Source organism: Rutidosis leptorrhynchoides, chromosome 8, assembly GCF_046630445.1.
Source record: "Rutidosis leptorrhynchoides isolate AG116_Rl617_1_P2 chromosome 8, CSIRO_AGI_Rlap_v1, whole genome shotgun sequence".
In the NCBI taxonomy this organism is placed as follows: domain Eukaryota; kingdom Viridiplantae; phylum Streptophyta; class Magnoliopsida; order Asterales; family Asteraceae; genus Rutidosis; species Rutidosis leptorrhynchoides.
In genome coordinates, this window is record NC_092340.1 from 28,374,129 (window position 1) to 28,446,217 (window position 72,089).

Genomic DNA, 72,089 nt, shown 5'->3' on the forward strand with positions numbered 1-72,089 from the left:
CACAAAATGATAAGCAAAACTTTTGACATGCAGACACGGTCGAAGTCCAGACTCACTAATGCATCTTAACAACTAACAGTAAGACACACTAATGCAAGACCTGGTTCGCTAAGACCACCGCTCTGATACCAACTGAAAGGACCCGTTCATATACATTATAAACGATTCACAATAGTTGATTACATTGCGAGGTATTTGACCTCTATATGATACATTTTACAAACATTGCATTCATTTTTAAAAGACAATCTTTCTTTACATCGAAAATTGACAGGTATGCATACCATTTCATAATATCCACTATCCAACTATGAGTTGATTTAATAATAATCTTTGATGAACTCAATGACTCGAATGCAACGTTCTTCGAAATATGCTATGAAAGACTCCAAGTAATATCTTTAAAATGAGCAAATGCACAGCGGAAGATTTCTTTAACACCTGAGAATAAACATGCTTTAAAGTATCAACCAAAAGGTTGGTGAGTTCATTAGTTTATCATAATCATTTATTTCCATCATTTTAATAGACCACAAGAATTTCATTTCCAGTTCTCATAAATATAAGTCCCATGCATAGAGACAAAAATGATCATTCATATGGTGAACACCTGGTAACCGACATTAACAATATGCATATAAGAATATCCCCATCATTCCGGGATCCTCCTTCGGACATGATATTAATTTCGAAGTACTAAAGCATCCGGTACTTTGGATGGGGCTTGTTGGGCCCGATAGATCTATCTTTAGGATTCGCGTCAATTAGGGTGTCTGTTCCCTAATTCTTAGATTACCAGACTTAATAAAAAGGGGCATATTCGGTTTAATAATTCAACCATAGAATGTAGTTTCGATTACTTGTGTCTATTTCGTAAAATAATTATAAAAGCAGCGCATGTATTCTCAGCCCAAAAATATAAAGGGTAAAAAGGCAAATGAAACTCACCATACTGTATTTTGTAGTAAAAATACATATAACGACATTGAACAATGCAAGGTTGGCCTTGGATTCACGAACCTATATTACGTATATATATATTTATATAATGGTCAATATCTATCAACAATTTAGGTCAAGTAGTAGTGTATCACAATCCTAATGCTCGAGATTGATATGCAAAAGTTTAACAAAAGTCAATTTGACTCAACACGACTTCCAAAATCTATATATGTTTAATACATAATTTAAATGTTGTTGTTTTATATATATCAAATTTTATTAAAGTAAACAATATAAACCATTTATTAATAAAAAGTTATATTAAAGTTTATATATAATAAAAATATACTTTTATATATCTCAAGTAATAAGATTTATAAAGTTCACTTAAGATCATAAAAATATAGTGGCATGTATTATTAATGTAATTATATTACGTGTGATAAAAATATCTTTGTATCACGTATTCATTTAAAATAACATTGACAATAAAGTTGTTTTAATTATTTTTAATAATAAAATAATAAAATAATAATAATAGTAACAATATTTATATTTACTAATGATAATAATAATTTTTGACAATAAATAATAATCTTTTGTAATAATATCATTGTTGTAATAATAATACTATTTCAGATAAAAATATTCTATTTATGTTAACGATAATAACAATAAATAAAAATGTTTATATGAGATTGGTAAATTTATTCGAAATGATAATCTTGAATAATAATAATAATAATAATACTAATATTTTATAATCAACAATAATATTTATCAAAATGATAATTTTAATAAAAAAAATGATAGTTTCAATGCAAATGATACTTTTAATAATAATAACAATAATAATAAGTTGATAGCTTCGATAAAAATATTAATTATAATATTAATAATAATAATGATAATAACGGCGATAATAACGACGACATAATAATAATAAACAATTTTAACAATGTCACTTAAAATATAGATAATTCAGTTGACTATATCTTTAAATCCATTCATCGAAACTATTCGATATCAAAAGGAAAAGTTCTTAATTTTTCACTAGCTTTCCAATGACATGCATATCTTATACCTTATTTCATCCCTAGTATAACAACCTTTAAGATTCAACATAACTTATCTAAGGGCAATATCAAATGTACAAGCATGCATAATCCTATTTTCTCGAGCACTAGTCAGGGATACACTATTCATGTATAAAAATTAATTTGCGAGTACTCACGTATCAATATTGAGGTTCAATATTGTAGGAAGGTTACGTAGACGCAACGGAGATGACAAACACTAAATTGACCTCACGGGCATACCCATGAACCATACCCATCACCTCCATAGCCATAACTCATAATTTCCTTAGCCCTATCCTACACGATATCTAGTTTTAAAAACCCATTTAAGATCACTCGGGCAGCACTCCGTCGTAGTATTTTATGTATAATACTAATAATAATAATAATACTCCTAATTATAAGATTAATAATATTAATCTTAATATTTATAATAATAATAATTATAATATATATATTGAGAGGATATGTGCGAGAGATAGATGAGAATGAAAACTGAAAATGAAAAACACAATTGCGTTCGTTTTAAAGATAGCTGGAATCCACTATTCTTCCTACCGACACTTCGTTTCATCTAAAACGTATTACACGTTTAACTCTTATGATATATAATTTTATATATTATTTAATATATAATATATTTAATCTTTAGAATTAATTAAATATTATATTATATTTACGCTCATGGTAAAAATATAATTTTTACAAAAATGACATGGTCGTGGTCTCACGACTCATGTACCACTTTCAGTTTTTCGTGCGCACTTTCGTACGTTTAGAAAACTAGCCTTTTATGTTACGTGACGTGTACCTTTTACAAAAATTAGACTTACATAACAATAAATTACTTTTATAAAAATATAACTTGTGAAGTTGAGCGTTGTGGTCATTTCCTTCTATAAATTAAAGTCTCGTTGTTTGTCAAAATATTTTATTTTAAATTAAACATTTTGTGACACGTACCTTTATTAATAACTAGACTTAAATTAATTAAAAACTAACCCACTCAAAGTGTAACTTAATCTTTTGAGTGTTTTGGTCATTTACTTTTATAATTCATAATCTTGTTATTTATCAAAGCCTATTTATTAATATTAGTGTAAATCAAAACGTTTCAATGATTAATTAAGATATCAAAATATATACCTAATATGTAGGTTTGTTATATTTATTAATAATACAATAATTAGATTTTCCAAAACTAATAATAGTTTAAAAGTTTATTTTAAATTCGTTTAGAAAAGCTTATAACACGTAACGTTTACACTTTAAAACTTAGGTCGATATAATTTATTTATGCGCCAACGTTTTCCTTAAACTTTCTAAATAAAATATTTTAATATCGATCGAATCAAATAACCAGGTTCTATTATATCGAAAAACGTTTTCGCACGTTTGAAAATAATTCAAACTAATATTATAGAATTCATTTCTCCACTAGCTTTTGTCTAACCCTTAATAATAACACTTTTGTTCTTACCCGTGATTACTTTACCAAATATTCCGAATACCGTTAAAAGTAAGAGTTTTCAATTCAAAGTAGACCTCATAACAGAGACTCGTAATCTTAATTCAATGTATCTGATAATTCAATCATTTGGTATTATCTTTTAATCTTGTCGATAAACTTACATCGAACAAATACATTCATGTAACATATTATTCATTCAATACCGTGATAACATTTCCAACCTCATTAGATAGATCTCAAAGCTTATATTCATATCAACTAATCCGTTCAATGTTTTAGAATATGTGTCAATCTAATAAGCACACATGTATATATATATATATATATATATATATATATATATATTTACACGTAATTGTTCGTGAATCGTTTGGCATGGTCAAAGGGTATTTAATTAAATGAATATAATTTCAAAACTTTCGAGACTCAATCATTACAGATTTGCTTATCGTGTTGGATACATATAAAGATTAAAGTTTAAATTTGGTTGGAAATTTCCGGGTCATCACAGAAAATATGTTAATATATTATATATATGGTTAGGTTCGTGATATCTATCGGAGACCAAGTCGTATTAAATATCTTCAAGGCAAAAGTGAGTATATAGTCCCACTTTTAAAACTCTAAATATTTCGGGATGAGAATACATGCATTTTATGATTTACGTTATGGACACAAGTGATTAAAATTATATATTCTACGTTGAGTTGTACCACTGGCATATTTCCCTATAACTTGGTAACTACTATTTACATGCTTTATTGTAAACGCTAATCCTGTTGATAGATCTATCGGACCTGACAACCCCAACCGGACTGGACAACCAGTATTCAACGGTTGCACAGTACTTCGTTTCGGTGACTACACTTGGTACGGTGTAGTGAGATTTCATAATAAAGGGAATATGCGACGTTGATTAAATGTTAAGTATGGTTATCAAGTGCTCAACCACATAGAATATTCTTATTAAAACGTTTATGTATATGAAATCTTGTGGTCTATATTTATAACGCTGCTAGCATTAAACTATATCTCACCAACTTTATGTTGACGTTTTAAGCATGTTTATTCTCAGGTGATAATTAAAAGCTTCTGCTGCATTATGCCGAATTTAAACAGGATTTGGAGTATGCATATTTGTGTCAAAAATAAAACTGCATATCGGAAGATTTGTAATGTGAAATATGTTGGAAATCGTATTGTTATTATCAAATGTAAAGTTTGTAAAATTAAGATTATCGCTAGACGATAATCATTATTATGCTATTTGAACCTTTGATTATAATAAAGGTTATGGTTTGTATTATAAAAACGTATGCAGATTTTGAAAAATGTCACATATAGAGGTCAATACCTCGCAATGACACCAATGAGTACGTGACGTTTATATTCGATATGAACGGGACGCTTCAGGTGGTATCATAGCGTTGGTCTTAGAGAACCAGAAAATTTGCATTAGTGTGTCTTATCGAGTTTGTTAGGATGCATTAGTGAGTCTGGACTTTGACCGTGTTTGATTTCAAAAACTATTGCTTATCCTTGTTGGTTAAAAAAATTAATATGTAAATATTATGTGGTACTAACGTGCTAGTTGTTATGTGATAGATGTCTGGCTTAGAACCTGTTATCACATTCAGCGACTCCGAACCAGAATCCTCAGATAGTGTTCCAGTCATTAACCTATCCGATGATGAAAACGACACCTTTGGGGAAGACTCACAATTTCCGGATGAATCAATTGAAGAGGAACCAGAAAGTGATCCTGAGGAGGAAGAAATACAGGAAATTACGAAAGATAAATTCGAACGAGGAAAGAAATGAAAGGCTACTGAATTGGAAAATCCAAATCCCGAGTTTAGTGAGGATGTTGTGGCACAAACTCCACCAGACACTTCCACCCCTATTCCCGCTATTCCTATTAGTTCTATCCCGACATCCAGTTCTTTGGTCCCTCAGCCAAAATGCAGGAAGACAGCCAGGATAACCTTTAAGCGATTTCTTTGAACATAAACGTTTTGGGTTAAATGATGCGCTGTTGTTTTAAACCATGGGATCATATAACGTTTTGTATAATATTACTAGTGTGGTTTGCTTAATGTTTGATGTAAGATAAGCATATGTAAAATGGTGAAGTGTGAAATGCAATAATTTTCCATGGTTGAGTATTATTTGGGTGGTAGTAATTTATTTTCGTACTAAGCTATTAAGTATGAACTTTAACGGGTAGGTACTACCCTAGATATAATTATAAAACGCTAATAAGAAGAAAAGACTTTTATAATAATAACTGGTTCATATTATTAATAAGCTACGATGTACTATAAATACACACTACATCTATAATATTCCATGTGAATAATTATTTTTTTTTCATTCTTATTGAAGGTTATGGCGCGATTGAACCGAATAACGGAAGAAGAAATCGAGGAACTCATCAATCAGCGAGTGAACGACAGAATGTTATGGGTCGAGGCTGCAAGAGGTGCTGCAGTTAACCCAAATCCTCGTGTGGGATGCACCTACAAAACTTTTCAAGGTTGCAAGCCCTCATCATTCAGTGGAACAGAAGGACCGGTCGGTTTAACCAGGTGGATCGAAAAGATTGAGTCTGTGTTTAAAATCAGTGGTTATATTGAGAAGGACATGACCAAGTATGCATCGTGCACCTTACAGGATAGTGCACTCACGTGGTGGAAAAACTATGTGAAGGCCGTAGGAGAAGATGTAGCTTATGATACTCCATGGAAAGAATTCAAAACAATGCTAATCAACGAGTATTGTCCAAGGAACGAGGTTAGGAAGTTGGAAGCTGAACTACGAAACCTAAAAGTTGTTGGTACTGAACTCACCAACTACAGTCAGCGATTCATGGAATTAGCTTTGCTATGTCCCGAATTAGTACCAACCGAAGAACGGAAGATAGAACTGTACAAAGATGGTTTGCCTAAAAATGTCAAGGCAAATGTTACAGCATTGAAACCCAAGACTATTCACGAAGCCATCACCATAGCAAACGAGTTGATGGACCAGATTATTCTGGATAAGAAAACCGATGTCAAGACATCGGAAAACAAAAGAAAGTGGGAAGGTAATCAACAATCCAACAAGAAACAAGAAACCACGCAAGGTGCGGGTAGTGGTTCAAGCTCAGGTTACAAAGGACGAAATCCTTTATGTAACAAATGCCACAAACATCACTCTGGTTATTGTAATGTGGTGTGCGATAATTGTAATCGAAGGGGTCATCTTGCTGAAGATTGTAGGATTCCTGTTACAAATACCAATGGTACCAAGACTCCTGCCACCAATGCAAATAGAACTGCCTTGGCCACTGTTACTTGTTATGGGTGTGGGAAACAGGGTCATTATAAGAGCCAGTGCCCTAATCTAGAGAAGAATAACGGATCTGCACGTGAAAGAGCATTTATTATTAATGCTAGAGAGGCGTGTGAAGACCCGGAGCTTGTTACGGGTACGTTTACCATTAATAACTTATCAGCAACTATTATATTTGATACTGGTGCCGATAGAAGTTATATGTGTAGAGACTTTTACGCTAAATTGAATTATTCATCATTACCTCTAGATGCTAAGTACATGATTGAGTTAGCTAATGGTAAACTAATTAAAGCCGATAAAATTTGCCGTGATTGTAAAATAATTTTAGCCGGAGAAACGTTTAAAATTGATTTGATACCCGTAGAATTAGGAAGTTTTGATGTAATAGTCGGCATGGACTGGATGACCAAAATAGGAGCTAAAGTTGTGTGTGCCAAGAAGGCAATTCGCATTCCTCGTAAGGATAAAACGCCAGTAATGATTTATGGAGAGAAGGGTAAATCAAAGCTAAAACTTATTAGCTGTTTGAAAGACCAAAAGTGCTTGAAGAAAGGGTGCTATGCTATCTTAGCACATGTTAATAAAGTTGAAACGAAGGAAAAAGAGAAGAGCATCAACGACGTGCCTGTGGCAAGAGATTTTCCTGAAGTCTTTCCGGAAGAGTTGCCGGGATTACCTCCATTTAGATCTGTAGAATTTCAAATAGATCTAGTACCAGGAGTTATACCAGTGGCTCGTGCTCCATACAGACTTGCACCATCTGAGATGAAAGAGTTACAAAGCCAGTTACAAGAATTACTGGACCGTGGTTTCATTCGACCGAGCACTTCACCGTGAGGAGCTCCAATTTTATTCGTCAAGAAGAAGGATGGATCCTTCCGAATGTGTATAGATTACCATGAATTAAATAAGTTAACTATCAAGAATCGGTATCCACTACCGAGAATTGACGACTTATTTGATCAACTGCAAGGATCATGTGTTTATTCAAAAATCGACCTAAGATCGGGCTATCATCAACTACGCGTCAAAGAAGAATATATTCCGAAAACTGCTTTCCGGACACGCTACGGTCATTACGAATTTTTGGTCATGCCGTTTGGATTAACGAATGCGCCAGCTGTATTCATGGACCTCATGAATCGAGTTTGTAATCCGTATTTAGACAAGTTTGTTATCATTTTTATTGATGATATTCTCATCTATTCCAAAAATGAGCAAGAGCATGAGAAGCATTTAAGGTTGGTATTAGAATTGTTAAGAAAAGAACAGTTATACGCCAAATTTTCTAAGTGTGCATTTTGGTTGAAAGAAGTGCAATTTCTTGGTCACGTTGTTAGTAGCAAAGGAATTCAGGTTGATCCAGTTAAAATTGAGGCCATTGAAAAATGGGAGACTCCTAAGACACCAACACAAATACGTCAATTTTTGTGCCTAGCCGGTTATTATAGAAGGTTTATTCAAGATATTTCCCGAATAGCTAAACCATTGACAGCGTTAACACAAAAAGGGAAGAAGTACGAATGGACTTCTGAGCAGGAGAGTGCATTTCAATTACTGAAGAAGAAGTTGACTACGGTGCCTATTTTATCGTTACCTGAAGGGAACGATGATTTTGAGATATATTGTGACGCTTCGCGACAAGGTTTTGGTTGTGTCCTTATGCAACGAAAGAAAGTTATTGCGTACGCATCCCGACAATTGAAGATTCACGAGTGAAATTATACGACGCATGATCTAGAACTGGGAGCAGTAGTGTTTACATTGAAGATATGGAGACACTATTTATATGGGGTTAAATGCACTGTGTTTACCAATCATAAAAGCCTTCAACATATTTTCGATCAGAAACAGCTGAACATGAGGCAACGTAGGTGGGTCGAGCTGATAAATGACTATGATTGTGAGATTCGCTATCATCCCGGGAAAGCGAATGTAGTGGCCGACGCTCTAAGCAGAAAGGAACGAGAGCCAATTCGAGTACGAGCAATGAACATAAAAATTCGCATGAATTTCAACTCACAAATCAAAGAGGCTCAACGAGAAGCTCTTACTAAGGAAAACATAGGAAATGAAATAATGAAGAAGTATGAGAAACAACTCCTTATACGGGAAGACGGAATTCGATATTTTGCAAAACATATTTGGGTACCAAAGTTGGGTGGATTAAGGAAGTTGATATTGAACGAGTCACATAAGACAAGATACTCGATACATCCTGGAGTTGGAAAGATGTATCAAGATCTTAAGACGCATTATTGGTGGCCTAATTTAAAGACAGACGTTGCAACATATGTCGGGGAATGTTTAACTTGTTCCAAAGTCAAAGCAGAACACCAGAAGCCGTCAGGATTACTTCAACAACCAGAAATCCCAGAATGGAAATGGGATGGTATTACCATGGATTTTATCACAAAGTTACTCAAGACTGCATGGGGTTATGACACCATTTGGGTAATAGTTGATCGTCTCACCAAATCTGCACATTTCATGCCTATAAAGGATACGGATAAAATGGAGAAACTATTACGATTATACATAAAGGAAATTGTTTCAAGGCATGGAATACCTATTTCCATTATATCCGATCGTGATAGTAGATTTACATCAAAGTTCTGGCAATCACTACAGGAGGCCCTAGGAACTCGTTTGGATATGAGCACCGCATATCATCCGCAAACTGACGGGCAGAGTGAAAGAACAATTCAGACTCTTGAAGACATGCTCAGGGCATGTGTGATCGATTTTGGAAACGGATGGGATAAATATCTACCATTAGCAGAATTCTCGTATAATAATAGTTACCATGCGAGCATTAAAGCTGCACCATTCGAAGCACTGTAAGGAAGGAAGTGTAGATCCCCTATCTATTGGAATGAAGTAGGAGATCGACGATTAACTGGTCCCGTGATCATACACGAAACTACTGAGAAGATAGTACAAATCAAGGAGAGATTGAAAACAGCCCGTAGTCGCCAAAAGAGCTACGCCGATGTCCGAAGGAAACAATTAGAGTTTCAGATTGGTGACATGGTTATGCTAAAGGTGTCACCTTGGAAAGGTGTAATACGTTTCGGCAAAAGGGGTAAACTGAACCCAAGGTATGTAGGCCCGTTCAAAATCATCAACGCATTGGACCGGTAGCTTATCGACTTGAGTTACCACAACAACTCGCCAGAGTACATAATACGTTTCACGTTTCAAACCTCAAGAAGCGTCTTCCAAAGGAAGACCTCACCATTCCACTTGAAGAAATCCAAGTCGACGAGAAACTACAATTCATAGAAGAACCAGTCGAAATCATGGACTGTGAAGTTAAACAACTCAAGCAGAGCAACATACCAATCGTTAAGGTTCGTTGGAATGTACGAAGGGGTCCCGAGTTTACTTGGGAATAAGAGGATCAGATGAAACAAAAGTACCCACATTTGTTTCCCGAGAACGCAAAATAGGTACAACTTTAAAATTTCGGGATGAAATTTATTTAACGGGTAGGTACTGTAACGACCCGGATTTTTCCGATCGTTTTATACATATAAGATTAATATTTACATAAATTAAACATTACCAACATAATAAGTAATCTAAATTTTTGAGACTTATGTTTTTGAAAAGAGTTTTACACAACGTTTGACCGTCCAATTTGATCGATGATATCACGAACTATATAACATACGATAATTATACGTTTGTGTATATATATATATATATTTATATATATTTAACATGATCTAAGGATGGTTTAACATCTCATTGTGTACTAATAACAATAAGTTATAAGTATACTTTGAGACTACTCACTTAAGCTTTCAAAACGATAACTATACGTAACGTTCTTTGACATATATACTTGTAACCTATAATGCTTATACAAGTATTGTATAAATATGTATTTAATCACTTTTAAAGGACTTAAATACATAAAACAATATAAGTATATTCACAAAAGATAGCTATATTTGAATTCTCGTTCCGATTTCTCAAGATTTCTATATGTATATCTAGGGTATATGTACCCGTATCATACCCAGCTTCTATACGTATTTACTATTGGTATATACACATCAAATCAACATCCAAATCAGCCATATTACTGCCCTAGATATGAGGTAACTAAGATTTGTAAGCTAGTATGGATATTATTACAAAATAACAAACTAAGAACTTGTCCTTGTCCCCCCCCCCCCCCCCCCTTCACGTTTTTAAGGACCATCACCCATATCATTTCTAGTTCATCATCTCACTTCCAATTATCCTCTAACTCACCTACTTGAAAGCCATAAGAAACCCATATCAATTCAGCAAGTAACCATGAAGATCTAGCTTCAAAAACAAGCCTTAATCATCATAAGAAATTCCTTTCAAGAACACTTCAATAATCCTTCCAAGTATACTAGTTTACTTCCAACCTTTTGATCTAACTCCACCACTCTTTGATTCCAAGATTATTTCTTATCTCTTGCAGTAACTTTGTCCAAGTAACTTGAGGTAGTAACCTTGTTCATAATCTTATTCAATTCATATTCATATAGCTATCTTATTTTGTGTTATACAATTTTAATAACGAGAACATAGTTTGAATGATTTCAAACTTGTTCGCAAACTAAATAGATCCTTCTAACTTAACTTTTAAAACACTTCAAGACCTGTAATATATAATAATGATATGCTAACTTAACAAGGTACAACTTGATTTTACAAAGAACACCTTAAAACTGAATCTACATCGTTGGAGTGCAACCGGGGGCTGTTTTGGGTTGGATAATTAAAAACCATCTTAAACTTTGAATTAGAAGTTTATATTCTGAAAAAATGATATTTCTTATGAATATGTTAATATATAAAAATCTCATGGTGTAACTCAAAGTGTAAGTATTTTTGTAAAAATGATCATCTAGATGTTATTTTTACAACGGAAATGATCACTTTCATAAGATTCACCAAAGTTTGACCTATAACCTGTGATTTCGAATGCAAACTAAGGTATTTACAGTTCATATTCATAAATAATGACTCGATCCAAGGAAGTGGCAAGTTGAACCAATAAAAACGGAGTTATATTGAACAAACTACGGCTAAAATAAAATTGGGTATCAGAAGCTAGTTTAGCTACGAAATTAATTAGAGTAAAACTAAACTAATAATATCTTTGCTAATTAATATGATATTTTATATATATTTACTTATGATTTGATTTTATATATTTCAGGACCACCCGTAAACAACACGAGAAGATTAATTATAAGACCTCATGATTGTACGCAACACGTCATTTGACAACACGGTACTTTATGTACGCAACACGTCATTTGACAACATGGTACCATGGGTCGAGATTAATTATGATCAATACGAATACGATGGGGTCTTTATTTATTTTATTGATCAACTAATTGTGGACCACTAACATCGGACTGCTAACTACGGACTAATAGATATTAAAAGTATTATAAGTATGTATGTAACGATTATTTGAAAAGAAAATATGTTAATATATTATATATATGGTTAGGTTCGTGATATCTATCGGAGACCAAGTCGTATTAAATATCTTCAAGGCAAAAGTGAGTATATAGTCCCACTTTTAAAACTCTAAATATTTCGGGATGAGAATACATGCATTTTATGATTTACGTTATGGACACAAGTGATTAAAATTATATATTCTACGTTGAGTTGTACCACTGGCATACTTCTCTGTAACTTGGTAACTACTATTTACATGCGGTATTGTAAACGTGAATCCTGTTGATAGATCTATCGGGCCTGACAACCCCAACCGGACTGGACGACCAGTATTCAACGGTTGCACAGTACTTCGTTTCGGTGACTACACTTGGTACGGTGTAGTGAGATTTCATAATAAAGGGAATATGCGACGTTGATTAAATGTTAAGTATGGTTATCAATTGCTCAACTACATAGAATATTCTTATTAAAACGTTTATGTATATGAAATTTTGTGGTCTATATTTATAACGCTGCTAGCATTAAACCTATATCTCACCAACTTTATGTTGACGTTTTAAGCATGTTTATTCACAGGTGATAATTAAAAGCTTCCGCTGCATTATGCCGAATTTAAGCAGGATTTGGAGTATGCATATTTGTGTCAAAAATAAAACTTCATATCGGAAGATTTGTAATGTGAAATATGTTGGAAATCGTATTGTTATTATCAAATGTAAAGTTTGTAAAACTAAGATTATCGCTAAACGATAATCATTATTACGCTGTTTGGACCTTTGATTATAATAAAGGTTATGGTTTGTATTATAAAAACGTATGCAGATTTTGAAAAATTTCACATATAGAGGTCAGTACCTCGCAATGACACCAATGAGTACGTGACGTTTATATTCGATATGAACGAGACGCTTCAATGCTGCTTACCAAACAGACAATGATTGCAAGGATCTAGTGCAGCGTTCTTGTCTACATTGATAAGCTCCTTCTTTATTAGGGTGGACAACCCTTTCTCACTCATGTGACCGAGTCTCTGGTGCCATAAATTTTGTGAAGCCTCCTTTTCTGCAACATTAAGGCTGTCTGTGCAGATCTTCACATGAGTTTTGTATAGTGTGCCACAAATGTGTCCCCGAGCGACTATGATGGCACCTCTTGACAATTGCCATGTGCCTCTACTGAAATGACTATCATAGCCCTGTCTGTCGAGAGCTACCCCAGAAAGTAAATTCAGCCGAAGATCTGGCACATGGCGGACATCCTTCAAAGTGATTGTGCTCCCGGAACTTGTCTTTATCTTGACATCACCAATTCCGACAATCTCAGCGGAACTGAAATTTCCCATCTTTACAGCTCCAAAGTCGCCAGCTTTGTATGTTGTGAAGTATTCCTTATATGAAGTCACATGGTAGGAAGCTGCAGTATCTACCACCCATTCTGTTTCTTCTCATGAGACGTGAAGGCATGTCTCATCATGGATTGAACAATAAGCTACATCACCAGAGATAGTCACTAATGTTTCTCCACCCTTATTCTTCGACTGTGAACTGCTTTGACCTTGTTCATCTTTCAATCTATAGCAGTTATTCTTCATATGTCCCTCTAATCCACAATGATGGCATTTATATGTTTTTTTTCTGCCATCAGCTGACCTACCCCTGCTCTTGCTTCTGCCTCTACATTTATTTTTGCTACTCATTCACTGTCTCCCCCGATTCTCTATGACAAAGGCATGGGTCTGATATGTGCCCATGTCCTTTCTCCTTGCCTCTTCACTGAATAGGGCATCCTTGACCATTGACATGGTAAGTTTGCCATTTGGGGCTGAGTTGCTGAGTGTTACTACCAGCGTTTCCCAACTATCGGGAAGGGAACTAAGTAGCAATAACGCATGAACTTCATCGCCAAGAGGCATCTCTACAGACGATAACTGGTTGACCAAGCTATGAAACTCAATGGTATGCTCGGCAACTAAAGTTCCACTTTTGAGCTTCATGTTGACTAAACGCCTCATCAACAAGGCTTTATTCCGAGCAGTCTTGGTCTGGTACATGTCCTCCAACTTTTTTCAGAGGACATATGCGTATGTCTCTTGTGCAACATGGTGGAAGACACTACGATCAATCCATTGACGGATCTGACCAATAGTTTTTCGGTTTGATTTCTTTCACTCTTTCTCTTTGGCAGAATCAGGGTTTATACCCTTCAATTCAATAGGATCGAACAAATACTTACAGCTGAGGAGATCTTCCATCTGAGGTTTTCACAGCGTGTAGTTTGTGGCTGTGAGCATAATCATAGCTCCCGAAGATGATGTTGACTCTTCTATGGACATTATCACCTAACAAATAATTTTTCAACACAAACGGGGTTGAATTGTAGAAAACAAAGATCACCGTTACGTCCGGAACGGTTGAAAATGGTGGAATAGAAACTTCGCGACTTAAATTTCACTTACGGGGCAAAATTATAATTTGTTATAAACTTCAGGGACCAAAAGTGAAATTCTGAAAATTTCAGGGACCAAATTGTAAAATTTCAGAATTGCTACAGTACTGCTACAGGAACTTGCTACAGTACCGCCAGCTGCTACAGTGAATTGCTACAGGATTTTCTTCTCCGGCGAAAATTCCGGCACCGGTCGTCTTCTCCGTCGAGATTCCGGCGAGTTGGCCAAACTTTGACCGCGTTTTCTGGGCTCGTTATAACTCCGTTTAAGTCACCGTTTTTGCATTGGACTCGGTTCGACGAGACGAATCCAATGGTACACTCAAAATTGAATTTTGAGAAAACTTCAGAAAATCCAAAACTCGACCAACGTCTCTAACCTAGCTCTTGATACCACTTGTTGGGAAGAGAGGATCGCCTGAACGTTGAGAGATATAAATTTGAGAGAAAATAACTCTATTACTCACAAGAATAGATTATACGAGTATTTACAAAACTAAAAAAAAACCTCTCAAACTCACACACACTATCTATGTTGTGATTACACTTCTCTGAGTGATTTTGGGAAGATTTACAATTGAATTTTCAACCTCTATTTATACTAAAACTTTGGTGGCGGTGAAATGGTGTGAACGAGGAAGGTGTCGTGTGAACGGAGAAGGTAGGCAGCCGTCATCGTATTTAACTTTTCTACTTCCGTATGAGTTGTTCAAAGCTGACAACATTGAACATCTAGATAGCAGCTGGAACAGAGGCATCTAGATGACGGTTGAAAACTCATCAATCACGTAATTTTCATTAGATTGATTAATCATATACATGAAATAAAAGTTCATAAAACATTATTATTTGTATTAAGTTGGTTGTACTAACTTATAAGTACTTGTTATAGATCACCATATCAGGTTTCAACTACCAAACTATTGGCTTGAGTGATATGCGGTGAGATCTAACTTGGAGTATTGTCAATTCAGATTCGATTTTCACTCAAAGTGAGAGTGTCCAAACTTTGATGGTACTGCCAACATCAATGCGATTTGGAAAGGTGAGGGGGGTTTGCGACAGTCAACATCTTGATGAATTGAATTTCCTCCTACCGTTTGTATGGGTGACATATTATCGTGTAGGTGTTTAAGTCCCCTGCATATATCTTTTTTAAAAAAAAAAAAAAAACATGTAAGGAGGTTTCAATTTCTCACGTTAAATGATTTATTGGGCCTTATTCACCTGGGCTTACAATCTGATTAAACTAATGGTATTTACGTCATTTCATCCGGGGGCCAATACAAGTTGTAGCAATGAAGTTGGAGATAGATATTTCTGATTGATGATTGAATTATCCATCCATCCATACATTTTCAACTCACTGCACACAAGATAAGCTTCTTCTCAACCTCCCAATTTCAGTTTCAGTTTCAAACTCCAATTCAATCACCATGTTTTCTTCTACACTGAATCCCTCAAAACCCACAACTTTCCTCCATTCCCAATTCCTTTCCACCCCATTCCCACTCCATTCCCATTCCAACCTCAAACCCATCTACCACCGGAAACCCATTCCCATCTCAGCCGCCATCATCCCCTCCTCAAAACCACCGTCACAACAAAAACTCTACCAACCATTCCGACCACCACCGTCTCAATCACCAATCCCACCTCAATACCGTGACCTCGACACCAACGCCCGTCTCGATGTCTTAACAAATCGTCTCGGTTTATGGTTCGAATACGCCCCTTTAATCCCACCTTTGATTCAAGACGGTTTCGCCCCACCTACACTCGAAGAAATAACCGGTATCTCCGGTGTCGAACAGAACCGATTAGTCGTCGGAGCTCAGGTTCGCGAATCGTTAGTTCAATCAGGTCTTGATGAACAAACACTCGAGTTTTTCGATAAAGGTGGTGCTGAATTGTTGTATGAGATTAGATTGTTGAGTGTTGCCCAGAGGGCTGCTGCAGCTCGATACATAAGCGAAAATAGATTTGAACCCGGTGATGTGAACGAACTCGCTAGATCGATTAAGGATTTCCCGCGTAGGCGCGGGGACCGCGGTTGGGAGTGGTTTGATTACGATATACCGGCTGATTGTTTGGCGTTTATGTATTATAGACAAGCGATGGAGTATCGAGAAGCCGAATTGAGAACAACGGCATTGGAAAAGGCTATGAATGTGGCGGTTTCGGATCAGGCGAAAGCGTGGATTTTGAAGGAGTTGGATGGTAATGACGGTGACGGTGAAGGACAAGGGAGGGGAGGTGGGGTCGTTGACGGGGTTAAAGTTCCGGTCGTTAGGTTAAATTTAGGTGAGGTAGCGGAGGCAACGGTGGTGGCGGTTTTGCCCGTTTGTGGGGCCCGGGACCGGGGTTTGGAATTGGAGGAAGCACCTTGGGAATGTGGGAGTGAAGGGGCGTTTGGGATAGTGGAGGCGGAAAAAGGATGGGCCAAATGGGTTGTTTTACCCGCGTGGGAGCCCGTTATGAATCTGAAAAGTGGGGGAGTGGTTGTGGCGTTTTCAGACGCACGGGCTCTACCGTGGAGGGTTAATAGGTGGTATAAGGAAGAAGCGATATTGGTAGTCGTGGATAGAAGCCGAAAAGAGGTGGAGGTTGATGATGGGTTTTATTTGATATTGAGTGAAGATGAATTGAAAGTTGAAAGAGGTTCAATGTTGAAGGAAAAAGGGTGTGAAAAGAGTTTAGGTAGTGTTGTTATTGTTGTTAGGCCACCAAGAGAAGATGATGAGAATGAAATTGATATTGAGGATTGGGAATGAATGAATCAATGATTTTGAAGGAATTGAGTTAAATGTGATTTGTTCTTCTCATTGGAATGTTTTAAGTCCCTTGAGTTTTTGTTTATGAACAACTCATGAGGTTATTTATGATGCAAACAAATATCTACACTTGTGTATTTATAATTTGTACTTTTTATAAATGTTGTTTAATTTGATGTATGAGTACTGTTTAGAGTGAAATTGATTTTGATTAGTGATTACTAATTTCAAAACATTTTCTTTATTGTTATACCTTGATGCAACATTGCACATTTGCAAATTGCACATTTGGCTGTGTAGATTGTGGATATTTTGGATACTCTTATCAGTTCAACTGGCTTGTCGAAATTATTATTGGGCCTTCTTTAGTTTAGGATCATTTCAAGTATATTCGTATTATTTAGATTTATATTTTGACTTTTAGAAAAATTATTATTTGCTAAACAACATATTACTATGCTCAACGATTTCTTAAAAAAAACAAGTGTAATGTATAATTTTAACCATCACGAAATGATTTAGCGTTTTAGGGTACGATATTATTATACGGAATTTTAGGTTTAAACCTTATGTTTGAAGTTGTAAGATGATGGGTTAGAAATCATCAATAAATAATCCAGTTAAACATCATACGTCTAATAAAAAAAAAAAAAAAATCTAATAAAAAAATAATCATTTTTTCTACATAACTTGAATAGGGAAAATTTAATTTTAATTTTTATTGTAATGTATAATTTTGATAAAGTTAGTCTAACGATAATATTAATATGCTTGATTGGTATTAAAATTTTAAAACTCCTGCTTTGAACATCTAGATATACTTTATACGTATAAATATGACTTTAACATATTAACTTAGAACTTTTGACAACTTTGATCATGTAAATCATTCTAGAGAGACTAATTGAGAACTAGTCGGACGACTTCTAAATTTCTAACTAGTTCCATCGTTATATCTCACATATTACCAGTGACGGAGCTTGAAAGCTGACAATGAGGGAGCCAAAAAACTAAACCAAAACATGTAGTCTTATATATATAAATAAAATTCATAAATTTCATGAATAATACGTACAATTGAAGGGGAAACACAACCTTTATTAAAAAGAATTATACTCCGTACATTATAATGTAGTAGTTGAGAAAATATAAAATGTAGTAACAACAAAATAGAAAATGAATAGAATACGTGTCATTGATGCGGCAAGATGAAACTTACGAGGATAACAATAATACAAGGAGCAGAAATCTCGAAACTGTTATACGGTTTGTAATCTAATAACCTATTTAGTTTTACAATTTAATAACCAAAGAGTGATAAAATGTATGCTAGAAGTTCAAATTTTAATTTGGTAGGGCCAAGATTTGAATTTTAACATATTTAGTCTCTAAAACCATAAAAAATGCTAGTAAGAACAAAACTTGTTGGGGGGACCGTGGCACCCTCCTGCCCTTTAAATCCTCCGTCGCTGCATATTACTCTATATATCTAAAAGATATAGGGGAAGTGAATAGTGGAGTCCACAAGCTTCACAAAATCACCACAAACTTTTATTTTTTACAATTCAACCACACTCTTTATAATACTTCACTTTATAGTTTTCATAAACTTATCACAAACTTTTCACATTTTATAATTTAACCATAAACCATCTCATTCATATAAATTCACCACACAATTTTCACTAGCTAATAACTGGAAGTGAATAGTGGAGTCCACAAGCTTCACAAAATCACCACAAACTTTTATTTTTTACAATTCAACCACACTCTTTATAATACTTCACTTTATAGTTTTCATAAACTTATCACAAACTTTTCACATTTTATAATTTAACCATAAACCTTCTCATTCATAAAAATTCACCACACAATTTTCACTAGCTAATAACTATTTTTTTTTATTATTATTATTATTATTATTATTATTATTATTATTATTATTATTATTATTATTATTATTATTATTATATTATATTATATTCTAAAAGACATAGGGGAAATGGATAGTACCCGGGGGGTATTTTCGACTTTTTGACTTTTTTTTTTTTTTGACAAATTCAACCACAAACCACCCCACACTTTATTCAAAAAATCAAATCCACCCCTGGTCAATTAACCATTCTCATAAAAAATCTTAAACAAACTCCACCCAAATATTCAACGGGCCATATCTTCGCACTTGCAACGAGTTAAATTTTTCCGCCACCATCGTTTAACTCGAAATAATTTTAGGAACACAATGTCACTAGCTATACGCAAAACGGTCGATTTTTAAAAAACGCTAAATACTTGAGGTACTTTTCATACACGTTAATTCCCCGTTAAAATTTTAAAAGTATACAACTCCATAGCGAAACGCGGAGATGCACATATATTGTTAATTTTAAATAACATTTAAATCTTTCACGGGTTATACATTTTAGTTCGACTCGAGTTGTGCTTCAACAACATTATCGTTAGCCACAAAAAAAATTTTCAAACTAAACGCAATGAAATACATTAAAAAACCGAACCCCGGCGCGAAGCGAGGATTCGAACACTAGTTACCTTTAAAATGAAAAAAATAAATAAATAATAATACTAATAAAAAATAAATAAAATATCGGGCCTATTTAAATTTTAGTGGCCCAATGGGTTTAAGTAGCTTGCCCAACGGGTTTAAGTAAGTAGCCCAATACTTCCTTTTATTTACCACGGAAATAAATAGAATATTCTAGGAACTTCCTGCCCAAATTGCCCAGTGCTCACAAATGGATATCCTCCATTCTCTAGAACGTTCAAGAGACGACTGAAAATCCGTTTATATAAACGGACAAACGCTCAATCACTCCACAGAATTCAATAATTAATCCGCAAATTGTTACATCTGATCTTCAATTTCCAAATTTCAATTTTCAATTTCAATTTCGCTTACAAACAAAGATGTCGATCATTCCAGGTTTTTTCGGTGGCCGCCGATCTAACGTCTTCGATCCGTTCTCCTTGGACATATGGGACCCATTCGAAGGTTTCCCGTTCAACAACAACGACATTCGTTCTCTATCCAATCGATCCCGATCATCCGAAGCGTCATCGTTCGTGAACGCCAACATCGATTGGAAGGAGACCGCTGACGCACACGTGTTCAAGGCTGACGTGCCAGGGTTGAAAAAGGAAGAAGTGAAAGTTGAGGTGGAAGACGATCGCGTGTTGCAGATCAGTGGAGAGAGGAACAAAGAGAGTGAAGAGAAAGGTGACACGTGGCATAGGGTTGAAAGGAGTAGTGGCAAGTTTATGAGGAGGTTTAGGTTGCCGGAAAATGCGAAGGTGGATCAGGTGAAAGCCGCGATGGATAATGGTGTTTTGACTGTGACTGTGCCTAAAGTTGAAGCGAAGAAACCTGATGTGAAATCTATTCAGATCTCTGGTTGAAATTGGTTCGTAGGTATTATTTTGATGTTTGAGTCGATTAGAAATAAGTCGTTTTATATCGTATTATTATTATGTTGAATGGGTCGGGTCAGTTTTGTTATGGTTTTGATTGTAAATAAGTCGTTTTATATCGTATTATTATTATGTTGAATGGGTCGGGTCAGTTTTGTTATGGTTTTGATTGTAATGTTCTGTGTGTAATGTTTGTGGTTGAGTTTATCAACGTTTTAGTGGTATATTATCGTTTTTGTCTAAATCTTTCGGTTAATTTTGTGGTTAAAAGTTGATCGTCAGATGTGTTCATAATTAGTTTTAGGCTAATCTGATCATTAGAATTTGGACCATTAAGTCCCAACCCAGTTATGACTGATGCTATGTGCCATGAGGAAATAGCAATGCTTGCTCAGTTGAACACCCTTACACGTAGTATGAATTATGATTGTGAAATATTGAATATAAGGTTAAAGAAAATAGGCTTAGAAAGTGTACTGCAACTTTTTTCTATATTATGATCTCAATCGCCTTAACATTCTTTGAAGGACCAAAGTTACCCTCTCTACCCTCCTACAAGCGAAGTCAGGATTTATGGATAGATGCATTTCATAAAAATCAAATAGATGCATTTCATACAAATTAAATATTTCACATGTACAGCATATATACAGCTTAATTATGACATATGTTAATCTAATTATATTAAGGGATGGTTGTGTTCATTATTTGAGTCATTGACCGTTAATGTGCAATTTTTAACCCACTATAATTTACTTATTTGAAGACTGTCCCTGCCTCTGGACCCACCTGCTACACTATAACAATTCATCTGTGACTAGAAACCGAAGAAGGGGAGAACACAACAGTCACCAGAAGTTGGCGACACACTGCGAGTTTATATTTTCACTTATTTCTTCCCCACTGTTGCAAGTTTACCTTTTTCCCGTTCTTAATGTAACAAGTTAATTCTAAAGCAGGCTCTAATACAAAAGTGGTTGGAAAAAAAAACAATGTGTATGAAAGGTGGTCTAAACCATTTAGCTTTTTTAAAAGACATCCGTTTTGTGAGTAGTTACGTTGTGTTCTTAAAATTATTTTAAGTTCAACTGTATTGTTGAAAAAATTTAACTCGCGGTGATATTTTGATGAAATTTATTTAAGATTTTTTATGAAAATTCTAATTAAAGGCTGATTTGTATTTTGATCAAAGTTGAGGGGTCATTTATGAAAATTTTGATTAAGGGCCGATTTGTACTTTTCATCAAAGTTGGGAGTTATTTTGAAAAAGTGAATTTTACTAATAAAATATTGTTAGAAATAGTAAATTGATACTCTCTGTTGAATATATATTAGTTAATTATGGAATGAGCCGATTTTAGTTTGTCTGAGTTGTATAATTAATCTATTACATATGTACATTACTATTAGTACTGGTGTAGCAGGAAAGGATTGAAAACGATCCGGGTGTAATCCTACTACACTACCCCATTGAAAGCGGTCTGGGTGTAATCCTACTGCACTATGGGTTGGACTTTACTCGCGAGTGCAAGTAGTCCAAACATCCGAACAAGAAAAACCTTAGAACTGCATAGTAAAATAATCTACTGCACTACTCCATTGAAAACGGGTTTAATCCTACTGCACTACAGGTCGGACTTTACTCGCGAGAGTCCAAACATCCGAACAGAAAACCTTAAACTGCATGCTAAAATAATTCAAGTTGTAATAAGTACCCTTTTATTTGCTCTTAATTTTAATAATCTAAGTTGTGATAAGTACCTTTTATTTGATCTTAATTTTAAACAGTTGCATTGGAATACTCGATTCTGAGGTTGAGTCGATTAAGATAAATTTAGCTTTTTAGTGTTCTACGAGTTAACGATAATTCATTAATATAATTCATTAATATTACATATACTTCGTAACACATTCACATTTTTCAATAGGAACATTAACACTTAATCAACACATCTCTTTTTATTTAAATACACATTTACATTTTTCAATAGCAACATTAACACTTAATCAACACATCTTTTTATTTATTATTTAAACCAAAATACAGAGCACACAAACAACCTTACAATACTCGAATGACCCAAAACATAAAAATACAACACTTGCACACCATTACATCATCATTATCACCACACTATGCACCCACATTTGTTCATAAAACCTAACCGGATATATCAATAGCCTTCACCACCGGTTTCTTCTCCTCTTGTTTAGGAACGGTCACGGTCAACACACCATTCTCCATAGTTGCTTTCACTTCCTCCATTTTCACATTTTCCGGCAGCCTAAACCTCCTGAAAAACTTGCCCGAACTCCTCTCAACTCTATGCCACGTATCATTCTTTTCTTCATTTTCTCTGCTTCTTTCACCGCTTATTTGCAACACCCGTCCTTCTTCAACTTCAACTTTCACTTCTTCCTTTTTAAGCCCGGGTAAGTCCGCTTTGAACACGTGCGCTTCCGGTGTTTCCTTCCAGTCGACACGTGCGCTCGCGATTGCTGCGGTTTCGCGAGATGATTCGGGCAGGTTGGTCAGGGCGCTTGAGATGCCCTGAAATGGGTCCCAGATGTCCAAGGAGAATGGGTCGAATACGTTGCTCCTCCTGTTGGTTAGGAAGCTTGGAATGATCGACATTTTGAGTGATTAACGAATTTGTTGACTGTTTTGTACTTCTGATGTTTTTTTTTTTTTACTTTTTTCCTTGCAGAGAGAATAGAGTGAACGGTGTTATTTATAGGAGAAAATGGATGACGTGGCAGGTTCTAGGATTCTCTTGAAGTTGTGCAAATACAGAAATATCTCAATGTTTCTATGGCTTTCTGGAAATTCCAGCATAATCCAGTTATTTGATTGATTGATGTCATTCTTGATGGGCCCGGTTATCATTTTTAGGCTTGTTGCCTAGCTTGTTTTGGGCTGTAGAATCACATTTTTAAGCCTGTAAGTTTCCAGCCCAGTTTCTTAATCGAGTACACGTCGGATGTACTCTCGACTCTGTATGTATTTCTCATTAATAAATAAACTAGTCCGGGTCCGGCCCGCGCGATGCGGCAGGGGCTTTCGGCCGGCGTATTCATATTTAACGCAGTTTTATTTACAGAAGGGAAAACGGCTCATGCGTTATGCGTCGTTGGTGGTATCGTCGTCTTTAGTGTTTTTTAAGATATGCCCGGGTCGAACGTATAGTTTCGTTTTGTTGATAAAATTATTTCGAGCGTAATGGTGCTGGCGAAAAAATTTAACTCGCGGCGAGCAGGAAGATACAGGCTGTAGCTGTGTTTAGCGTTTTTTTAAAAGTGTCCATTTTGAACGTAGCTAGTATCGTTTTGTTCATAAAATTATTTTGATGCCGTCGGTGCTTTTAACTCGCGGCGAGCGGGAAGATACGGGCTGTCGTTGTGTTTAGCGTTTTTTAAAAAGTGTCCGTTTTGAACGTAGTTAGTTTCGTTTTGTTCGTAAAAATATTTCGAGTTTAACGGAGTACTTGGTGAAATTTAACTCGGAGCGAGGCGAAAGATACGGGCTGTCGAATGGTGAGGGTGGAGTTTTTTTATTTTAATTTAGAGAATTTACATTTTAACCGCTGAAGTTTGGTGTAATTTTTGGAAGTTGGGTATAGGTGAGGACTAGGAAGAATGAAAATCAAGTATGAAGTGCCACCGCATTTAGTATATGTAGTATTAAATATAAATAAATTGTCTATAAGAAACAATTAAATATTTGTAGCGATTATTTTCCCTATTATATTTCTCTGAATTGGCATCAAAAGTTTATACTTTTGAGATAGTTGTAGTATTATTTAGGATTTTGCTAATTACAGTTTTTATGGTTGGCGTTAGTGTGCAGAAAATGATTGTACACGAAGTTAAACATTAACTTTATATTGACGGTTACTAAAATGTACAATAATTTGAAGCGTTTTAACAACAACATTTAGTGGTTTTTTTGGTGAAATCTTATTAATTATTTAAGTTGAATCTATAGGAAAATTCTCTTTCTCTTTAACTAATAACTAGTGAAATGACCCGTGAAATCACGAGTTTGTTTAAACGAAACAGTTTAATAATATGTTTTAGGTATTAAGTGAATGCAAATGTTATAGTCATTTTATTTAATGGCCCGTGGAACCACGAATTCCGACTAAGAAACTTGTAAGTGAGAGATAAAGTAAAATCGAGAAGAAATCATACCTTTGTAACTGAGAAATAGTGAAATAAAATGAAATTGAGAAGAATTAATTGTTAATATCTCTTGTTTTGTAGCTGCTAAATTGGTGTAGAAGATAAAACCCAAGTCGTCGTGCTAAATCGGTGTAGAGAAAAAAACCCTAAGTTTTGTGAGGAGTCGAGTACTAAGGTCGTGATAAAAGGAAAAGAAACCCTAAGTAATACCGTACCGCCAGTTTTAGTTCTTAAAAAAAAAATGTGAAAAATTGGGAAAAAGCAAAAACCCGTTTTAACCCGTGTTTGACCGTCGTTTAACCGTTTTTTGGTTGATTTCCGTTGTTCAAACGTTTCAGGTACAAACGGAACGGATCATTCAAAAATCCGTCTAGACCCCGTCTAGACGGCCGTCTGACCCGTTTTTTACAATCCTGCAGAAGCATCACTATTTCTTTAAAAAAAAAAAAAAAAAAACTCTCAATTCATCTCTATTGCTTATGTATTTCTCCGCACTCAATTTCGTCTCCACATCTCTATTTATGTGGAACATATGCATCCGAAATTTTTTAAGATAAACTACAAACATATTGATGTACTTAACTTGGACCGAATAAATGAACTATCTTAACATACATATGTAACATAATGAATTTCGTAAAACGAACCTATACTTACTTAAGAATACAATATTTATATTTTTAATAAAAATTATAAAAATAATAATAATAATAATAATAATAATAATAATAATAATAATAATAATAATAATAATAATAATAATAATAATAATAATAATAATAATAATAATAATAATAAAGATAATAATAAAGATAATAATAAAATAATAAAGTTTGCTTAATAATTAAGTATTTATATTTTTATTAATAATGACATTATCATGGATGTCTTAGAATTTTTTTTTCTTTTTGAATTATTTTTAACCTTAAAAATTGTTTTTTTTATGACATCGTCAAGTTAGGAATTTAATAGATACTGTAGATATGTTAATTATAAAAAAGCAACTTCTAACTTGTGCACTAAATACCTTAAATTACCCCAACCAAGCCTAGGAAGCATGAACAAATATTCCTCCGTACTTCATGTCCAAGAACAAAAAGATGATGATCCATTAAACATCGCATGTCATCTGCATTTTCACTAAACGAGCAAATCAATCGGAATTAATTAATCATATTTAACTCTAATCCATTTCCATCTTTACCTGCCCTTCAATTCTCTTTTCACTAATGGATTCTCAACCCAATTCTCCACACGTCCTCATATTCCCATTTCCAGTTCAAGGCCACGTCAGCTGCATGCTCAAACTTGCTGAGCTCCTTTGCATCTCCGGTGTCCACGTCACATTTCTCAACTCTGACATCATCCATCGTCGGTTGCTACGTTACAATGACGTCATGTCTCGATTCTCCAGATACTCTGGCTTTAGATTTGAGACCATTTCTGACGGGCTTCCTCCTGATCACCCTCGTTCGGGTAACCGAGTTGTGGATATTTTTGATTCTATTAAAATGGTTACAAAACCAATGTTTAGGCAAATGCTTCTTCCCGGTGGTTGTTTGAATCATATGAATAATCGTCCTCTTGTTTCTAGTATTATTGCTGATGGGATCATGTGTTTCACTATTGATGTTGCTAATGAATTGGGGATTCCTATTTATCTTTTTCGTACGGTTAGTGCTAGTTGTTTTTGGGCTTTTTATTGCATTCCTAAGCTCATTGAATCCGGAGATCTTCCTATTAAAGGTAAATTTTACGCTAACTTACTGTGTGTTTGATTGCTTTTTTAAAGAAATGATTTAGCGTTGCACGATGAATCGTTGAGTATGCAACGCGTTTGTTTGTTTATTGTCATTCAGAACGAGGTTCGATCATTATCTTTAATGATTCAAATTATAAATCATTCATGTTACGAACCATTCAGCGGTTAATCATTATGTTTTGTTAAACGCACCCTTAGATTAGTTTCGGTGATTTAATAGCTTTGATTGTTATGTTTTAATGATAATTATTTTATATATACAGAAGATGATGAAATGGACAGACTTTTACATGGTGTGACTGGGATGGAAAAGTACTTACGACTTCGCGATCTACCTAGTTTTTGCCGTACTAGTGATCTATCGGACAGAGCATTTCAAGTTGTTACATCTGAGACACAAGAGACTTATCGAGCGAACGGGTTAATCTTAAACACCTTTGAAGACTTGGAAGAATCAGCATTAACACAAATCCGGAAGCACGTTCCAAATCTATATGCAATTGGGCCTCTTCATGGACACCTAAACTCTAGACTAGAGGCCCAAATGACATCACCACCGCGGTCTTCAAACAGTCTGTGGGAGGAGGATCGTACTTGCATGACGTGGCTAGATGAACAGACGCCTAAGTCGGTTATTTATGTTAGTTTTGGGAGTATGACCATGTTGAGTAGAGATGAGCTTATTGAGTTTTGGTACGGGCTTGTTAATTCTAAGAAGAACTTTTTGTGGGTCGTTAGGCCCAACTCTGTGGCAGGAGATGGTCAAACCATTCCTGCCCAACTATTAGAGGGTACTGTTGAAAGGGGATATATAGTGAGATGGGCCCCACAAGAGGAGGTTCTGGCTCATCCGGCAGTTGGTGGATTTTTGACACATAGCGGATGGAATTCGACGCTGGAGAGTATTGTTGCCGCAGTGCCTATGATTTGTTGGCCGTATTATGCGGACCAACAAGTTAATAGTAGGTTAGTCGGAGAAGTGTGGAAGTTAGGGTTTGACATGAAAGACATTTGTGACCGGGTTGTAGTTGAAAAAGTTGTAAAGGATTTGATGGATACAAAGAGGGACGAGTTAGCTAGACCAGTTGATCGAATGATGAAATTGGCTCGACGATCAGTTGCTGTGGACGGAAGCTCATTTAATAACTTGAACCGTTTAATCGAGGATATAAAACAAATCAAAGAAAGATGAATATGCATATTTGCATTAGTATAATTCATTTGAAGTTTATGCAGCCGAATCTTTTGTTATTTAGACTGTCAAGCATTGGGTAACGTAGCTAACCTGTATGTACATGTAAAGTTGAGGTTTAATTAAGCTCTCAAACTAATCATAAAAGTATAGATCATTGCAAGTTAAAGAGATTGAACTTCAATCTTTTTTATTAAAACAGGTTACTCCTAACCGATTTACCCTTTTCTCTTTTAATATAATGCCATTGACATTTTAATTTTAGATCACTAACTGTTAAGGCATCTATTGAGACATCTATTAAGACATCTAGAAGAGTTGTTGGATCGCACTTTGCATATTCACGTTTTTTTTGTTTTTTTTTTTGTTTTTTTTTTTTTCATATATCCAATAAAACTGTAAATTAATAGATTATATAGTATAACATGCTAATGCATTTTCACAGTGGATATATCACCACCCTTTATCTAATGGTTACTAGTCACTTGGATCGAGTAGTATATTATTTTGAATTTACAGTTAGTAACATCATAATATTAGTTAAAAAAATATTCATTTAATAAATTAATCGGAATTAATTGAAGTTGAGTGCTATAATAACATTACAAACAACACAAAATGAAAGCTAAAGTTTTATAAATATTGTGGTTATCTTATCATTGTATATATATATATAAATATATAATATATATATATATATATGTACAATAGGTCTGCTATATCGTTCATGTCGTACAAATTTTATTCGGTGACATAGTTTTTTTTAAGGGTATTATATGTTAATTAAATCGTGACATTAACGTTAATAATTGTAGCTTTAATTCTAGATTGTTGAAAAGAATCTTGTTTAGAAAATATGTGATTAATAAACCGGTATAGATACTTATGAACAAATTATGAAGTGCCATTACACTGTATACTAGCTCACGCAATTTTACTTCACTCTCATTGGCTACACCAACTTACTTTCACTGTTACACTGTTCCAATTTTTCATGCCCTTTCACACACTCATACTTAGGGTTTCTGTCACCTCAAGTACCCTCCCGAAACTTCCATACACACCCTCACCTCACCCACTTCTCCTCTCCATCAAACCCCACACACAACAAAAAAAACAACCACCACGACCACCATCTCCAGCCAATTGTTGCAGCAAAAAAAAAAAAAACACAAACACCATCGTCAAAATCTGCCATCCGCGACGTACATACGTGAAAAACGAACTGTCAATCCACCGGAAAATTGGTTTGGAGTTCAATCAATCGAACCAACAGCGGTGCTTAATTCGTCCACCACACCTGGTGGTGTTTTCAGTGTCGATGGATTAAGAATGGCTGACTTGAGCGGTGGTTTTAAGCGACGGTTCGCAGTGGTTCTAACCGCCACGTTACAAAACCCCAACGCCATCTACACCGGCTCCAGCTGATTGTGGTCGAACAGCAACTCAAGGGTTTTCTCTTTTGATTAAACCCTTTTTCCCTTTGTATCGATTAAATCCGTTTCTTCTCCTTTTTTTTAATGCTGCTAAAAAGTTGATTTTAGAATTGAAAATTCCATCAGACTGAAAGGTTAGGGTTTATTTTTCCTCTGCTGATTCTAATTCATTTCATTGTTTATGTCGTTTATTGCTTCACGAAACAGATAGTATATTATTGTAAGATTCTTAATTATCAGCCTTCTCTTTGTTGTTGTTTATGTTGATAGATTTTATTAACAATTTTTCGTTGCTGCATTCATAATACTGGTATCCATTTGGAGGTTTTCATATTATTTGTTGGTAATGTGAATATGTTTACTTTATTAATGCTAATTTTCTTTTTCTTTTTTTAAATTTTTAATCTTAATGTCTTCGACTTTTATGTATTATTATTTGTTTATCTGCTTAGCTAATAGCCAACGTTGTTAAAGATTAAATACATGTTTGTTTGTATTTCTGTTGTGAATTAGAGTAACGATTAATTAGCTGATGAAGTATTCTATTTTGCACTCTAATTGTTTGATTAAATGCTACAATAGAAAAAGATTTAAAAAGTTCTTACATGACCCAGACAACGTGTAGATATGAATGGTCATTGTATGGAGGCATCATGTTACACCTTAACCATTTGTTTGTGTTGAAGGTAAGTTTTTTCATATTTTGTTTGAATTGTGTTGTATTTTTTTAGTCTTAAATGGACACTGTTTTAAATTGATTAATGGGTGCTTACAGATTAATTTGATTGTTACCTCCAAGTGTTTGATTGAATGCTTAAGTGAAACGGATTATGAAAGAAGTACTTGAAAAGATACTGTGAAAACTAGAAGATAATCAATCACCGTCGGAGTTGTAACAAAACAGTAACTACTCATCCGTGTTTTGTTTAGATCCAAGGAGGATCTACCTGTTTAGCACGACCATGAATGAGGCAGTTAGGCTTGAAGATGTGGTATGTTTTTTTTATTCTATTTTTTAGTGTTTCATGAAAATAATTTTATGTATCCAGCGCAATCAGTTTGTATATTGATTAACCTTACTATGTGTAGGTATTCAAATGTTGACAAGTTTGTTGGTTTCAATTACACTGGGATTAATGCGATTTAACAGGGTTATATAACGAAGCGAACCGCCGTCGATCTAGCAGGTAAAGCTTCCCATATGTTACAAATTTGTAAATTTTTGGGTTTGAACTTCGAATCTCTACTTCAAAAAGCAGAGGTAAAATCAACCAACACGAATCTTTACATGGACGTAGAAATCATAAATATGGTTGCGGTGACGAAGATTTTTGTTAACCACCGTTAACCTAGTGAGTGGTGACGGTAGCGATTTGCGTTTTATAGTGGTAATAACTTTCCCTCTACGCTATTCACGGTATTAATTATGCAACTATTTTAGTTGATTGCATATTCTATTATGTGACTTCTATTTTTTCACAACAATTTATATTCTCGCCATTTTTTCCATTTTGTGCATCCATTTGTTTGAACGGTTTGGTCTTGACATATGTGTTCTGTGAGTTGAAAGAATTTGTTGCTGTTTAAATATGCTGTATTGAAATCAGATTATAAGCAGACTTTAAATCGGTCGAAATTTGAAGTTTGTAAATTGCATAATGAAATGTCCCGTTCATAATGATTATAAACGATTCATATTAATTGATTTCTTTGTGAGGTTTTGACCTCTATATGAGACGTTTTTCAAAGACTGCATTCGATTTTAAAACAAACCATAACCTTTAAAATATTACGACGATTATAAAATAATGATAATCTAAAATATAGGGTTTTTCACACGACCATTACATAATGGTTTACAATAATATTACACATCAACATAAGTCTTCGAATGCATTTTTTAAACAATATTATACAAGCATGGACTCCAAATCTTGTCCTTAATTTAGTATGCAACAGCGGAAGCTCTTAACAATCACCTGAGAATAAACATGCTTAAAACGTCAACAAAAATGTTGGTGAGTTATAGGTTTAACCTATATTTTTGTCAATTCATATTAATAGACCACAAGATTTCATATTTTCATTTCTTGTAAACAGCATGCATGCATAAAAATCATTCATATGGTGAACACCTGGTAACCGACATTAACAATATGCATATAAGAATATCCCCATCATTCCAGGACATCCATCGGACATGATAAAACAACATCGAAGTACTAAAGCATCCGAAACCATGGATGGGGTTTGTTAGGCCCAATAGATCTATCTTTAGGATTCGCTTCAATTAGTAGATCGGTTTACTAATTCTTAGGTTATCAAGCAAAAAGGGGCATATTCGGCTTCGATCATTCACCCATATAATGTAGTTTCGATTACTTGTGTCTATTTAGTAAAACATTTATAAAACTGCATGTATTCTCATCCCAAAAATATTAGATTTTAAAAGTGGGACTATAACTCACTTTCACAGATTTTTCCTTCGTCGGGAAATAAGACTTGGCCACGGATCGATTCACGAAACTATAACAAATATGTACATATATATCAAAGTATGTTCAAAATATATTTACAACATTTTTAATACATTTTAATGTTTTAAGTTTATTAAGTCAGATGTCCTCGTTAGTAACCTACAACTAGTTGTCCATAGTTAGATGTACAGAAATAAATCGATATATATTATCTTGAATCAATCCACGACCCAGTGTATACACGTCTCAGGCTAGATCACAACTCAAAGTATATATATTTTTGGAATCAACCTCAACCCTGTATAGCTAACTCAATCATTACTGCATATAGAGTGTCTATGGTTGTTCCAAATAATATATATACATGAGTCGATATGATATGTCAAAACATTTGCATACGTGTCTATGGTATCTCAAGATTACATAATATATTAGAATACATGTATGATACAATATAAGTTAGCTAGGATATGATTAATATAGATTTGTTACAAATTTCACGTAGCTACAACAAGCAAAATTATCCAATCTTGTTTTACCCATAACTTCTTCGTTTTAAATCCGTTTTGAGTGATTCAAGTTGCTGTTGGTTTCATATTGAACTTAAGTTTATGAATCTAAATATAAAAAGTATAAGTTTATAGTCAGAAATACATGTTACAAGTCGTTTTTGTAAAGGTAGTCATTTCAGTCGAAAGAACGATGTCTAGATGACCATTTTAGAAAACATACTTCTACTTTGAGTTTAACCATAATTTTTGGATATAGTTTCATGTTCATAAGAAAAATCATTTTCCCAGAAGAATAGCTTTTAAATCAAAGTTTATCATGGTTTTTAATTATCCAAACCAAAACAGCCCCCGGTTTTACTACGACGGCGTATATTCGGTTTTACGGTGTTCTTCGTGTTTTCAAGTTTTAAATCATTAAGTTAGCATATCATATAGATATAGAACATGTGTCTAGTTGATTTTAAAAGTCAAGTTAGAAGGATTAACTTTGTTTGCGAACAAGTTTAGAATTAACTAAACTATGTTCTAGTGATTACAAGTTTAAATCTTCGAATAAGATTGTTATATATATATGAATCGAATGATGTTATGAACATCATTACTACCTTAAGTTTAGTAGGTAAACCTACTGGAAATGATGAAAAAATAACTTGAGCTTCAAAGGATCTTTGATGGCTTGGAAGTTCTTGAAATAGAATCATGACACGAAAACAAGTTCAAGTACGATTATTACTCGAATTAAGATAGTTATAGTTATAGAAATTGAATCAAAGCTTGAATATGAATATGACCTTGATTTAGAAAGATAACCTACTGTAAATAACAAAGGTTTCTTGATCTTAGATGATTGCTTGGAATGGATTAGGAAACTTGGAAGTAAACTTGTAAACTTGGAAGTGTTCTTGATGTGTTCTTGAGTAATTGTTTTTATGATGATTATAGATAATAACCAAAGCTTGTATTTGATAATTTTTGCTGTAAAAATAGTAACTTAGACGTTCATGGAAGAGTGTGTGTATTTTGAGAGAGAATTGGGAAGAAAATTGAAAGTGAAATGGAGTGGGTGGTGAGTTGTGAAGGTGAGTGGGGTTAAAAGGAGTTCTTGTTTTTGTTTCCTTGCTCATAAGTCATGCTAGTTGTCTAATTGTTAGTTCCACATGTTTGTTGACTATCTAGGGCTGCTAAGAGCTGAATTATTATGTGTATATACCAATAGTATATACGTCTAGGAGCTGGGTATTGTACGAGTACGAATACGGTTGCATACGAGTAGAATTGTTGATGAAAATGAGTGAGAATGCAATTGTAAGCATTTTTGTTAAGTAGAAGTACTTTGATATATGTCTTGAAGTCTTTAATAAGTGTACTAATACATCTAAATACACTACATGTATATACATTTTAACTGAGTCGTTAAGCCATCGTTAGCCGTTACATGTAAGTGTTGTTTTGAAACCTTTATGTTAACGATCTCATTTAATGTTGTTAACCCATTGTTTATTATATCTAATGAGATGTTAAATTATTACATTATCATAATATTATGATGTATGAATATATCTTAATATGATATATATACATTAAAATGTCGTTACAACGATAATCGTTACATATATACCTCGTTTCAAAATTCCTAAGTTAGTAGTCTTGTTTTACATATGTAGTTCATTGTTAACATACTTAATGATATGTTTAATTATCATTTTATCATGTTAAACATAGTGTATAAATATCTTAATATGATTCATATGTATTTAGTAAGACGTTGTTATAACGATTATCGTTATATATATAGTTTCGAGTTTCTTAACTCAATAAACTCATTTTTATGTATATCACTCATTGTTAATATACTTAGTGAGATACTTACTTATCAAAATCTCATGTTAACCATATATATATATATATATATATATATATATATATATATATATATATATATATATATATATATATATATATATATATATATATATCATCATGTAGTTTTTTACAAATTTTTAACGTTCGTGAATCGCCGGTCAACTTGAGTGGTCAATTGTCTACATGAAACTCATTTCAATTAATCAAGTCTTAACAAGTTTGATTGCTTAGCATGTTGAAAACATTTAATCATGCAAATATAGTTTTTAATATATATATATATATATATATATATATATATATATATATATATATATATATATATATATATATATATATATATATATATATATATATATATATATATATATATATATATATATAATAATTAATATACAAACATGATAAAGTTCGGGTCACTACACATAATATTCGATATAGCTGAAATATTTGTATAGTTTCTTATGATCAATTAACGGATATTACAAAGGAATCAAGATTGAATGCAGATCTGATTAAAGTTGTTAATGAGAATGTTAAGCTAAAATTGGTCAGTTTGAAGGTTAAAAATTCAAATGCAGTCTTGAAAGCTGTTGTAAATTGGGGATTAAAATGGGTAAGGATGTATCTTTAGTATGCTTAAGGAGTTCTGTTTATAATAACAATCATTTGTGTGTAGCGAGTCATGAAAAGCTTTCTTACTGCTGTTAGGATAACAACACATCAATACACATCAAGGAGACTTCAAGGAGAAATTGTTACGTTTGAGCAAAAGCCAAATGAAACATTATATGAGGCATGGACAAGATTCGAAAAGTTGTTGAGAGGATGTGCTCAACACGGTTTAGACACTTATCAAATAGTGCACATATTCTACCAAGGTGTCGACGTTGCTACACGAAAAGACATCGACACAGCAGCTGGTGGTTCCATTATGAAGAAAACCGCAACCGAAGCTCACAAAATTATTGATAACACAACCTCCCACTCAATGAGTGGCACCAAGAAAAAGATATTTTTCGTTCATCTAAAGCGGCTAGAGCCGATTCTAGCCATGAATTTGATTCTGTTTCCGCAAAAATAGATGCTTTCGAGAGACGAATGGAAAATATGAATAAAGATATTCACGCAATACGAATTAGTTGTGAGCAATGCGGTGGACCACACTTAACGAAAGATTGTCACATTGAGCAAACGATGGAACAACGTGAGAATATTTTCTATATAAACCAAAGGCCGGGACATAATTATCAAAATAATTATCAACCGCCAAGGCCAAACTTCAATCGAAATCAAAACATTCTTTACAATCTAAATGGACCCAACAATAACCAACCAAATCAAAACAACACTTTCAATCAACAAAGACCTGGCTTGTATAAACCACCACAACAAACCGAAGAGAAAAAGCCAAATCTGGAAGAAATGATGGCAAAACTAATGGAATCTCAAACACAATTTATTACATCTCAAACCCAAACGAATGAGAGGTTTGATCAGTCATTAAGAACTCAACAAGCTTCCATTTTGAATCTAGAAAAACACGTAGGTACTCTTGCTAGTATGATGAGTGAGAGGGAACAAGGAAAGCTACCGAGTAATACTGAAGTAAATCCTCGGAATGAGAATGTTAATATGGTGTCAACAAATTTTGAAAAACCAGCATCAGAAGATGGGAAGGTTTTAGATGTGAGTAACAATGAAGAAGTTACACCACTACCACCACCCGAGTATGTAAAGCCAGTGGTGGCACCATACAGACCACCCATCCCATTTCCAAGAAAAGGAGTTGAGTATGAGCAAGTAATAGGCAATAAAGTTTGTGATACCTCTGGAAATAAGAAGAAGAATAAGAAAGTATAAGAAACAAAAATCGTAAAAGTAAACCCGGTGAAGATAGTTCCACCAAAACTTCCACCCAGGTTGGGTGATCCGGGTGAATTTATTGTTCCTTGTCTACTTAGTGATTGTGTCATGTATGATGCACTAGCAGATTTAGGTGCGAGTATAAGTGTTATGCCTCTTTCATTATATAAGAGATTAGGTGTAGGTGAGTTAAGTCCAACGGAAATGAGTGTTCGACTATTTGATCAAACCATTAGGCACCCAGTTGGAATTGCTGACAACCTACCCGTTCAAGTTGGTAATTTAACCTTTCTAGTCGAATTTATTGTCATTGACATAGAAGAGGACCCAAACATTCCTCTAATTTTAGGTTGACCATTCTTAGCGTTCACCGGGGCGTTATTTGATGTAAGAGAGGGTAGAATGACACTTAGTAATGATGAAAAATCAATCACTTTTGTGAGCCGAAAGGCTAAATCTCCACCAACCAAAACCGTTGAACCAACAAAAACGATTGGTAAGAACCATATTATTTTACCAACTCCAACGGTAGTGCTTAACAATAATAAAACTCCTAAGTGTGGGGAAAATGAAGTAACACCTAATGATGACCTGATAACAAAGAACCCCATTGTTGATACGAAATTAAATGACTCCGTTATTAACAGTTCAATGAAGAAACTTATTAAACGGATTCGTGATGCTAGAACCAAGGGGAACTTTAAGTTATGTAACCGGTTAGTTGTAACATCCCGCATTTTTCCGTTTATTTTTCCTTTATACTATTTCAAACTCCGTTATATGTTTATAACATCTCCCGTTAATACGCGTTTCAAAATATCTTGTGTAGGTAATTTAACGCACCCGATTCAAAGTTGAGGGACTAGTTTTGCCAAGAGGCCAAAGATTTGACTAGGTCAACTAGTCAAACCTTCAACCTCATCCACTCATCATTTTCTCATTTTCTTTTCTCTTTTCTTCTCCTACTTTCACATTTTCTTTCAATTCACCACATCAAGGAATCATCATCCATTTAATTTCTAGCAAGCTTCAATTCAAACAAAATACATATTTGGAATCCTTGCAACATCCTCTTCGATTCCATACCGATTTCATCAATTTTGGGTAACTTTCTAAAATCACTAATTTTATGTGTTCTTGAGATTTTTGAGTTAAAAGGTTGTTGATTAGTGTCTATGGCTCAAGTCTAGTATGATTATGTGATTTGTATGCTTGTTCTTGTTATTTTGATGTAACTAGTTCATATTGAAAGATAACATGCTTAACCTTGAGATTTGAGTGTTTATATGTTGTTAGATGCTAAGACTTCATGTTTTAATTATGCTCCTAGTGTTACTAGCTTTATTTTGATGTAAAGTTTGATTAAGGAAACCTCCTAAACTTGATTATGAAATTTGGTGAATTTAGTTTAGGGTTTGATGAACTTGAAATGAATCTTAGATGCATTGAATGATTGCCATGTTGTTTTGTTTGCGTTTAGTTGTATTGTATGCTTGATTATCTTCAAAACGGCGTATTACACATGTGCATTAATTTCCCGAATCATAATATGGCATTTATGAACTTGGAGTAATAAATGATGAGCATTAATGGTGATTTTGATATGAGTTTGTTTGGTTTTGATTGAGTAAATGCGTTTAGTTATTCTCCTTGTCAAATTACCTTTCTAATGATATATGATATGCGTTTTAAGTGTTTTCGGTGCATGAGATGTGTTAAATTGTATTTTGGTTCGTGACTTGGACCATTTTTCTGCAAACTGCATGTTTCCCAGGTATTGCGCGCCGCGCATATACCCGCGCGCCGCGCAGAATTAGAAATCCCAGATGTTTGCCTTCGTGGTTAAGTTCTGACCAGGATTTACACTTGGGTGCGCGCCGCGCAACCCATAGCGCGCCGCGCATACTGCCCAGCTCATTTTGTCTTTGTTTTTCATGTCACAAAAATGTTTCCCGCTTTACTATAACCCCGTTTACCATGAAACTTGACTATTATGCTCGTATATGACTTCACATCATGAGAAAATTGTCGGACACCCGACCCAACCCCGTTGACTTTGACTTTGACCAAGTTTGACTTTTAGTCAAACTTAACCAAATGATTATACAATCGTTCTAACATGCTTAACTACTTGTGTCGTGCATGAAACTTGACAAATTGATCCACGTGCTATATTAATCGAGTCGTAACGAGCCATAGGACTAATTGAACATCTTTGACCCTTCGTGACTATCGTTATTGATACAACCTATTTGTTTAGGTCAAGACTAGCATTGTTTCTTGCACGTTTACTTGTCGAAGTACTTTTTGGTTCGTGCATACAAGGTGAGATCATAGTCCCACTTTTACTCTTTTAAACTTACTTTTGGGATGAGAAAACATAAACGATTCTTTTGAACTAAGTGAACACAAGAACGGGAAAACAAACATTCTACATACGAGTTTAGAACGAAAATCCTCAATCCGATTATCATTAGTTACATCAGATGGTGTAAGCGAGAACTTATGTTATATGGCCATATGGGTTGACAACCCTCATCTTTGACGGTTCGCTACCGTCTACGGATGAAATATATTTTCGGGAAACAGTGTTGTTCTAGCACTAATTTATGGGGTATTCAACGGACGGAATGTTAAGCTTTGATAATTGGGTGCTCGTGAATATTAACTTTTAGAATGTACTATGACTTTATCAATATTGCAACTCTTGTGGTTCAGCTTGCTTTTACTCATTTACTTATTTAAACCTATGATTTCACCAACGTTTTCGTTGACAGATTCTCTATGTTTTTCTCAGGTCCTTGAACTTAGGTGATACATGCTTCCGCACATACTTTTTGATACTTGCATTGGATGTCGAGTATACTTGCATACGTGGAGCGTCTTTTTGGCTATTTTAAACTATGTCGCACGTGTTTCATATGAACAATAACTTTTGTTATGTACTTGTCTTGGGAATTACTTTTGTAAACATTGAAACATCCTTTATGAAATGTATGCGACATATTTTCGGTCAAACTTTGTTATAAATACTTATAACCAGGTAATGGGACCATACGTAGACGACGCCGTCACTTGACGATTTGTCGGGGTCGCTACAAGTGGTATCAGAGCCTTGGTTGTAGGGATTTAGAGTTCATTAGTGTCAACCCCGAGTCATAGGGTACATTGGTGAGTCTAGACTACAACCGGCATATAGACTTGACATAGGAATTACCTGACTACTTGTGCATTTATACTCGAACTCTCTTACTCATATCTACTCTTATTCTATCTTACTCTTGCGTTGTATGATTTAATTGACACGCCACCTTGACTATATGTAGTAATGTCGAATGCACATATGAATTAGGGTAATATAATTTCCGGGATTATATTACGGTGACTCATATGAACATTCCGACATTATGACATAAAGAATTTAAGGCGAGTCAAGGATAATTTTTCTCTCTATCTTTATTTCATATCACGGTTAGTATTATTTAGAATACTAACCAACAGTATTCTGGTGTTTTGAAGGAACAATGGCTCGTCGACGCGCCCCTCCCGAAACTCCCGAACAAGCTTTGCAACGCATGATAGCCACCGCCGTGGATGCGGCCATGGCCGGTCACTCGTCCAACAACAACAATAATAACAACAACAACCAAGGAGCCGGTAACTCTAGCGAAGGGTGCTCCTACAAAGCTTTCATGGGGTGCAAACCTCACTCTTATGATGGAATCGGGGGACCGGTTGTGCTTACTCGTTGGTTTGAACAAACCGAGGCCGTCTTTAGCATAAGCGGTTGTCGGGACCAAGACAAGGTCAAATACTCCACCCACACTTTCTCCGGTGTTGCTCTCACTTGGTGGAACACCTACGTTCAATCGGTGGGAACCGATGAAGCTCATGCCCTTTCTTGGGCCGATTTGAAGGAAAAGATGATTGTTGAATATTTTCCGCGCGAAGAAACCCGCAAGCTTGAGCAAGAGCTAAGAGCTTTGAAGGCGGTCGGAAACGACCTCAAGGCTTACAATCTACGCTTCGCCGAACTATCTTTGATGTGTCCTAGTCTCGTTAGCCCCGAATCTCAAAGGATTGAGCTCTACATGCACGGTCTCCCAAAAAGCATCAAACAAGGGGTGATGTCATCCAAACCCACTACTCATCAAGCCGCTATGAACATGGCCCGCCAATTAATTGAGACGGTTGACGAAATTGTAGTGCCGGCTCCTAAGGCCGAAGACAAGTCGGGTGGCAACAAGAGGAAATGGGAAGCCACTCCATCAACCAACTACAACAACAACACCTTCACCAAAAAGCCCTTCAACAACGACGGCAAGAAGGGTTATGTCGGAAACTTACCTTTGTGCAACAAGTGCCACAAACATCATTACGGCGAATGTAACAAGCTAATTTGTCACCGTTGCCAAGGAGTTGGTCATAGGGCCAACAATTGCACAAGCACCGCCCCCGTCGCTCGAAAGGGGCCCAATCCTCCAAGGACGGTCACTTGTTATGAATGTGGCCAAACGGGCCATTATAAGAACGAATGCCCGAAGAAGAAAGCCAACCCCAACAACCGAGGCCGAGCCTTTAACATCAACACCGAGGAAGCCCGAGATGACAACGAACTAGTCACGGGTACGTTTCTTCTCAACAACACTTATGTTACTTGCTTATTCGATTCGGGTGCCGATAAATGTTTTGTGTCTAAGACTTTGACTCCTACTCTTTGCACTCCACCACACCCTTTAGATACTACTTATTCCATCGAAGTGGCCGATGGAAAACTCTTAAGTGCCGACACATATTACCGGGGGTGTACTTTAAACATTTTGGGTAATGAATTTGAAATTGACTTGATACCCATGGAACTAGGAAGTTTTGATGTAATAATCGGTATGAATTGGATGGTCAAAAATAAATCTCACATTCTTTGCGACCTTCACGCAATCCGAATTCCTATCGAGAACGGTGAACCATTGATTGTCTATGGCGACAAAAATTTCACCGGACTCAATCTCGTTTCATGCCTTAAAGTTCGAAAGCTACTTCGCAAGGGTTGTTTCGCAATTCTTGCTCACATTAAGAAAGTCGAGGCCGATGAGAAGCGCATCGATGATGTGCCAATTGTTAGTGACTTTTCCGATGTATTTCCCGACGAATTACCGGGTCTTCCACCTCATCGACCGGTTGAATTTCAAATCGATCTTATTCCGGGAGCCGCACCCGTAGCACGTGCGCCATATAGACTCGCTCCATCCGAATTACAAGAATTGCAAAGTCAAATTCAAGAGTTACTCGACCGTGGTTCATTCAACCTAGCCATTCACCATGGGGCGCTCCGATTTTGTTCGTCAAGAAGAAAGACGGATCCCTACGAATGTGCATTGATTATCGTGAACTAAACAAATTGACGGTTAAGAACCGATATCCTCTTCCTCGCATCGATGATCTTTTTGATCAACTACAAGGTTCTCGTGTATATTCAAAAATCGATCTCCGTTCGGGTTATCATCAACTAAGGGTTAAGGGGGAAGATGTCTCCAAAACCGCTTTCCGGACTCGTTACGGTAGTTACGAGTTTCTTGTCATGCCTTTCGGTCTCACTAACGCACCGGCGGTGTTCATGGATCTCATGAACCGCGTGTGCAAACCTTACCTCGACAAATTCGTTATCGTGTTCATTGACGATATTTTGGTCTATTCTAAAAGCGAAGAGGAACACAAAGAACATCTCTGACTCGTGCTTGAACTCTTGAGAAAAGAACAACTCTATGCCAAGTTCTCCAAGTGTGAATTTTGGTTGAAGGAAGTTCAATTCCTCGGTCACGTTGTAAGTGATCAAGGCATTAAAGTCGATCCCGCAAAAATCGAAGCCATTAGTAAATGGGAGACTCCTACTACTCCTACTCAAATTCGTCAATTCTTAGGTCTCGCCGGATACTATCGTAAATTCATCAAGGATTTCTCCTTAATCGCTCGCCCTCTAACCGCGTTAACTCACAAGGAACGAAAATTCGTTTGGACATCCGAACAAGAAACCGCTTTCCAAATCTTGAAAACTAAGCTAACCACCGCTCCTATCTTGTCACTTCCCGAAGGCAATGATGATTTTGTTGTATATTGTGATGCCTCGAAAAACGGTTATGGGTGTGTACTAATGCAACGAAAGAAAGTCATTGCTTATGCCTCTCGACAACTCAAAGTCCACGAACGAAACTACACGACACATGATCTTGAACTCGGTGCCGTCATCTTTGCACTTAAGTTATGGAGACATCATCTTCTTGGTACCAAAAGTACTATCTTTACCGATCACAAAAGTCTCCAACACATCTTCGATCAAAAGCAACTAAACATGAGACAACGAAGGTGGATTGAAACCTTGAACGATTATAATTGCGAGCTTCGTTACCACCCCGGGAAGGCAAATGTAGTGGCCGATGCCTTAAGTCGAAAGGAAAGAACGGTACCTCTTCGCGTCCGAGCATTAAACATCACCATCCACTCCAACCTTAATAGCCAAATTCGGGTAGCTCAAGAGGAGGCTCTTAAAGACAACCACATCGGGCGTGAACTTTTAAACATTCTCGTCTCTCGATTCGAAGTTAAGAAGAACGGACTTCGATATTACGCCGGAAGAATTTGGGTGCCTAGATACGGCGATTTACGAAACCTCATCCTAGACGAAGCCCACAAATCACGATACTCGATTCATCCCGGCGCCAATAAGATGTACCATGACCTTAAAGAACAATATTGGTGGCCGAACATCAAAAAGGAAGTTGCTAGATACGTTGCCAAATGTTTGACTTGCGCTAAAGTCAAAGCCGAACACCAAAGACCGTCTGGGTTACTTCAACAACCCGAGATCCCGCAATGGAAGTGGGAAAGGATCACGATGGATTTTATCACCAAATTACCGAAAACGTCGGGCGGTTATGATACTATTTGGGTCATTGTCGATCGCCTCACCAAATCCGCGCACTTTCTCGCCATGAAAGAAACCGACAAAATGGAGAAACTTGCACAACTTTACATCAAGGAGATCGTAGCCCGTCACGGTGTACCTTTATCGATTATCTCCGACCGAGATGGTCGTTTCATTTCTAGATTTTGGCGCACTTTACAAGAAGCGTTGGGAATGCGTTTAGACATGAGCACCGCATATCATCCTCAAACCGATGGACAAAGTGAACGTACGATACAAACCTTGGAGGACATGCTACGAGCTTGTGTTGTTGATTTTGGAAAAGCTTGGGACAAGCACTTACCTCTCGCCGAATTCTCTTACAACAATAGTTATCATGCGAGTATCCAGGCCGCACCTTTTGAAGCGTTATATGGTCGAAAATGTCGCTCTCCTCTTTGTTGGGCCGAAGTGGGTGACGTGCAAATTTCCGGGCCCGAACTCATTCACGAAACAACCGAGAAGATTCTTCAAATCCGAGATAAGCTTCGGACGGCCCGGAGTCATCAAAAATGCTATACCGACAAAAGACGCAAGGACCTCGAATTTCAAGTCGGTGACCGCGTCATGTTAAAAGTCGCACCTTGGAAAGGCGTCATCCGTTTTGGGAAACGTGGGAAACTAAATCCACGGTATGTTGGTCCTTTCGAAATCTTAGAGCGTGTTGGGACCGTTGCGTATCGTTTGGATCTTCCGCCTCAACTAAGCTCCGTCCATCCTACCTTTCATGTATCTAACTTGAAGAAATGTCTTGCCGAGCCCGATATCGTCGTCCCTCTCGAGGAACTCACTATTAATGACAAACTCCACTTTGTGGAGGAACCGGTTGAAATTGTGGACTACGTCGAGAAGGAATTAAAACAAAGCCGGATCCCGATTGTTAAGGTTCGTTGGAACGCCAAAAGGGGACCCGAGTTTACTTGGGAAAGAGAAGATCAAATGCGAAAGAAACACCCTCATCTATTCCCGGTTCCGGAATCGTCGGATTCCGAGGAGGAAACAACGATTACTACGCCTGCTTAAATTTCGGGACGAAATTTCTTTTAAGGTGTAGGTAATGTAACATCCCGCCTTTTTCCGTTTATTTTTCCTTTATACTATTTCAAACTCCGTTATATGTTTATAACATCTCCCGTTAATACGCGTTTCAAAATATCTTGTGTAGGTAATTTAACGCACCCGATTCAAAGTTGAGGGACTAGTTTTGCCAAGAGGCCAAAGATTTGACTAGGTCAACTAGTCAAACCTTCAACCTCATCCACTCATCATTTTCTCATTTTCTTTTCTCTTTTCTTCTCCTACTTTCACATTTTCTTTCAATTCACCACATCAAGGAATCATCATCCATTTAATTTCTAGCAAGCTTCAATTCAAACAAAATACATATTTGGAATCCTTGCAACATCCTCTTCGATTCCATACCGATTTCATCAATTTTGGGTAACTTTCTAAAATCACTAATTTTATGTGTTCTTGAGATTTTTGAGTTAAAAGGTTGTTGATTAGTGTCTATGGCTCAAGTCTAGTATGATTATGTGATTTGTATGCTTGTTCTTGTTATTTTGATGTAACTAGTTCATATTGAAAGATAACATGCTTAACCTTGAGATTTGAGTGTTTATATGTTGTTAGATGCTAAGACTTCATGTTTTAATTATGCTCCTAGTGTTACTAGCTTTATTTTGATGTAAAGTTTGATTAAGGAAACCTCCTAAACTTGATTATGAAATTTGGTGAATTTAGTTTAGGGTTTGATGAACTTGAAATGAATCTTAGATGCATTGAATGATTGCCATGTTGTTTTGTTTACGTTTAGTTGTATTGTATGCTTGATTATCTTCAAAACGGCGTATTACACATGTGCATTAATTTCCCGAATCATAATATGGCATTTATGAACTTGGAGTAATAAATGATGAGCATTAATGGTGATTTTGATATGAGTTTGTTTGGTTTTGATTGAGTAAATGCGTTTAGTTATTCTCCTTGTCAAATTACCTTTCTAATGATATATGATATGCGTTTTAAGTGTTTTCGGTGCATGAGATGTGTTAAATTGTATTTTGGTTCGTGACTTGGACCATTTTTCTGCAAACTGCATGTTTCCCAGGTATTGCGCGCCGCGCATATACCCGCGCGCCGCACAGAATTAGAAATCCCAGATGTTTGCCTTCGTGGTTAAGTTCTGACCAGGATTTACACTTGGGTGCGCGCCGCGCAACCCATAGCGCGCCGCGCATACTGCCCAGCTCATTTTGTCTTTGTTTTTCATGTCACAAAAATGTTTCCCGCTTTACTATAACCCCGTTTACCATGAAACTTGACTATTATGCTCGTATATGACTTCTCATCATGAGAAAATTGTCGGACACCCGACCCGACCCCGTTGACTTTGACTTTGACCAAGTTTGACTTTTAGTCAAACTTAACCAAACGATTATACAATCGTTCTAACATGCTTAACTACTTGTGTCGTGCATGAAACTTGACAAATTGATCCACGTGCTATATTAATCGAGTCGTAACGAGCCATAGGACTAATTGAACATCTTTGACCCTTCGTGACTATCGTTATTGATACAACCTATTTGTTTAGGTCAAGACTAGCATTGTTTCTTGCACGTTTACTTGTCGAAGTACTTTTTGGTTCGTGCATACAAGGTGAGATCATAGTCCCACTTTTACTCTTTTAAACTTACTTTTGGGATGAGAAAACATAAACGATTCTTTTGAACTAAGTGAACACAAGAACGGGAAAACAAACATTCTACATACGAGTTTAGAACGAAAATCCTCAATCCGATTATCATTAGTTACATCAGATGGTGTAAGCGAGAACTTATGTTATATGGCCATATGGGTTGACAACCCTCATCTTTGACGGTTCGCTACCGTCTACGGATGAAATATATTTTCGGGAAACAGTGTTGTTCTAGCACTAATTTATGGGGTATTCAACGGACGGAATGTTAAGCTTTGATAATTGGGTGCTCGTGAATATTAACTTTTAGAATGTACTATGACTTTATCAATATTGCAACTCTTGTGGTTCAGCTTGCTTTTACTCATTTACTTATTTAAACCTATGATTTCACCAACGTTTTCGTTGACAGATTCTCTATGTTTTTCTCAGGTCCTTGAACTTAGGTGATACATGCTTCCGCACATACTTTTTGATACTTGCATTGGATGTCGAGTATACTTGCATACGTGGAGCGTCTTTTTGGCTATTTTAAACTATGTCGCACGTGTTTCATATGAACAATAACTTTTGTTATGTACTTGTCTTGGGAATTACTTTTGTAAACATTGAAACATCCTTTATGAAATGTATGCGACATATTTTCGGTCAAACTTTGTTATAAATACTTATAACCAGGTAATGGGACCATACGTAGACGACGCCGTCACTTGACGATTTGTCGGGGTCGCTACATTAGTATCCAATCTATCGCCTAAAGAAAAGGCGAAACTAGTTGAATTTGTGGATATTACACAGGAATCCGACCAATGGCTTAAAGCAAAAGTCACAGATATGCAAGTTGATTATGGTCCAAAAGAAATTGACGATGAAGTTAATCACAATTTTTACACCACAGCTACCTAAGTGTGGGGAGATTCAAATGTTCTAAAAAGAAAATGCTGTCTAGAGTTAGTTGTTCTGTTCTCATGTAGTTCTGAGAATGGAATTCGATTGGTATTTTCCACTAGCAGACACTAAAGAACTAGTTTTCTTCCCCCATTCTGAATTTTTTTGTTTTGAAGGTTTTGTATGAAATTAATACGCTTTTTAAATTTATGTTTTGTGTGAATTTAAAAAAAAAATTACTTTATTTCATTAAGTTTAAAAAATGATTTCTAAAATTCGTCGTAAGTTAAAGACTAGATCATAGAATCGAAATTGCTTTACCCGAGGGCGGGGCGAAAAATTTTGTTATCATTATTTTTAATTTTATTGATCTAAAGTATACCAAAAAAATTAAAAAAAAAACCCAAAAATCTTTGCTTTTAAAACAATCGCTTTAAAAATGACAAATTTTAAATTTTGTCGAGGGACGGACTAGGTAAACATACCGAAACTACCTAAAATAAAAGGAAACAAAATTTTGAAAAATTATTCATTTAAATTATTTTAATAAATAAAGGTTTTATATATATATATATATATATATATATATATATATATATATATACATATATGTATGTATATATATGTTTGTATTTTATTTTATGTACAAAATAGGGTAAAACAACGCACTTTCAAAGACTGGCATTAAAGTTCAGCAAAAGCTACTAATTTTGACGACAAGACGAAAAATATCAAATGTGATATAAAATAATATGTTTGCAAACTCGGTATTTTAATCACTTTTCTACACTAATCACCCTCATGAATTTATAATTATAGTCTGATTTCATGCAAATGAGGGCATTGCATGATCTCAAGTGTGGGGAAGGGTTATAAATTCTCTTGGGTTTACACTTGCTTTAATTGTCAAATTTTGTGAAAATTTGAAAAAATTTCAATTAAATGAACTCAAAATCATGTTTATACATATTTATGAACGATAAAACTAGGTGATAATACCGAAATTATTGTTACCTCGGAGATAACATAAATTGAGAAACAACCCAAAACGTTTGAATTCATTTAAAATAGAATAGAAGAGAATAAAAAGGAAAAGAAAAGAATAAATAAAAGCTAAGTGTGGGAAGAATTTATCAAGTTATTTAAATTATATATCACGTATTTTTGTACAAGATTATTACAGGTACTTTTGCTTTGGACTAAACTACTCAGTTTTACCCAGTTTACTGTAATATAAATGAATGAAAAGATGGATCTACACGATGAATCAATTCCATCACTAAAAGGAAGTAAAGTCTTCCGAAAAAGACACGCGCTTCTTGATTTAGGTCAAGAAGTTGTCGTCCAGACTAGCTGTAGGTTGACGAAAAATCTAGAAAAGTCTTCTCTAAAATCAGCAGGAAATCCACGGACCTCAGCATCAAACAGGGTCGCCAAGTGGTCAGACTTAACCTATCTATGAGAGGATCTGTCTCGTAAAATGGGAAGAGCGACGTGCAAATTAGCTTGATAAGACTAATGAATCAGACCCCCAGAAAGGATAATCTCCTTAAAGATAAAAAATCAGCTTTTAAGACTGATATTACTCAATCCTTGAGATTGACTTTAAAGATTGAGAATTACAAACTCATGAAATTCAATGATATCTAAACTCGAGCTTAAACGAGAAAATATTTTGATCAAAATTACAAACCGATTTGTTTTCTGAAAACCTATTTTCAATGCGTTCATTACCATTGAACGTAAAATCCTGAGAATTTAACGGAATTCATTAGGTCACCTGAACTAAATCAGGTGTCAACCGTAAGAACGGTGGTTGCATAGCATGGTCGAAGACAGGACCTTGTGTCAGACCAAAAAATTATAGGATGATCTTTACTATTTCTCCTACAAAGGATAGTAATTGCATCCGACACGTTGTGGACCATGAACATCTGCATGTCATTAGACATTGCCTTAACAGTTGCTTGTTCAACGCTTTTCTTTACAACCGGATGGTAGTTTACCGAAAGGTAATATACGGAGCAAGTATACTGGACGTGTTGCTTTCCTAATACAAGGTTAGCAAGTGGGTGACACAAAACCGCAAGTTTTGAGCTAAAATTTTGAAATCTGAAACCCACACAACCCACAAAAATATTTTGCAAACACCGGTGAAGGGTTATTCCAGAAAACTTATCTAGGATAAAAGCTAGAATGAATTTTCAAAAGATTAAATGTTTTCATAAAGATCCAATTTCCTTAAAGGATCTACATTTTCATAGTCATGTGAGACTGTAAACCACATCGTTACTATCATTGTTCATATCGCTGTATCAAAATCACTGATGTATAAAGTGTAGAATAAAAAAGTGATTCGAGTGAAGTGTGATTTTATTTCAAGTTCTGTATTGCTTGAGGACAAGCAAACGCTAAAGTGTGGGGATATTTGATAGTACTCCAAACGAACATATATTTAGTTGCAATATGTAACGTTCTCCCAATAGGGTCTGGAAGAAACGTTACTAATATCAAATAAAACAATTTATTATAATACGAGAACAATACTAAATGAGAAAATTTAACTTTATTGAGTACGCAGCGGAAAATGAAATGTCGTTACAATAATGGAAATAACGATAAAGTAATTGTTCATATGCAGAAGTAATAAATGCGATATCTCTTGATCCTAAGTCCAAGTAGCATCACATAAGTAGTAGATAAGAAAGCTTGAATCAAACAGCACCTGAGACAAAACATGCTAAAGTGTCAACCAAAAAGGTTGAGTGAAGTTCATAGGTTTAACAAAAGTAGTTATCGTTGTTTTTAGACCACGAGATTTAGTTGTAAAGTTGATCTCCCGCAGGATCAAAAAGTAGATCTCGCAGATCCAAAAGTAGTACTGATTCGTGATATTTTAGACTAAACGTTTGTTTTGTTGCCCCGATGATAAGTTGGCAGTACCTTATCACCATGTTTAAATCATTATTAAGTAATACAAAGACATCACGGTCAAATGTATCGGGGACGTTACTCCCGATAGGCCTACCTCCAATAATTAAGAATGCCTTATCCTGAAAGCAATTAAAAAATATCACTGTGGGGTCTTAGTAGCATAAGCTAGTCATAGTACAGTTTAGGTTCATACTTGTGTCTAAGTTGTTTAAAGTATAAAAGCAGCATGTGTCTCACCCCAGTAAGTATAAAAAGTGCTATAGCAATAAGAGTGGGGCTATGAAAGTCACCTTAGTAAGTAGAGAGAGAGTTATTCCTCGGAATAAAGAGTTGAACGAGTGAGCAGGAAAGTCAACCTATTGACATTTAAGAGTAGTTAAGTGTTTTGCCCATGTTTAAGTTTAAGTATGTGTTTAAGTATAGTTTGTTTTACTAAGTTTCTATTCCTAGTAAGTTACTATTTTTATAAAGTTTCCATTTTTAGAAAGTTTCTTATTTTACTAAGTTTCTATGACTAGAGAGTTTCTACTTTTATGAGTATTTTTCATTTTAGGATACTTGTCGTATTAGATAAGCTTCCAATCACCCCTTTCCCTTCGAATGGCTAATTTAGATCTAGGGGCTTGAGCCATAGGACCCTTTAAATCGGAAATCCAAACCCTCTGCCTAGAATCTCGTAGAAACCATTCGTCAAGAAAGTTCGAAGATCTATACATCTCTAATACATATCCCAAAATGTTTTTGTGCTACAATATAAGTAGTAGGTTATAGGTGCTAGTAATAGTAATAGTAATAGTGTATACATGTTAAGTACTAGTATAAGTAGTATTAGGGTTTAAGGTTTTAATATGTATATATATATATAATTCGTATATATACATAAAAATATTTTTTTTTTACATGTATATATGTATATATAAATCTAGGAGTGTTTATGTATATACTTATGAATAACAAGTTTATAATATGAATATGAATTAACAAAGATTAAAGTTTATGTAAATAGTTTAGGGTTTATGTTATACCTTTGAAGATTCAAGATAATTAACAAAGAAAAGATGAACACGATGAAGATGGAAGATCAAAGCCTTAAAAATCTTGAAGAACTCCTTGAAGATTCTTGAAGAACACGAAGAACAAGCTTGAAGATCCGAATACCACAAGAGAGGGAGAGGGAGAGATTGTTTTTGAGAGAGGATTTTGGTGTGATTTGTGAATGAGAAACTAGGAGTCTAGGAGTGTTTATATAGTGCAAGTATTAGAGTGTTTCAACATAAGGATGTTCTAATTAATGATTTTATTTTGTTTTATAATTTTTAGTCAACAAAAGGTGGTACTAGTTTATAATTAGTCAACATAAAGATGTACTAGTTTATACTTTATTTTTAGTCAACATAAGGATGTAATTGTTTAAGATTCTTTAGTCTCATTATTATTACTATTATTATTATTATGTTTATTATTATTTTTACATTTACTACATGATAAGTATTATTTTCTTTTTACTAATTCATGACTTGTATTTATTTTTATTTAGTTCCCAATTGTTTTATTATTTATATAAATGTCACTTTTTATTTATTACTTATAGATTAATAGTTATAAATAATATTATTAATATGCATAAATTTTAATTAGCAGTGAGTGTCGAATAAAAGTTTATTATTTTGTCAACGTTAAATTGATTGTGTATATAACAACCCTTAAATAATTAATACGTATAGTCAGACAGTAAACCCTAGGGTCATTTCAGTAATTTCAGAAGTCAAAAAGTGAGGGTTGTTATAGTACCTCCCCGTTAATAAAAACTTCGTCCCGAAGTTTTAGGTAGACTTCTCGGATGCATCAGCAGTTGAGAAGAGATGGGGATATTTCCGTTTCATATGGTCTTTGCGTTCCCAGGTATATTCGGGGCCTCTACGCGAATTCCAACAGACTTTAGTGATAGGTATGTTGCTTTTACGCGTTTGTTTGACCTCTCCTTCCATGATTTCTATAGGTTCTTTAACGAAGTGCATTTTATCATTAATGCGAAGATCATTCAAAATGATGATGTTATACAAGTCATTTCAGTAAATTGGATACATGAAATGTGTTATGAATGGTATTGAGCTCATTTAAAACCTTGAGCATTTTATGCTACAATATTAGGGCAGACAAACAGAGAGGAGTTCGTGAAAATCACAGTCATGAAATTTGATAGAGATCTTCATTGTTTACAACAAGAATATTTTAATGATGAATATAAGTTGAAAAATAAAGTTTTATCACTATTGAATAATATGGATAAAATGATTCGTTTATAGGAAGAGTATAAACGAAGCTATCATAAAAGAGTGAAATGAGAAAATTAAATGTTCGCCTTAACTTTTGACGTAGTCACGATTGATTTCCGGAATTCAAGGAATTAAAGGAAATCTTCGTAATCTATAAGATTTGATTCTCCGGTATTTACGAAATTTTGAGATTTGTTTGATTAAATGCGGTGATTTGCCTCGATTGATGTGTTTGGAATTTTGCTATAAATTAGCTTCTTCCGTTTCATTATCTTCACCACTTCTATACTTTCTTTCTCAATTCAAACTTCCAAAAGATTAAGAAAATGCTAAATCCAGTTCTGATCCTGGTTATTATATTGACCATCTATGCAGTCATTCTTCTTTTTCTTTTACCGCCAGAGGAATCTGTTTACTTCTTCTATGCTCTTGGGGTTATAGTGTTTTTAATTATCCCGTGTCTTTATATTGCTATACGCATTGATATACACGGTTTGTAATTTCGGAGTCGTTATCGGGCTTTATATTTTCCCTTATATGTCGGAGCTTTATGTTTTTGTTTCTTCTTCCCGACTTCAAGTCAAGCGAGTAATGGTCCAGAATTCATAGGTATGAAGTTTTGAATGATCAAAATATATAAAGTAGAAAGGAAAGGTAATAGCACGATTTGATTTGTCATATTACCAGAATATCCGAAAAAGACCGAATCATCAAGAAAAATATTTTCTTGATATGTTTAGAGGTTAAATAGAATGTAAGAGTCGTGTAACATGGCAAATGATGATTATAAAATCTATGAATCATCATCTTCCATTAAAAACTTAGCATGACTTACTGTAATATAATCACGTTGGCCTGACGTCATTATATTATATTAACTCATGCTTCAATTCCCAATCATTTCTTCAAAGCATTTATAATTTAAACTCGAATTTTACAGAATATAGAAACTAAAACAGTTTCCTTTATAAAGATATCGCAAAGAGATACTTAATTGCGGACATGAATCGTTATGAAGATATCTTCCGAAATATAGAGGATATTTATGATGATATTTTGGAATTTCTAAGTTCGAAAGTTGATGAAGAAAAATTTTCCGCAAGCTTTTAACATGACTTTGGAGCAAGATATTCTCTAAAGATTTCACCGGATTCAGAATTTCCTGGATTCTTTGAATATAGGGTTTGGCCCTTGTGTTTGTCCTTGGTCTCCTCCATGGTTAGCTCAATCCGTTTTTCAGTTCCAACTTTTCTTTTGGGCTTTTCCAACGTACCATTCTTTATTATCAAACTGTTAGCCCTTAAGAACATCTATAGCATTTGCTGCTTCGTCAGCATTCTCAAGGTTAACGAATCTGAATCATTGATTGATAACCCGAGATGGTTTCAAGAAATTTTATTTTTAGATGATTAAACGCTGATTGTAATCGTCAATGGATCTAATGGTTGACGAATAGGCGTTGTTGATTTCAAAAGTAATGAATGATAATTTTGGTGGTTTGATGTGATAATTCATCATAGAATACGAATGAATATAATTCATGAATGTAGTGATCTTTAGGAAGATAACATCTGCTATAGCTTTACTTGAATTCTGATATGTCAAATTCAGAATATGTAATTTGATTTGAATGAAAATGGTTGTTCTTTGGTGCGCGGATACATATGTGGATGTAAGTAGTATAGTTACTGATTATTGAATCAGAATTTGAAGAATGTACAATGTAACATATTAATGTGAGGTATAAATATTTCTCGGGTATTACCTACCCATTAAAATATTTTCACAATTAACAGTTTGTACAAAAGAGAAGATATACGTTCATATATGTATTCTTCAGATATAATATAGATTTAATGAGTTAATATAATATTAAACTCATTTGATTTGAGGTTGAAACGAGAATAAATAATCTCCAAAACCTTAGAGATTTCATAATTGTCGCGAAATATTTCACTAATGAAGTTATGAATCAATACTTCATCGTTCATTGTTATTGATATACCTCAGTATATGATGTTGGTGCTCGTGGAATTCTTGTGAAATTCATAAGGCACGAATGATGTTTTCTAGAAAGTTTCGAGTACATCGAAAATGAAAGTATACAATCAATCATGTATTTGAGTAATACACTTGGTTTATTATGAAATGGAGTTTATTGTGTTGAAGCAGTGATTAACGATTGTTAAGTCATTAACGAAGGATGTACATCATAGCATATTAATGATATGAATTAATCAAGTAGTACATACTAGTTAAGATTCACACGTAATAGCTTAGTATGAAAAGATTTATTATTGTTCCAATCCATATATAAAGTATACATATGTAATTCTTCAGGAAGAATGAGTCAATACATCTTAACTCATTATTACTAATATTCCTTGGTATCTATGGGGCGTATGATGTTGATGTTTGAGGTACTGAGTGTGATGTTGAGGCGTGGAATGCGGATGTTTTCGTTGGTGAAGCTGGTGATGTTGGTGGTGATGCCGATGGTACTGGTGGTACTGGTTATGCTGCTGGTGCTGCTGCTGGTGTTCGTAGGTTTCGCACCATATTCTCCAGAGCCACTACTCGAGCGCGAAGCTCGTTGACTTCTTCTATTATTCCGGGATGATTGGCGGTTCGGACAAGTGGATGAATAAGATCTAAAATTTTAGATATTATATATTCGTGACTGGATATCCTGGAAATGAGGGTGAAAATAGTGTTCCGAACGGGTTCGCCAGTAAGTGCTTCAGGTTCTTCACCAAGAGGTGAATTCGGTTGGTGGAAGGGATCACCTTCTTCTTGTCTCCATTGATTAAGTTTACTACGAACCCATCCCCAATTCATCCAAAATAGATGATGGCTGATTGGTTGGTTCATTCCGGTTACGCTGCCATTGGAGCTCGAAGAGTTCGAGGAATCCATATTATGTGTTTGGAATTAGGGTTTTTGATATGAGATTAGTTTTGAATACTGGATGATATATTCGTCTCCTCGAATACGTGTATATAGCAAAAAGATTTCCGTAATTTATGGAGGGAATTTAGGAAAAGTGTTAGACAAAATCTATTAGGATAGATACGATAAGATATAATAAGATATGATGTGTCTTTACTTTAATAATGGCAGTATGACGTGTCGAGATCATAAAGTGATAAGTATGTAATCTAATAATCTTTTGATTAAAGACTTTCAATTCGTATACTGTGATAACCCAATGACATTTTTCGATTCGCAAACCGATGCATAAAGGCATAAGGCATATAGGTACGTGATATAACAGAGAGTTATATACGTTTGAGTGTGAGTAGTAACAATTATAAGAATTTCAAAATCATGGATAATATTTCATGTAATACATATGTAATACACATAACCATGATAGATGACTTATGAATGTCAAGAATTTCTGAAATCATTGTGTCGAATTTAGATGCGGTGGTGTAATTGGATAGTACTCAGGAAAGTGAGCAGAGTTCTTAGATTAGCTCGGCATTCTAAGATAAGTAAAGTTTCTAAAGTATAGTGTAGCATTTAACAGTTAAAGGCAACAATTAAAGGCACTATGGTCAAGGAAAGTTATAGTCCTACATTAGGAAAGAGACTTTGATTAGAATCTTTAAGTCAAGTTTGGTAAAGCATGATTTTTAAGATTATAAGGCAATTCTAAATGCTTTAAGTCTAAGGCAGGAAAGGTTATAGTTTCCTAGATTGCTAAGGCACCCTAGCTAGCAAGTAAGGCACACATAAAAATGCAATCCTGGTTCTCTATAACAGCCTGGTTATGCTCTGATACCAATCTGTAACGTCCTCCCAATAGGGTCTGGAAGAAACGTTACTAATATCAAATAAAACAATTTATTATAATACGAGAACAATACTAAATGAGAAAATTTAACTTTATTGAGTACGCAGCGGAAAATGAAATGTCGTTACAATAATGGAAATAACGATAAAGTAATTGTTCATATGCAGAAGTAATAAATGCGATATCTCTTGATCCTAAGTCCAAGTAGCATCACATAAGTAGTAGATAAGAAAGCTTGAATCAAACAGCACCTGAGACAAAACATGCTAAAGTGTCAACCAAAAAGGTTGAGTGAAGTTCATAGGTTTAACAAAAGTAGTTATCATTGTTTTTAGACCACGAGATTTAGTTGTAAAGTTGATCTCCCGCAGGATCAAAATCTCGTAGATCCAAAAGTAGTACTGATTCGTGATATTTTAGACTAAACGTTTGTTTTGTTGCCCCGATGATAAGTTGGCAGTACCTTATCACCATGTTTAAATCATTATTAAGTAATACAAAGACATCACGGTCAAATGTATCGGGGACGTTACTCCCGATAGGCCTACCCCCAATAATTAAGAATGCCTTAACCTGAAAGCAATTAAAAAATATCACTGTGGGGTCTTAGTAGCATAAGCTAGTCATAGTACAGTTTAGGTTCGTACTTGTGTCTAAGTTATTTAAAGTATAAAAGCAGCATGTGTCTCACCCCAGTAAGTATAAAAAGTGCTATAGCAATAAGAGTGGGGCTATGAAAGTCACCTTAGTAAGTAGAGAGAGACTTATTCCTCGGAATAAAGAGTTGAACGAGTGAGCAGGAAAGTCAACCTATTGACATTTAAGAGTAGTTAAGTGTTTTGCCCATGTTTAAGTTTAAGTATGTGTTTAAGTATAGTTTGTTTTACTAAGTTTCTATTCCTAGTAAGTTACTATTTTTATAAAGTTTCCATTTTTAGAAAGTTTCTTATTTTACTAAGTTTCTATGACTAGAGAGTTTCTACTTTTATGAGTGTTTTTCATTTTAGGATACTTGCCGTATTAGATAAGCTTCCAATCACCCCTTTCCCTTCGAATGGCTAATTTAGATCTAGGGGCTTGAGCCATAGGGCCCTTTAAATCGGAAATCCAAACCCTCTGCCTAGAATCTCGTAGAAACCATTCGTCAAGAAAGTTCGAAGATCTATACATCTCTAATACATATCCCAAAATGTTTTTGTGCTACAATATAAGTAGTAGGTTATAGGTGCTAGTAATAGTAATAGTAATAGTGTATACATGTTAAGTACTAGTATAAGTAGTATTAGGGTTTAAGGTTTTAATATGTATATGTATATATAATTCGTATATATACATAAAAATATTTTTTTTACATGTATATATGTATATATAAATCTAGGAGTGTTTATGTATATACTTATGAATAACAAGTTTATAATATGAATATGAATTAACAAAGATTAAAGTTTATGTAAATAGTTTAGGGTTTATGTTATACCTTTGAAGATTCAAGATAATTAATAAAGAAAAGATGAACACGATGAAGATGGAAGATCAAAGCCTTAAAAATCTTGAAGAACTCCTTGAAGATTCTTGAAGAACACGAAGAACAAGCTTGAAGATCCGAATACCACAAGAGAGGGAGAGGGAGAGATTGTTTTTGAGAGAGGATTTTGGTGTGATTTGTGAATGAGAAACTAGGAGTCTAGGAGTGTTTATATAGTGCAAGTATTAGAGTGTTTCAACATAAGGATGTTCTAATTAATGATTTTATTTTGTTTTATAATTTTTAGTCAACAAAAGGTGGTACTAGTTTATAATTAGTCAACATAAGGATGTACTAGTTTATACTTTATTTTTAGTCAACATAAGGATGTAATTGTTTAAGATTCTTTAGTCTCATTATTATTACTATTATTATTATTATTATTATGTTTATTATTATTTTTACATTTACTACATGATAAGTATTATTTTCTTTTTACTAATTCATGACTTGTATTTATTTTTATTTAGTTCCCAATTGTTTTATTATTTATATAAATGTCACTTTTTATTTATTACTTATAGATTAATAGTTATAAATAATATTATTGATATGCATAAATTTTAATTAGCAGTGAGTGTCAAATAAAAGTTTATTATTTTGTCAACGTTAAATTGATTGTGTATATAACAACCCTTAAATAATTAATACGTATAGTCAGACAGTAAACCCTAGGGTCATTTCAGTAATTTCATAAGTCAAAAAGTGAGGGTTGTTATACAATATCATCCCAATATGTAAAGTTTTTAGTTGTAATTATTCTATTTTTAAGTTGTAATCGTTTAAATAAATAAACGCGAAGACGAAGCACGAAGATTAAAGAATTGAAGAAAAAGTGCCACTAAAACTGGAAAAGGGTCCTTAAAGCCATAGTGCACTCAAAAGCGTCCTAAAAAGTGAGTTAAAAGACTTGCGCGGATTTTGGGAGTTAAGGAAAATAATTTTTTGTGCAAATTACAAATCGCGAAACGCAAAGTACAAGATATCTCCGCGTACGAAAGGACGTTCTAAAATCCGAAACCGAGACATAAACCGAGCATCAACGCGCAAGACAACGGACCTAAAATTACAAGTCTACTATTGTAGTGACCCGAACTTTTCCATGTTTATATATATTAATTGAGATTGATATTTACATGATTAAATGTTTCCAACATGTTAAGCAATCAAACTTGTTAAGACTTGATTAATTGAAATATGTTTCATATAGACAATTGACCACCCAAGTTGACCGGTGATTCACGAACGTTAAAACTTGTAAAAACTATATGATGACATATATATGGATATATATATATAGTTAACATGATACTATGATAAGTAAACATATCATTAAGTATATTAACAATGAACTACATATGTAAAAACAAGACTACTAACTTAATGATTTTTAAACGAGACATATATGTAACGATTATCGTTGTAAAGACATTTAATGTATATATATATCATATTAAGAGATATTCATACATGATAATATCATGATAATATAATAATTTAAAATCTCATTTGATATTATAAACATTGGGTTAACAACATTTAACAAGATCGTTAACCTAAAGGTTTCAAAACAACACTTACATGTAACGACTAACGATGACTTAACGACTCAGTTAAAATGTATATACATGTAGTGTTTTAATATGTATTTATATACTTTTGAAAGACTTCAATACACTTATCAAAATACTTCTACTTAACAAAAATGCTTACAATTACATCCTCGTTCAGTTTCATCAACAATTCTACTCGTATGCACCCGTATTCGTACTCGTACAATACACAGCTTTTAGATGTATGTACTATTGGTATATACACTCCAATGATCAGCTCTTAGCAGCCCATGTGAGTCACCTAACACATGTGGGAACCATCATTTGGCAACTAGCATGAAATATCTCATAAAATTACAAAAATATGAGTAATCATTCATGACTTATTTACATGAAAATAAAATTATATATCCTTTATATCTAATCCATACACCAACGACCAAAAACACCTACAAACACTTTCATTCTTCAATTTTCATCATCTAATTGATCTCTCTCAAGTTCTATCTTCAAGTTCTAAGTGTTCTTCATAAATTCTACAAGTTCTAGTTACATAAAATCAAGAATACTTTCAAGTTTGCTAGCTCACTTCCAATCTTGTAAGGTGATCATCCAACCTCAAGAAATCTTTGTTTATTATAGTAGGTTAGCATTCTAATACAAGGTAATAATCATATTCAAACTTTGGTTCAATTTCTATAACTATAACAATCTTATTTCAAGTGATGATCTTACTTGAACTTGTTTTCGTGTCATGATTCTGCTTCAAGAACTTCGAGCCATCCAAGGATCCGTTGAAGCTAGATCCATTTTTCTCTTTTCCAGTAGGTTTATCCAAGGAACTTAAGGTAGTAATGATGTTCATAACATCATTCGATTCATACATATAAAGCTATCTTATTCGAAGGTTTAAACTTGTAATCACTAGAACATAGTTTAGTTAATTCTAAACTTGTTCGCAAACAAAAGTTAATCCTTCTAACTTGACTTTTAAAATCAACTAAACACAAGTTCTATATCTATATGATATGCTAACTTAATGATTTAAAACCTGGAAACACGAAAAACACCGTAAAATCGGATTTACGCCGTCGTAGTAACACCGCGGGCTGTTTTGGGTTAGTTAATTAAAAACTATGATAAACTTTGATTTAAAAGTTGTTATTCTGAGAAAATGATTTTTATTATGAACATGAAACTATATCCAAAAATTATGGTTAAACTCAAAGTGGAAGTATGTTTTCTAAAATGGTCATCTAGACGTCGTTCTTTCGACTGAAATGACTACCTTTACAAAAACGACTTGTAACTTATTTTTCCGACTATAAACCTATACTTTTTATATTTCGATTCATAAAATAGAGTTCAATATGAAACCATAGCAATTTGATTCACTCAAAACGGATTTAAAATGAAGAAGTTATGGGTAAAACAAGATTGGATAATTTTTCTCATTTTAGCTACGTGAAAATTGGTAACAAATCTATTCCAACCATAACTTAATCAACTTGAATTGTATATTATGTAATCTTGAGATACCATAGACACGTATACAATGTTTCGACCTATCATGTCGACACATCTATATATATTTCGGAACAACCATAGACACTCTATATGTGAATGTTGGAGTTAGCTATACAGGGTTGAGGTTGATTCCAAAATATATATAGTTTGAGTTGTGATCAATACTGAGATACGTATACACTGGGTCGTGGATTGATTCAAGATAATATTTATCGATTTATTTCTGTACATCTAACTGTGGACAACTAGTTGTAGGTTACTAACGAGGACAGCTGACTTAATAAACTTAAAACATCAAAATATATTAAAAGTGTTGTAAATATATTTTGAACATACTTTGATATATATGTATATATTGTTATAGGTTCGTGAATCAACCAGTGGCCAAGTCTTACTTCCCGACGAAGTAAAAATCTGTAAAAGTGAGTTATAGTCCCACTTTTAAAATCTAATATTTTTGGGATGAGAATACATGCAGGTTTTATAAATGATTTACAAAATAGACACAAGTACGTGAAACTACATTCTATGGTTGAATTATCGAAATCGAATATGCCCCTTTTTATTAAGTCTGGTAATCTAAGAATTAGGGAATAGACACCCTAATTGACGCGAATCCTAAAGATAGATCTATTGGGCCTAACAAACCCCATCCAAAGTACCGGATGCTTTAGTACTTCGAAATTTATATCATATTCGAAGGGTGTCCCGGAATGATGGGGATATTCTTATATATGCATCTTGTTAATGTCGGTTACCAGGTGTTCACCATATGAATGATTTTTATCTCTATGTATGGGATGTGTATGGAAATATGAAATCTTGTGGTCTATTATTATGATTTGATATATATAGGTTAAACCTATAACTCACCAACATTTTTGTTGACGTTTTAAACATGTTTATTCTCAGGTGATTATTAAGAGCTTCCGCTATCGCATACTTAAATAAGGACGAGATTTGGAGTCCATGCTTGTATGATATTGTGTAAAAACTGCATTCAAGAAACTTATTTTGTTGTAACATATTTGTATTGTAAACCATTATGTAATGGTCGTGTGTAAACAGGATATTTTAGATTATCATTATTTGATAATCTACGTAAAGCTTTTTAAACCTTTATTGATGAAATAAAGGTTATGGTTTGTTTTAAAATGAATGCAGTCTTTGAAAAACGTCTCATATAGAGGTCAAAATCTCGCAACGAAATCAATTAATATGAAACGTTTTTAATCAACAAGAACGGGACATTTCAGTTGGTATCAGAGCGTTGGTCTTAGAGAACCAGAATTTTGCATTAGTGTGTCTTATCGAGTTTGTTAGGATGCATTAGTGAGTCTGGACTTCGACCGTGTTTACTTGAAAAATGATTGCTTAACAAATTTTGTTGGAAACTATATATTTTTAACATGTGAATATTATGTGATATATTAATCTCTTAACGCGTTTGATATTATGTGATAGATGTCTACCTCTAGAACAAGTCCCATTGATTCACCTAATAATAATGAAGAGTCAAATGTAAATTGAAATGATTCGTGGACTGATTCACAAGTTCCCGAAGAGGAACCGGAAGAAGAGTCGGAACCGGAAGAAGAATCAGAACCGGATGAAGAAATAGAACCGGTGGGGGAAATAATAAAACGGTTAAGTAAATGAAAATCCTCAACCAACCGCCCAAGGTTAATTATGGTCAATGGTGTTTCCGTCAAGGAAGCAAAATATTGGGAGGATTACCAATTCTCCGATGAATCGGATTCCGACGAGAATTCCGATGATGTTATAGAAATTATCCCAACTGAATTTAAAAAGGCAAAAAAAAAATAATAAGGGAAAGGGCATAAAAATAGAGAAATCTAATTCCAACCCCGATGAACTTTATATGTATCGTCAACCCCCGAAGTCCTTAAGTTGTAACAATGACCCGGGAACCTCTAAACCACCAGGTTTTTCTAAACCAATGTGGAAAACGACGGCTCGTATTAGGGGAACATCATATATCCCTAGAAACTTGGCAAAACGAACCAAAACCGAAGAAGAAGAAACAAGCGAGTCGGAATAATATAGTTGTATTCGTGTGGTGTAATATATGTAATATAGTGTGCTTATGCTTTATGATATATGTAAAAATTGCTTGTATTAATAATTTTTTTTTTTTATGAATCTAACTCTTGTCTATTTTACAGTATAAAAACACAAAATGGATAGACAACCCAATATTTTAAGAGACCTACCCGGAGACATGATTGATGAAATCTTGTCTAGAGTCGGTCAGAATTCTTCGGCACAACTATTTAAGGCGAGATCAGTTTGTAAGACATTCGAAGAACGTTCCAAGAATGCCTTGGTTTATAAAAGGCTTTCGTTCGAAAGATGGGGGATATCACATTGGGAAATCCATAAGTTACGATGTGTTTACTTTGACGCATATATTGCGAGGAACCCAAATGCTATTTTACGCAATGGGTTAAGAAATTATTTAGACTCAATATATCCGAATATTGGACTTCGTGATTTAGAAAAAGCGGCTAACATGCAACATAAAGAAGCATGTTATGCGTACAGATTAGTAATGTTCGCTTCTCACCAAAGTGAGAACAAGAACATCGGGCTACATCTATTAAACAAAACGTTCCCACAAGTGACGGAGTCGGTAATTGGGGTAAGAAATGAGGTTTTTAGATTGTTACGGGACTATTGGACATTACGTAACCCTCGTCCCTTTGACGATGTTACAACACGCTGTCTTATCAATGGCCATAACGGTTATGTTCCACAAGACCAAGGATGGGAAGTAATCCTAGTAAAACCAGAATGCATGACTTGTTTCTGGACGTATGAATTACGTGTCTTTATTGCCTTTGCTGAACGACTTGTGTACTAGCTAGAATTATCTTCACAACCATCTTGTATCAAATTTATTGTGTGCTATATTTCATGCTATATGTAAAATAAGCGGTATTGTAAGTTTGTAAAATATTGTGTAAAAGTTTGAACGCTAAATATTATTATAATCAGTTTTTCATATAGAATTGTAGTAGTTGAATTGTATATTAGCTACTAAGTATGAACTTAACGGGTAGGTACTACCCGAATTTAAACTTATAAAACGCTAATATGAAGAAAAAGCTTTTATAAATGAGTTCATATTATGCTACGAAATACTATTAACTACTCTTAATATTCTGTATGATTAACTTGTTCCATTTGACTATTTTGAAGGAAATGGCACCGACTACTCGACACACCGTGAATATGAATGAAGAGGAATTTCGTAATTTTCTAGCTTCAAACATAGCCGCAGTACAGGCTGCGCTACATACCAACAATAACCTTGGATCTAGCAGTACAGGAAATCGTGTAGGATACACCTACAAAGAATTCACTGCCTGCAAACCTTTGGAATTTGATGGAACCGAAGGACCGATCGGATTGAAATGGTGGACCGAGAAGGTCGAATCGGTGTTTTCCATAAGTAAGTGTACTGAAGAGGACAAAGTGAAGTATGCTACGCATACCTTCACAGGTTCTGCGTTAACATGGTGGAATACCTATCTAGAGCAAGTGGGACAAGATGATGCGTACGCACTACCGTGGTCAGCATTCAAGCACTTGATGAACGAGAAGTACCGTCCCAGAACCGAGGTCAATAAGCTCAAGACAGAACTTAGAGGGTTACGAACCCAAGGATTTGATATTACCATGTACGAAAGACGATTCACAGAATTGTGCCTATTGTGTCCGGGAGCGTTCGAAGATGAGGAAGAGAAGATCGACGCATTTGTGAAAGGATTACCGGAAAGAATCCAAGATGATATAAGTTCACACGAGCCCGCCTCCATACAACATGCATGTAGAATGGCTCACAAACTAGTGAACCAGATTGAGGAAAGAATTAAAGAACAGACGGCTGAAGAGGCCAATGTGAAGCAAGTCAAAAGAAAGTGGGAGGAAAACGGTGATAAGAATCACCAATACAACAACAACAGCAATTACAATAATAATCGCAACAATTATCCCAACAATCGCAACATCAACAGCAACTACAACAATCATTCCAACAACAATAACAACCGCAACAACAACAACAATCAGAAGCAGCTATGCCAAAGGTGTGAAAAGTATCACTCGGGGATCTGCACCAAATTTTACAACAAGTGTAAAAGAAATGGTCATAGCGCGGCGAAGTGTGAGGTCTACGGACCAGGGGTTAACAGAACGAAAGGAACAAATAGTGTCGGAACGAGTAATGGTGGAGCAAGTAGTGTCGGAGCAAGTTATGCCAATGTAGTTTGTTATAAACGTGGAAAACCGGGCCACATTATTAGAAATTGCCCGAACCAGGAGAACACGAATGGACAAGGCCGCGAAAGAGTTTTCAATATTAATGCGGCAGAGGCACAGGAAGACCCGGAGCTTGTTACGGGTACGTTTCTTATTGACAATAAATCTGCTTACGTTTTATTTGATTCGGGTGCGGATAGAAGCTATATGAGTAGAGATTTTTGTGCTAAATTAAGTTGTCCATTGACGCCTTTAGATAGTAAATTTTTACTCGAATTAGCAAATGGTAAATTAATTTCAGCAGATAATATATGTCGAAATCGAGAAATTAAACTGGTTAGCGAAACATTTAAGATTGATTTGATACCAGTAGAGTTAGGGAGTTTTGATGTGATAATCGGTATGGACTGGTTGAAAGAAGTGAAAGCAGAGATCGTTTGTTACAAAAATGCAATTCGCATTATACGAGAAAAAGGAAAACCCTTAACGGTGTACGGAGAAAAGGGCAACACGAAGCTACATCTTATTAGTAATTTGAAGGCACAAAAACTAATAAGAAAAGGTTGCTATGCTGTTCTAGCACACGTCGAGAAAGTACAAACTGAAGAAAAGAGCATCAATGATGTTCCCATTGCAAAAGAATTTCCCGATGTATTTCCGAAAGAATTACCGGGATTACCCCCACATCGATCCGTTGAATTTCAAATAGATCTTGTACAAGGAGCTGCACCAATAGCTCGTGCTCCTTACAGACTCGCACCCAGCGAGATGAAAGAACTGCAAAGCCAATTACAAGAACTTTTAGAGCGTGGTTTCATTCGACCAAGCACATCACCGTGGGGAGCTCCTGTTTTGTTTGTCAAGAAGAAAGATGGTACATTCAGGTTGTGTATCGACTACCGAGAGTTGAACAAACTTACCATCAAGAACCGCTACCCACTACCGAGAATCGACGACTTATTTGATCAACTACAAGGCTCGTCTGTTTATTCAAAGATTGACTTACGTTCCGGGTATCATCAAATGCGGGTGAAAGAAGATGATATTCCAAAGACTGCTTTCAGAACACGTTACTGTCATTACGAGTTTATGGTCATGCCGTTTGGTTTAACTAATGCACCAGCTGTGTTCATGGACCTTATGAACCGAGTGTGTGGACCATACCTTGACAAGTTTATCATTGTTTTCATTGATGACATACTTATTTACTCAAAGAATGACCAAGAACACGGTGAACATTTGAGAAAGGTGTTAGAAGTATTGAGGAAGGAAGAATTGTACGCTAAGTTTTCAAAGTGTGCATTTTGGTTGGAAGAAGTTCAATTCCTCGGTCACATAGTGAACAAAGAAGGTATTAAGGTGGATCCGGCAAAGATAGAAACTGTTGAAAAGTGGGAAACCCCGAAAACTCCAAAACATATACGCCAGTTTTTAGGACTAGCTGGTTACTACAGAAGGTTCATCCAAGACTTTTCCAGAATAGCAAAACCCTTGACTGCATTAACGCATAAAGGGAAAGAAATTTGAATGGAATGATGAACAAGAGAAAGCGTTTCAGCTATTGAAGAAAAAGCTAACTACGGCACCTATATTGTCATTGCCGGAAGGGAATGATGATTTTGTGATTTATTGTGACGCATCAAAGCAAGGTCTCGGTTGTGTATTAATGCAACGAACGAAGGTGATTGTTTATGCGTCTAGACAATTGAAGATTCACGAACAAAATTATACGACGCATGATTTGGAATTAGGCGCGGTTGTTTTTGCATTAAAGACTTGGAGGCACTATTTATATGGGGTCAAAAGTATTATATATACCGACCACAAAAGTCTTCAACACATATTTAATCAGAAACAACTGAATATGAGGCAGCGTAGGTGGATTGAATTATTGAATGATTACGACTTTGAGATTCGTTACCACCCGGGGAAGGCAAATGTGGTAGCCGACGCCTTGAGCAGAAAGGACAGAGAATCCATTCGAGTAAAATCTATGAATATAATGATTCACACTAACCTTACTACTCAAATAAAGGAGGCGCAACAAGGAGTTTTAAAAGAGGGAAATTTAAAGGATGAAATACCCAAAGGATCGGAGAAGCATCTTAATATTCGGGAAGACGGAACCCGGTATAGGGCTGAAAGGATTTGGGTACCAAAATTTGGAGATATGAGAGAAATGGTACTTAGAGAAGCTCATAAAACCAGATACTCAATACATCCTGGAACGGGGAAGATGTACAAGGATCTCAAGAAACATTTTTGGTGGCCGGGTATGAAAGCCGATGTTGCTAAATACGTAGGAGAATGTTTGACGTGTTCTAAGGTCAAAGCTGAGCATCAGAAACCATCAGGTCTACTTCAACAACCCGAAATCCCGGAATGGAAATGGGAAAATATTACCATGGATTTCATCACTAAATTTCCAAGGACTGCAAGTGGTTTTGATACTATTTGGGTAATAGTTGATCGTCTCACCAAATCAGCACACTTCCTGCCAATAAGAGAAGATGACAAGATGGAGAAGTTAGCACGACTGTATTTGAAGGAAGTCGTCTCCAGACATGGAATACCAATCTCTATTATCTCTGATAGGGATGGCAGATTTATTTCAAGATTCTGGCAGACATTACAGCAAGCATTAGGAACTCGTCTAGACATGAGTACTGCCTATCATCCACAAACTGATGGGCAGAGCAAAAGGACGATACAAACGCTTGAAGACATGCTACGAGCATGTGTTATTGATTTCGGAAACAGTTGGGATCGACATCTACCGTTAGCAGAATTTTCCTACAACAACAGCTACCATTCAAGCATTGAGATGTCGCCGTTTGAAGCACTTTATGGTAGAAAGTGCAGGTCTCCGATTTGTTGCAGTGAAGTGGGGGATAGACAGATTACGGGTCCGGAGATTATACAAGAAACTACCGAGAAGATCATCCAAATTCAACAACGGTTGAAAACCGCCCAAAGTCGACGAAAGAGCTACGCTGACATTAAAAGAAAAGATATAGAATTTGAAATTGGAGAGATGGTCATACTTAAAGTTGCACCTTGGAAAGGCGTTGTTCGATTTGGTAAACGAGGGAAATTAAATTCAAGGTATATTGGACCATTCAAGATTATTGATCGTGTCGGACCAGTAGCTTACCGACTTGAGTTACCTCAACAACTCGCGGCTGTACATAACACTTTCCACGTCTCGAATTTGAAGAAATGTTTTGCTAAAGAAGATCTCACTATTCCGTTAGATGAAATCCAAATCAACGAAAAACTTCAATTCATCGAAGAACCCGTCGAAATAATGGATCGTGAGGTTAAAAGACATAAGCAAAACAAGGTACCAATTGTTAAGGTTCGATGGAATGCTCGTAGAGGACCCGAGTTCACCTGGGAGCGTGAAGATCAGATGAAGAAGAAATACCCGCATCTATTTCCAGAAGATTCGTCAACACCTTCAACAGCTTAAAATTTCGGGACGAAATTTATTTAACGGGTAGGTACTGTAGTGACCCAAACTTTTTCATGTTTATATATATTAATTACGATTGATATTTACATGATTAAATGTTTCCAACATGTTAAACAATCAAACTTGTTAAGACTTGATTAATTGAAATATGTTTCATATAGACAATTGACCACCCAAGTTGACCGGTGATTCACGAACGTTAAAACTTGTAAAAACTATATGATGACATATATATGGATATATATATAGTTAACATTATACTATGATAAGTAAACATATCATTAAGTATATTAACAACGAACTACATATGTAAAAACAAGACTACTAACTTAATGATTTTTAAACGAGACATATATGTAACGATTATCGTTGTAAAGACATTTAATGTATATATATCATATTAAGAGATATTCATACATGATAATATCATGATAATATAATAATTTAAAATCGCATTTGATATTATAAACATTGGGTTAACAACATTTAACAAGATCGTTAACCTAAAGGTTTCAAAACAACACTTACATGTAACGACTAACGATGACTTAACGACTCAGTTAAAATGTATATACATGTAGTGTTTTAATATGTATTTATACACTTTTGAAAGACTTTAATACACTTATCAAAATACTTCTACTTAACAAAAATGCTTACAATTACATCCTCGTTCAGTTTCATCAACAATTCTACTCGTATGCACCCGTATTCGTACTCGTACAATACACAGCTTTTAGATGTATGTACTATTGGTATATACACTCCAATGATCAGCTCTTAGCAGCCCATGTGAGTCACCTAACACATGTGGGAATCATCATTTGGCAACTAGCATGAAATATCTCATAAAATTACAAAAATATGAGTAATCATTCATGACTTATTTACATGAAAACAAAATTACATATCCTTTATATCTAATCCATACACCAACGACCAAAAACACCTACAAACACTTTCATTCTTCAATTTTCTTCATCTAATTGATCTCTCTCAAGTTCTATCTTCAAGTTCTAAGTGTTCTTCATAAATTCTACAAGTTCTAGTTACATAAAATCAAGAATACTTTCAAGTTTGCTAGCTCACTTCCAATCTTGTAAGGTGATCATCCAACCTCAAGAAATCTTTGTTTCTTACAGTAGGTTATCATTCTAATACAAGGTAATAATCATATTCAAACTTTGGTTCAATTTCTATAACTATAACAATCTTATTTCAAGTGATGATCTTACTTGAACTTGTTTTCGTGTCATGATTCTGCTTCAAGAACTTCGAGCCATCCAAGGATCCGTTGAAGCTAGATCCATTTTTCTCTTTTCCAGTAGGTTTATCCAAGGAACTTAAGGTAGTAATGATGTTCATAACATCATTCTATTCATACATATAAAGCTATCTTATTCGAAGGTTTAAACTTGTAATCACTAGAACGTAGTTTAGTTAATTCTAAACTTGTTCGCAAACAAAAGTTAATCTTTCTAACTTGACTTTTAAAATCAACTAAACGCATGTTCTATATCTATATGATATGCTAACTTAATGATTTAAAACCTGGAAACACGAAAAACACAGTAAAACCGGATTTACGACGTCGTAGTAATACCGCGGGCTGTTTTGGGTTAGTTAATTAAAAACTATGATAAACTTTGATTTAAAAGTTGTTATTCTGAGAAAATGATTTTTATTATGAACATGAAACTATATCCAAAAATTATGGTTAAACTCAAAGTGGAAGTATGTTTTCTAAAATGGTCATCTAGACGTCGTTCTTTCGACTGAAATGACTACCTTTACAAAAACGACTTGTAACTTATTTTTCCGACTATAAACCTATACTTTTTCTGTTTAGATTCATAAAATAGAGTTCAATATGAAACCATAGCAATTTGATTCACTCAAAACGGATTTAAAATGAAGAAGTTATGGGTAAAACAAGATTGGATAATTTTTCTCATTTTATCTACGTGAAAATTGGTAACAAATCTATTCCAACCATAACTTAATCAACTTGTATTGTATATTATGTAATCTTGAGATACCATAGACACGTATACAATGTTTCGACCTATCATGTCGACAAATCTATATATATTTCGGAACAACCATAGACACTCTATATGTGAATGTTGGAGTTAGCTATACAGGGTTGAGGTTGATTCCAAAATATATATAGTTTGATTGTGATCAATACTGAGATACGTATACACTGGGTCGTGGATTGATTCAAGATAATATTTATCGATTTATTTCTGTACATCTAACTGTGGACAACTAGTTGTAGGTTACTAACGAGGACAGCTGACTTAATAAACTTAAAACATCAAAATATATTAAAAGTGTTGTAAATATATTTTGAACATACTTTGATATATATGTATATATTGTTATAGGTTCGTGAATCAACCAGTGGCCAAGTCTTACTTCCCGACGAAGTAAAAATCTGTAAAAGTGAGTTATAGTCCCACTTTTAAAATCTAATATTTTTGGGATGAGAATACATGCAGGTTTTATAAATGATTTACAAAATAGACACAAGTACATGAAACTACATTCTATGGTTGAATTATCGAAATCGAATATGCCCCTTTTTATTAAGTCTGGTAATCTAAGAATTAGGGAACAGACACCCTAATTGACGCGAATCCTAAAGATAGATCTATTGGGCCTAACAAACCCCATCCAAAGTACCGGATGCTTTAGTACTTCGAAATTTATATCATATCCGAAGGGTGTCCCGGAATGATGGGGATATTCTTATATATGCATCTTGTTAATGTCGGTTACCAGGTGTTCACCATATGAATGATTTTTATCTCTATGTATGGGATGTGTATGGAAATAGGAAATCTTGTGGTCTATTATTATGATTTGATATATATAGGTTAAACCTATAACTCACCAACATTTTTGTTGATGTTTTAAGCATGTTTATTCTCAGGTGATTATTAAGAGCTTCCGCTGTCGCATACTTAAATAAGGACGAGATTTGGAGTCCATGCTTGTATGATATTGTGTAAAAACTGCATTCAAGAAACTTATTTTGTTGTAACATATTTGTATTGTAAACCATTATGTAATGGTCGTGTGTAAACAGGATATTTTAGATTATCATTATTTGATAATCTACGTAAAGCTTTTTAAACCTTTATTGATGAAATAAAGGTTATGGTTTGTTTTAAAATGAATGCAGTCTTTGAAAAACGTCTCATATAGAGGTCAAAATCTCGCAACGAAATCAATTAATATGGAACGTTTTTAATCAATAAGAACGGGACATTTCAACTATGTACAAGAATATAATATATATATATATATATATATATATATATATATATATAATTATATAAAATTATATATTATATAAATATATATATATATATATATATATATATATATATATATATATATATATATTAATTAAATAAGAGCCGCCCACGTTTAATTGATGGATGTACGTTGGACAGGCTGGCCATGCGATCGCATGGCCAGGAGGCACAAAAGTCATGCGATCACATGGCAGGAGATAGCTGGCCACATCTATAAATTGCAACGTTTTTGGACGAATTTTACACATCTTTTTCCTTTCTTTCCTCTAATCAAATTATATATATTTATATTTATAATTTTAAGTTTAATTTAATATTAATAATAATTGGGTTATTGTAAGAAATGTTTTAAGGTTTTGTAAGTCGGAACTCTGTCCGTGTAACGCTACGCGATAAATAATTACTGTAAGTTATGTTCTTCCTTATTAAATTAATGTATCGTAACTAAGTTATTATTATGGTTATTTAAGCTGAAGTAATCGTGATGTTAAACTAAATATTAAAGACAGGGTTATTGGATTTCGTACCATAATTAATGTTTGAACAAAAGACCGACACTTGTGGGTATTTGACTATGGACTATTAATAGATGGGAGGTATTGTCTAAT

The 72,089-nt window shown here is 34.7% G+C and overlaps 4 protein-coding genes and 1 non-coding gene across 5 annotated transcripts; 3 read left to right on the forward strand and 2 right to left on the reverse strand.

The window, feature by feature from the left end:
- Positions 1-16,068: 16,068 nt before the first annotated feature.
- Positions 16,069-17,656, forward strand: LOC139861263 (rubisco accumulation factor 1.1, chloroplastic). The gene has a single exon (XM_071849598.1). It carries the CDS (start codon positions 16,182-16,184, stop codon positions 17,517-17,519), a length of 1,338 nt encoding a protein of 445 aa, XP_071705699.1. The 5' UTR covers positions 16,069-16,181; the 3' UTR covers positions 17,520-17,656.
- A 2,734-nt stretch (positions 17,657-20,390) lies between these two features.
- LOC139861113 (17.3 kDa class I heat shock protein-like) lies at positions 20,391-21,042 on the forward strand. Its single transcript, XM_071849413.1, has one exon. The coding sequence runs from the start codon at positions 20,445-20,447 to the stop codon at positions 20,931-20,933; it is 489 nt and encodes a 162-aa protein (XP_071705514.1). The 5' UTR covers positions 20,391-20,444; the 3' UTR covers positions 20,934-21,042.
- Positions 21,043-22,880: 1,838 nt separating this feature from the next.
- On the reverse strand, positions 22,881-23,629 carry LOC139861087 (17.6 kDa class I heat shock protein-like). Its single transcript, XM_071849389.1, has one exon. It carries the CDS (start codon positions 23,578-23,580, stop codon positions 23,107-23,109), a length of 474 nt encoding a protein of 157 aa, XP_071705490.1. The 5' UTR covers positions 23,581-23,629; the 3' UTR covers positions 22,881-23,106.
- A 2,727-nt stretch (positions 23,630-26,356) lies between these two features.
- Positions 26,357-30,447, forward strand: LOC139863266 (7-deoxyloganetic acid glucosyltransferase-like). Its single transcript, XM_071851905.1, has 3 exons — positions 26,357-26,873; positions 27,153-28,071; positions 30,402-30,447. Exons 1-3 carry the CDS (start codon positions 26,357-26,359, stop codon positions 30,445-30,447), a joined length of 1,482 nt encoding a protein of 493 aa, XP_071708006.1.
- Positions 30,448-35,108: 4,661 nt separating this feature from the next.
- LOC139865212 (small nucleolar RNA R71) lies at positions 35,109-35,215 on the reverse strand. Its single transcript, XR_011764731.1, has one exon. It is a non-coding gene; the product is annotated as a small nucleolar RNA R71 (small nucleolar RNA).
- Between the last annotated feature and the right edge of the window lie 36,874 nt (positions 35,216-72,089).

Bases quoted from the DNA above. Each gene is read 5' to 3' on its own strand.
- LOC139863266 (XM_071851905.1), top strand. From the start codon at position 26,357: ATGGATTCTCAACCCAATTCTCCACACGTCCTCATATTCCCATTTCCA. The intron at 26,874-27,152 runs GTAAATTTTACG...TTATATATACAG, and splicing joins CGGAGATCTTCCTATTAAAG to AAGATGATGAAATGGACAGA. The intron at 28,072-30,401 runs AGAAAGATGAAT...AATCAATCACCG, and splicing joins GAGGATATAAAACAAATCAA to TCGGAGTTGTAACAAAACAG.
- LOC139861263 (XM_071849598.1), top strand. From the start codon at position 16,182: ATGTTTTCTTCTACACTGAATCCCTCAAAACCCACAACTTTCCTCCAT.
- LOC139861087 (XM_071849389.1), bottom strand. From the start codon at position 23,580: ATGTCGATCATTCCAAGCTTCCTAACCAACAGGAGGAGCAACGTATTC.
- LOC139861113 (XM_071849413.1), top strand. From the start codon at position 20,445: ATGTCGATCATTCCAGGTTTTTTCGGTGGCCGCCGATCTAACGTCTTC.